This window comes from Henckelia pumila, chromosome 2 (assembly GCF_033568475.1).
Source record: "Henckelia pumila isolate YLH828 chromosome 2, ASM3356847v2, whole genome shotgun sequence".
NCBI classification, from domain to species: Eukaryota; Viridiplantae; Streptophyta; class Magnoliopsida; order Lamiales; family Gesneriaceae; genus Henckelia; species Henckelia pumila.
Window position 1 is genome coordinate 164,888,641 of NC_133121.1, and position 71,515 is coordinate 164,960,155.

At 36.6% G+C, this 71,515-nt stretch overlaps 6 protein-coding genes across 10 annotated transcripts; 1 reads left to right on the forward strand and 5 right to left on the reverse strand.

Annotated features, from left to right (window-relative positions):
- Positions 1-19,840: 19,840 nt before the first annotated feature.
- Positions 19,841-24,397, reverse strand: LOC140879921 (proteasome subunit beta type-3-A). Its single transcript, XM_073283895.1, has 7 exons — positions 24,288-24,397; positions 24,015-24,196; positions 23,216-23,323; positions 22,700-22,789; positions 22,069-22,153; positions 20,385-20,479; positions 19,841-20,291 (listed from the first exon to the last, which is right to left on the reverse strand). The coding sequence occupies exons 1-7, from the start codon at positions 24,291-24,293 to the stop codon at positions 20,243-20,245; spliced, it is 615 nt and encodes a 204-aa protein (XP_073139996.1). The 5' UTR covers positions 24,294-24,397; the 3' UTR covers positions 19,841-20,242.
- Positions 24,398-25,266: 869 nt separating this feature from the next.
- Positions 25,267-28,549, reverse strand: LOC140879920 (N-glycosylase/DNA lyase OGG1). Of its 2 annotated transcripts, XR_012149553.1 has the most exons (4): positions 27,801-28,549; positions 26,496-26,706; positions 25,708-26,036; positions 25,267-25,588 (listed from the first exon to the last, which is right to left on the reverse strand). XR_012149553.1 is itself a non-coding variant. In XM_073283894.1 (3 exons), exons 1-3 carry the CDS (start codon positions 28,493-28,495, stop codon positions 25,779-25,781), a joined length of 1,164 nt encoding a protein of 387 aa, XP_073139995.1. In that variant the 5' UTR covers positions 28,496-28,549; the 3' UTR covers positions 25,267-25,778. The 2 variants fall into 2 exon arrangements, 1 of the variants encoding a protein (XP_073139995.1); XM_073283894.1 differs by having other exon boundaries at positions 25,267-26,036.
- A 1,405-nt stretch (positions 28,550-29,954) lies between these two features.
- Positions 29,955-36,052, forward strand: LOC140880370 (SWI/SNF complex subunit SWI3C). Its single transcript, XM_073284739.1, has 8 exons — positions 29,955-30,149; positions 30,645-31,223; positions 31,822-32,357; positions 32,644-32,995; positions 33,085-33,158; positions 33,825-33,945; positions 34,017-34,180; positions 35,223-36,052. Exons 1-8 carry the CDS (start codon positions 30,131-30,133, stop codon positions 35,673-35,675), a joined length of 2,298 nt encoding a protein of 765 aa, XP_073140840.1. The 5' UTR covers positions 29,955-30,130; the 3' UTR covers positions 35,676-36,052.
- An 833-nt stretch (positions 36,053-36,885) lies between these two features.
- On the reverse strand, positions 36,886-43,245 carry LOC140881362 (3-deoxy-manno-octulosonate cytidylyltransferase, mitochondrial-like). 3 transcript variants are annotated; one of them, XM_073286603.1, is made up of 10 exons: positions 43,110-43,245; positions 39,884-40,053; positions 39,106-39,332; positions 38,982-39,027; positions 38,778-38,864; positions 38,570-38,694; positions 37,921-38,060; positions 37,775-37,826; positions 37,577-37,687; positions 36,886-37,488 (listed from the first exon to the last, which is right to left on the reverse strand). In XM_073286603.1, exons 3-10 carry the CDS (start codon positions 39,328-39,330, stop codon positions 37,396-37,398), a joined length of 879 nt encoding a protein of 292 aa, XP_073142704.1. In that variant the 5' UTR covers positions 39,331-39,332; positions 39,884-40,053; positions 43,110-43,245; the 3' UTR covers positions 36,886-37,395. The 3 variants fall into 3 exon arrangements, with proteins under 3 accessions (XP_073142704.1, XP_073142705.1, XP_073142706.1); XM_073286604.1 differs by lacking the exon at positions 39,884-40,053 and having other exon boundaries at positions 43,110-43,240; XM_073286605.1 differs by lacking the exons at positions 39,884-40,053; positions 43,110-43,245 and having other exon boundaries at positions 39,147-39,304.
- On the reverse strand, positions 40,052-42,452 carry LOC140881363 (pentatricopeptide repeat-containing protein At2g21090-like). Of its 2 annotated transcripts, none has more exons than XR_012149927.1 (4): positions 42,373-42,452; positions 41,302-42,271; positions 40,351-40,498; positions 40,052-40,265 (listed from the first exon to the last, which is right to left on the reverse strand). XR_012149927.1 is itself a non-coding variant. In XM_073286607.1 (4 exons), the coding sequence occupies exons 2-4, from the start codon at positions 41,934-41,936 to the stop codon at positions 40,236-40,238; spliced, it is 747 nt and encodes a 248-aa protein (XP_073142708.1). In that variant the 5' UTR covers positions 41,937-42,271; positions 42,373-42,452; the 3' UTR covers positions 40,052-40,235. The 2 variants fall into 2 exon arrangements, 1 of the variants encoding a protein (XP_073142708.1); XM_073286607.1 differs by having other exon boundaries at positions 40,351-40,432.
- LOC140878870 (thioredoxin M-type, chloroplastic-like) lies at positions 42,278-43,310 on the reverse strand. The gene is made up of 3 exons (XM_073282494.1): positions 43,150-43,310; positions 42,930-42,999; positions 42,278-42,491 (listed from the first exon to the last, which is right to left on the reverse strand). Exons 1-3 carry the CDS (start codon positions 43,308-43,310, stop codon positions 42,336-42,338), a joined length of 387 nt encoding a protein of 128 aa, XP_073138595.1. The 3' UTR covers positions 42,278-42,335.
- Positions 43,311-71,515: the final 28,205 nt, after the last annotated feature.

The window sequence follows — 71,515 nt, forward strand, 5'->3', positions numbered from 1 at the left end:
ATGTTGAGCAAAATATTTTACATGACAAAGCAGACATTGCTTACTATGAAGCTCTTCTGTCTCAATATAGAATTTTTTCTGGTGTAGGCACCTATTTTGGACAAAAAAGGGGGAGAAGATGTTGAATCTAGTAGCTTTGGATTTGATGGAGAAGAAGCTAGTTCTGGCGAAGCAAATGATGAATCATCACAGAGCAATTAACTTTAGTTTTTCTTTGTGGTTTAAGTTTATTTTGTGGTTTATTTTGCTCTGTTCTGATTTGTCTTATGTTTTTGCTCTGATCTGGTTCTAATCAATGTTAGCTTGTTTGATTATGACTCTCTGATTTGTTCTAAGTTTTTTTTCTGCTCTGACTTAAGTGTTGTGAGGAGATGTTGGAAACATCCTTGACAACATCCAAGCTTTGACTAAGGGGGAGAATGTATTTTCGAATTCAGGGAGAGAGTTGATATTCATGGGAGTTGTGATGTGTGCTGAATTAATTAAATGTGTTTTGCGATTCACTTCTGAACATGTATTAAATATTTTCTGATCTCGCAAAGTGTTGGTGCAGATATTGCCAACATTCTTGACAACACTTAGAATTGAAAGATCTAATTCAGGGGGAGAACTGAATTGATAAGTTTGAACTCATGAGGAATTCTGAGAATTAAAATCCAGGGGGAGTTGCTGAGTTGCTTTTAGATGTTTTGTCCAGAAAGGTAAAAAAAAAGGAGATTGAAAGGAATTAATTATTTCTTGATATTTTTCCATGTTTTGAAAGATTATAATAATGTGTTTTGCCTTTCTAGGATTGATAGTTAATATTGTGTTTCACATCTATATGTTTTATATATTTTAAATAAGGAATTGTTTTGATTTGAGATAATATATTATTACTAAATTTAAAATATTGTTGATTGTGTTAATTATATTTGGAGATATTATCACTTATTCAACTTTTATATCTCTCTCCTAATTTAAATTACTTACCTTATCTATGCAGATTTCTCACGTTTAAAAGTAAGCAAATCGAGAAGCAGATTGGCATGCACAATGTAGTGTGCAGAATACTGAGCGAGAAAATAGAGAGTGCTCAAGAGAGAACTTTCACGTAGAAAATTCAGAGACGCATTCACGAGAAATCAAAAGCTCTAAATTACATAAGAAGATTGGAGATTTCACAGCCGTGGTTGCTGTGTTTCTGTATTGCCGTGAAGCTTTTCGAGAACACTTGAAGAATACACTTGCAAAAGTGTTGATCGAAAGACTTTTTGTGGTTCTCGAATTTCGGAAATCAGGAACAAATCCTTTTGGTTTTATTGTTCAGCTTTTCGTGATTTCCATTGATGCCTTGAAGGTTTGAGAGCATTGAAGATTGGTGATTGAAGATGTGTTGCTCTCGTATTTTGGCATCAAGGATAAACTCTTTTCTTGTTCTACTTTCAGTAGACTTTTAAGGGAGTTGTTTTTATTTATTTATTTTTCTCACATGTTTTGAGAAAATTTACTTTTACAATAATTCACTAGTTTTAGGGTTTTGTAAACTCTTTGATTATTTTTCTAGTGAAAGTTTTGCCTTGAGGTATTGTAAGAGTATTCAATACTCTTGCTTAAATATTTGAGTCTGATTATTTGGTTATTTATTTATTTTATTCATGCTTTCATAAATTCTACTGCATGTTATTGAAGATGTTGTCAACATCTAGTGTCAACATCTGAATCTGTTTGTATGTGCAACCTTTTATAAATTTAGTACTTGTGCATATTTACTCTTGAGTATTTTTATTGTTGGTTTGCTGTTAATATTCACGTTTTAATATTTTCACTGCATGTTTTGTATTCTAGTGACAACATCCGATTTTGATAATTTTTATGTACCCTGATATTACTTACAAAACCCCTGTGCAATCTTACTTTCAATTGTGCATTCTTACTTACTTACTTACCGCTCCGATCAATCATTAATTAGTTCAATATGTTAGTCGACCTCATTCCACACTTATTTAAGTTAGTTAACTAACATCGACACGTGAGAATAAAACAGTTAAGTTGACCAACCTCAATTAAATCAAACTAAGTGTTACGAGGGTCAACTACTATAGTAATATCGAGAAATCAATTTATCAACCAGTTCCTCATCCCATAACTGATCCTATCAAGTGGTATCAGAGCGAGGTTCCTTCTCGTTTCTGAACTCATATCAAATGGACGCACTCAGAGAAATCGCTAAGATCTTTTGGTACACAACTATTGACAAATGCACTTCCAATACTGTTGAGGCATGTTCTACAGCTAAGAATATTTGGCAACAGTTGATCGATCTAGGCGATGAGGTGATAGAAAATGAAGAAAGTAGGAGTCCATCAACTGAGCCCATTGAAGAACCCTGCTTCTCGGACAAAGACACGAATATAAATGAAGAAAACTGCTTCATGGCTCATGATGATATTCCATACAACAGTGAGAAAGAATCAGAACAACCTTCCACGAATGACAAGTATTTGACTTCAACTCCAATAAATTTACACAAGAGAAGTTAGTTGAAGCACTGAGTGACATGACTCATGAGTATCAGAGACTGTGCTTAGCATTTGATAAAATCAAAGTAAATCAAAGCAAAATGACTTGCCAGACTGCTCAACTGAACCAATTGAGAGATGTCGGTCGAGAAGATCAGTCTAGAGGCAGAGATTGCTAAGCTCAAGGCTGAAAATGATAAGATACAAGTAAAGAGTCAGCAGTTAAAATCAAAGAATCTGAGGATGACTGAACTGATCCAAACTTGGAATAGTCCCCAGTTTTGTTGACTGAATTTCAAGAGTCACAAAAACCAATAGGATAAAAAACCGATCTCGGGTTTAATGACAAGGGTTGCAGATCAACTGAGACAAGTATTCTACCAAAAATGAATATGTGAAAAAGAAAGTATATTCACTTTGTCAAACCTAGTTTGATACGTGAACATTATAGTCTTTCTTCACAGAATGATGAAACTGTTGAGACTTGGAACAATGTCCGGAAGTTTGGAATTGGATATATGTCGGAGAGCTCTTGTGCAAAGTAAGACTGGAAATCCAGTCAAGCTAAACACGTCTCAACGACGGAGCAACACTACCATAAACCCTACAGAAGGCTTGATCTAAAAGGTAACAGAGAGATTCATGACGAGGGAAATATGAAATCACATACTGCTTCACGAGCATATCCTAGAACATTACCCACAACACAATGATCATCACACACACCACTCTAAGTTCAATTTATATTATTTACCTCACAAGCACACAAGACAAAAAGAGCGAACCTTATGGGATACATTTAATAATCTACCAGTTAGGTTGATTCAAGTATGGATTCCTAAAGAAATAATCAATCGAGGACCCACGTAGACTTGGGTACCATAGTCCAGTTTAATTTTGTGCTTGCAGGTGACAGAAATAGAAAATCTCAAGAACTCAGTTTCATCAAACTAAATTTGACCAACTAAAAGAAAATCAGTTTAGAAAGGAAACTAAAGTGAGGGAGAACATCAGTTTTGCAATATTTTCAAGAAGATCATTTACATCTTGAAGACAACAACTGAATCAATCATTTTAATTCAATACTAAGCCCCCTCACACTTATTTCTCTTTAAATTTCATAGCATCAGCTGTCTTTGCTTGTTAAGTTTACTTCGCATCTGTTAAACTTTGTTATATCAGTTTCAACCATTTATGGGTTAGATATTGCATGAACCGAAATAAAGGGAACAACACAGTAATATGAGAGTTTTTATTTATAATTGATCTTTAACAATACAAATTTTTCACTCAACTGCCATAATCCAGAAACTCATCCAAAGGCCCAGCTCACCAGCTGAAGCCTCCTGGAATTCCAGTGTGGTGGTGATTATGTTCAGAGTCTGAAGCTCTTTGATGAGCATTAGTAGGAAGATGCCTTCAGGACTGAAGACATCTTCAGACTTGGTAGTACCAAGTCGTCTTTTGTATTTCTTCATCCTTCTGTCTTCATTATGTGGAAGAAGAGCTGGAACTAACTGTAGCATCTTCACTTTAGTCTTCATTGACTCTATATTCGTTGCAACTTCTTCTTCACACATCTTCTTTAACACCTCCATGGTATGCTATGTTGTTCTTTGTTGATAATGTAGTTGAACCAAATAATATGAGTGTTTCTTTTATAGACACAATTGAGAATACGAAGAATCACATACATGCTCACATTTTCCCAAGTACATTTCAGGTACTCATGAGAATATGAATAGACAACACGATTTCCAACGCATCTATTGCAGCGATTTCATTAATTAAAGGGGGACGAAAACGTGTTGCAGTAGTCAATTGTTAAAGCATCTAAGAAATTCAAACTCCTACAAGTAATGTCAGTCGATGAGCTCAACTGATCTCTTCAAGACCAGCTGTATCGAATGAAGGATATCATTAATTGAGGGAGAATTTCATACTTAAAAATGAGAGCAACTAAAGAACATACAAAAGAACGGTTAAGACATCTCAAAATTCAAGAATCAAGAATTTCCAGAAGATAAAGCTTCATGCAACAGATCCAGCAAACTTCAAAAAGTAAAATCATCATTGCTGACCTGGAAAGTGGAATCAAACATAGAAGAAAAATACCTCTTTAGGAGGAAGAGTAGAGGATCAGTCGAGCAATGGAAAATCTTGATATAAAAAGGAAGAACCTATTCGAAAGTTCTGTCAATATCAAGAAGAGAGAGATTGTTGAAGAGTTTTCGATAATATCAAAAATGAAAAAATTGTTGGAACTTTGCGTAGTTTTGATATTTGCGAAACTGATCAATCAAAGTCAGTAGTAAACTGCACTCCCTCAATAAGCAAAACCAAAGAAGAAGAATAGTCAAGTCTCGGAGCTAAACTAAAGACATCAACTGAGTTGACCTTTAACCAAAGCTCAACCGAAGCAAAATAGATGAAATGCATTCCGTTTAGGGTGCTAAACTGAATCAATCTCACATAAGCTAAATTGTGACATTTGAACAGAGCCAAACAGCTTCAAAATCTAAACCGAAGACTAACTAAACTGCTTCAACAATGCTAGATTGAATCATCCAAGAGTACACATGACCTAGACTGAATCAATTTTACTCTTGTGGATAGACTTTCTCGTACATACCAGATGCAACAAAAAATAAAGCAGAACATTGTACCACCTCATCAGAGAATGTTGTAGAAAAGACAAGCTAACGACTTTAATTTGAATTTGAAAGAGCCGTTGTACGCCAAGTATAAATAGACCTAAAAGGGCATTGAAAATCGATCCGAATCCATTGAAAAGAATTCACGCATATATTCAAGTTATTTGAAATAATTGAACACTCTCAGTTTACTTACACAAACGTTTAGTCGAGCTCACTTGGAAGAATACTTCAAAGAGTCGAATAACACAAGCACTTATATCAGTATATAAGATCAGTGAGGATCATATTGTGCTAAGTGTTGAGTTGTAACACAAGTATTGTATCTATGATTTATCAGTTGAGGTGCTACTCGTTGTACCAAGAATTAGTCGAGCGCTGAATTCTTGAGTCTAGGAGTTCTGGGATAGGCAATCGTGTGTAAGTCCTGGCCTTAGAATGGGCTGCTGCAATTTCATTGTAATAGTCAAAGTTTTCTAGAGTGAATCCTTTCTAGGAGGAAGAAGGGGTGACGTAAGAGTATTTGAAATCTTCGAACATCCAAAAACAAACCCTTTTGTCATCTTATTTTCAGTTGTGCATTCTTACTTACTTATCGCTCTGATCAATCATTAATTAGTTCAATCTGTTGGTTGACCTCATTCCACACTTATTTAAGTTGGTTAACTAACATCGACACGCGAGAAAGAAACAGTTAAGTTGATCAGCCTCAACTGAACCAAACTAAGTGCTACGAGTGTCAACTGCTACAGTAATATCGAGCAATCAGTTTATCGAGCAGTTCCTCATTCCGAAACCGATCCTATGAGTTTTTATTTCAAATAATGTCAAAGGAAAGTTTCTAAACTAAATTAATTTGTTATTTCTATAAATTTTTTTTCTTGAAGAAACATCTTTAGATTTTTTGTTTTTCCTTTTTAACAAAATTGATGATAAATGATTTAAAAATTTCAAAAAATTAGGTTTAATTGTTACAATTTAAATTATTTTTCACAAAAATTAAAATATTTAAAAAATATTACAAAATTAAAAATTTAGTAATTTATCTATAAGCTACAACAAAAATACATATAATAAATAAATAATATTACTAAATTAGATATATTTTTGGAAATGTATTATACTAAAAAGAAATATTTTTTAATATTTTCACAGATATAATGTAGTAGCCCGTACCCGAAATTGGTGATTAAGTGTTAATCACTCTAATTTATCATGTTAGTTTAAGTTAAACGTGATTAAAAAAACTCTTAATGGATTAACGGAGTCTGGAAATAGACCCAAAATGATCAGAAATGGTCCGGAGGATCAAGAGGAACGGAAGCAACGTCCGGGGATCGGACGCAAAGTTCATGCCATTAGAATGCGTAATTGCTTACGCACTTTATGGGACATCGGAAGCAATGAAAGGGAACGGACGCAACGTTCGTCGGACGAACAAACGCAACGATGAGGAACAGACGTTCCGTTCGTTGTCTATAAATAGAGGTGTCGAGCCTCAGTTTCAGATGCACATTTCATCTCTTTTCTCTCGATTCCTTAGACTTCTAGCTTAGATTTAGGGAATTTTAGGCGTCCCATGGGGAATCCGAAAGTGGCGTAGCGATCCAGGTGTCGTAGCGGAGCTGTGGCCTAGTTTTGAGGCAAGCGACAACAACGAGCTGACGACGGATGCAGGTATATCTTTTTCTTTCTAAAATTATTTAGGAGTATGCAATAGCTTAGTTAAGACTTTTAGAGCACTATAATGATATTAGTATAATTTGAAAGTGTAGTGCGAACTATAGGCATGGACCTAGAGCTGATAGAGCTTGCCTAGTATTTGAGATACGAAAGTAATGTTCGAGATATCCTAACTGAGTATGCATGTATTATGTGACTGCATGATTTATATGACATGATTATATGATGCATACATTTTTATATTGAGCTATCTCTTTTGATATGTCTGTTAGTAGGGTTTTACCCTATCCTGTTAGTGGATGGACTTCCATCGATTTGGGTCCAAAGTATCCACTGGTTTTCGGTATGTGAGCCACCTCCTGAAGTGACGGCACAACGTGCTACATACCAGGGCCCGGTTTGTCTTTGTTATCTGATTCTTGACCTCTAGTCAGTAGGCGGTACACTTGCATGCATGTATACTCATACCCTCGTGCTGAGTATTTTATGCTCACGTATCGTACTTTGTGTATCTGGACACCCTATTCCATGGGGCAGGTTTGCGATTGGATGAGACGGGTGGATCCAAGAGGGGCTAGACAGTGGATGGTCAGTTGGAGCTTCGCCTAGGGTTTTATTTTATTGTATTTGGTTGATACAGTATTCGATTTGGTTGTATAACTATTTGGGTATTTGCAGATTCCTTTTCTTGGGATTGTATAATATTTATGGTTTCCGCAGCTTAGTTTTGATTATTGTTTAATTAAGTTAATTGCATGCCTAAGTTCTATATTAGTAGGTGATCTCGGTAAGGGTCACTACATTTATGGTATCAGAGCATGCATAGTATTATTGGGATTTAGATTCTGCATAAGGTAACCGTGAGGTTAATTTTGTAGATGGCGGATCGTGATGATTAGAGTAGCCATGGCAGTGGAGGTGGACGTTGGGGCGATGGTGATCGGGAGCGTCATCGAGAACACCATCATCGTTGTCATGATGAGAACCGTTGCCGGTTTTTACAGATGGGTCCTAAGACCTTGGTTGGAGGCCAGACTCAGGAGGATGCGGAGAACTGGTTAGATCGCATGGAGACTTGTTTCCAGACATTTCACTGTACTGAGGAGCAGAAGATGGAGACTCTTGGTTATCTTCTGGATGGGCGAGCCCGTAAGTGGTGGAGGTTCACTTCTGCACCGCTCATTGCGGCGAGAGGTGTTTCTACTTGGGCCGAGTTCCACACAGCTTTTCAGAAGCTGTACTTTCCTCCTGCACTCCGTCAGGCGAAGGCGAGTGAGTTAGTGAGTTTACGTCAGGGATCTATGATGATTGACGAGTATCAGCAGAAGTTCTTCGATCTGTTATCCTATTGCCCCGAGATTGCTGACAGCTCTGAGATGAAGTACAATATGTTCCTTCAGGGTCTTAACCCGGAGATTCATGACCGTGTGGCGGTCGGTGATGATATCACCTACGAGGGTTTGGTGAGCCGTTGTCACCAGGCAGAGGATAGCATTCTGCGTAACAGGTCTTTCTCTCAGTCTAGGCCTGCGAGTTCTTTGGGTCCCCGTGCTCAGTCTTTCAAGAAGTCCGGATCTACTTCTTCTTCCTCTGGTTCCGATGGTGTTGTTCGTTTTGGGAAGAAGGAGAAGTGCGACCATTGTGGGAAGAACCATCCGTCAGACAAGTGCCATAGAGCTTCTGGGGCATGTTTCTGTTGTGGAGAGGTTGGTCATCTCTGGATGGATTGTCCATTAGCTGGGGGAGGCGGTTCAGGTTCTGGTTCAGGATCGGGTTCTCAGGCTACCTTTCAGCAGAGGTCGCAGGGACAGCCTGCTGGGAGTTCTCATTTGAAGCCGCGGACTTCTGGCCAGGTGTTTGCATTGAGGCATGATCAGGCAGTGGAGGAGAATGAGAAGGTCATCGCAGGTACATTTCTGTTATATGGTATACCTGCTCTTGTACTTATTGACACTGGTGCATCTCATTCTTCATTTCTGCACGTTTTGTTAAGAAGCATAAGTTACCATGCATTGCACTAGACGTAGTCGTTTCTGTTTCTACTCCGACGGGTCAATCTGCTTTGGCAAAGCGTCTAGTGATGGGTTGCCCTTTAGAATTTGAAGGGAACATTCTGATAGCGAATCTCATGGTTTTTGCGATGGATGGCTTCGATTGTATTCTGGGGATTGACATGTTGACTACCTATCGAGCTTCAGTGGACTGCTATCAGAGATTAGTACGCTTTCATCCGGATGGGAGTGATAGCTGGTTTTTCTATGGTAAGGGAGCGCGAACCCCGATGCGTTGGTATCAGCTTTGAGAGCCTGTCGAACTCTAGAGTCTGGCGGGAAAGGTTACCTCATCTATGCAATTGATCTGTCCACTGAGAGCGTTGGGATAGAGAGTATTCCGGTTGTGAATGAATTCCCAGATGTATTTCCTGATGAGATTCCGGGTTTTCCTCCTGCTTGGGAAGTCGAGTTTGGCATAGAGTTGATGCCGGGTACTTCGCCTATTTCTCGAGCACCGTATCATCTGGCTCCGTCAGAGATGCGAGAGTTGAAAAATCAGTTACAGGATCTTTTGGACAAGGGGTACATTCGTCCTAGTGTATCTCCTTGGGGAGCTCCTGTTCTCTTTGTGAAGAAGAAGGATGGGTCTATGTGGTTGTGCATCGACTATCGGCAGCTGAACCGAGTTATTGTGAAGAACAAGTATCCTTTGCCTCGTACTGATGACTTGTTTGATCAGCTGCAGGGTACTTCGGTTTACTCCAAGATTGACTTGAGATCTGGGTATCATCAGATGAGAGTCCGAGATCAGGACATAGCCAAGACTGCATTTCGTACTCGCTATGGGCATTACGAGTTTTTAGTGATGCCTTTCGATTTGACTAATGCACCAGCTATATTTATGAATCTGATGAAATGCGTTTTCAGGGAGTTTTTGGATAAGTTTGTCGTGGTTTACATTGACGACATTCTAGTTTATTCGCGTGATGCAGACGAGCATGTTTCTCACTTGCGGTTGGTACTGCAGACTCTTCGGGATGAGCAGTTGTACATCAAACTGAGTAAGTGCAAATTCTGGATGGATCGAGTGGTATTTATTGGCCACATCATATCCAGAGATGGGATTTCTGTTGATCCGAGCAAGATCGAGGTTGTGCTTAATTGGTCGCGCCCGACGACGGTTGCTGAGATCCGTAGTTTTCTGGGACTAACAGGATATTATCGTCGTTTCATTCTAAACTTCTCACAGCTAGCTCGACCTTTGACGCAGCTTACCCGCAAGGGTGTTGATTTCGAGTGGTCCTTAGAATGCGAGGAGAATTTTTGTGAGCTTCGACGGCGATTGACTTCTGCACCAGTATTGGCATTACCGTCAGGATCTGGAGGGTATGTGGTGTACACAGATGCTTCTCCTCAGGGGTTAGGTTATGTTCTGACTCAGAATGAGCATGTGATCGCATATGCTTCTAGACAGTTGAAGTAACATGAAGACAATTATCCAGTTCATGATTTGGAGTTGGCAGCTATTGTGCTCACTTTGAAGATCTGGCGTCATTATCTGTATGGTGAGAAATTTGAGATATTCACCAACCACAAGAGTCTCAAGTATTTGTTCACTCAGGCAGAATTGAACATGAGGCATAGACGTTGGATGGACTTGCTTAAGGACTATGATTGCGATATTAAGTACCATCCGGGAGCTGCTAATCTCACCGTTGATGCATTGAGTCGCAAGGTGCGACTATCCGCACTTCAGACTTGTTCGATGTCTAGTGCGATCGGAGAGTGTTGTTCTTCAGGGTTTACCTTCAAGCACAAGAAAGGTATGCAAAGTATCCAAATGTTTGCGATATTATCTGAGCCAACTTTGTATTCGCGGATTCGGGATGCTCAAATGTCTGATTCGAAGACCCAGCATTTGGCTCGTCTAGCCAACGAGGGTAGCACGTCTGGATTTCACTATCAGTCAGATGGATTTCTGTGTTTGTCTGGTAGGCTTGTGATTCCGGAGGATGACGAGTTGCGAAAGGAGATCTTGTCTCAGGCACATCGAACTAAGTTGAGTATTCATCCGGGGAGCAACAAGATGCACAAGGATCTACGTACTCGGTTTTGGTGGAAGGGGATGAAACGTAGCGTGTATCAGTATGTTTCAAGATGCTTGGTTTGTCAGCCGGTCAAGGTAGAACACCGACGACCTGGAGGTTTGCTTCACAGTCTGCCTATTCCTGAGTGGAAATGGGAGCTTATCACAATGGATTTTGTGACCCATTTGTCGGTATCCTTGAGGAATTGTGATGCTATCTGGGTTGTGGTGGACCGACTCACCAAGTCAGCGCATTTCATTGCCTATAGCCAAGAGTACTCCGTGGATCATATGGCTTGGTTGTACATTCAGGAGATCGTTGACTTCATGGAGTGTCTGTGAGCATTGTCAGCGATCGAGACCCCAGGTTTACCTCTAGGTTCTGGGGGAGTGTTCAGCGTGCGATGGGCACTACTCTCAGTTTGAGTACTGCCTATCACCCGGAGACTGATGAACAGTCAGAGCGTACTATCCGTACTTTGGAGGATATGCTTCGAACGTGCACTATGGATGGTTCATCCTGGCAGGATCATTTTCCATTTATTGAGTTTGCGTACAACAACAACTATCATAGTAGCATTGAGATGACACCTTTTGAGGCATTGTACGGTCGACGTTGTCGTATTCCACTCTTCTGGGAAGAAGTGGGGGAGAGACAGGCTGAGGGACCGGAGTTAGTCCAGCAGACAGCAGATGTTGTTGATCAGATCAAGAAACGGATTAAGACTGCATAGGATCGTCAGGCCAGCTATGCTAATAATAAGCATAGACCTTTGCAGTTTGATGTTGGGGAGAAAGTGTTTCTGAGAGTTTCACCTTTCCGAAGGATTCTCAGGTTTGGCCTCAAGGGCAAGTTGTCTCCCAGATTTATAGGTCCGTTTGAGATCTTGGAGAGCATTGGCGATTTGGCTTATCGTCTAGCCTTGCCACCGTATCTGTCCAGTATTCACGACGTGTTCTACGTATCTCTGTTGCGACGGTATGTGGTGGATCAGTCTCATATTCTGCAGCCGTCTGAAGTTCAGGTGTATACAAATTTGACTTATGTAGAGAGACATATTCGTATCTGGATCATAAGGATAAGGTCATGCGGAATAAAGTCATTCCTCTGGTTTTAGTTCAGTGGCAGCACCGAGGCATTGAAGAAGCCACTTGGGAGCTTGAAAGCAGGATGCGTTCAGAACATCCTGAGTTATTTTGATTTTATTATCGTGTTGTATTCTGTTGTGAACTCTATAAACTTTTGACTTAAATAAATAATGTTTCTGCATGTTGTTTTATATTCAGTACTTAAGATCTGATTTCGAGGACGAAATATCTTAATTGGGGGAGAATGTAGTAGCCCGTACCCGAAATTGGTGATTAAGTGTTAATCAATCTAATTTATCATGTTAGTTTAAGTTAAACGTGATTAAAGAAACTCTTAATGAATTAACGGAGTCTGGGAATAGATCCAAAATGATCAGAAATGGTCCGGAGGGTCAAGAGGAACGGAAGCAACGTCCGGGGATCGGACGCAACGTTCATGCCATCAGAATGCGTCATTGCTTACGCACTTGATGGGACATCGGAAGCAACGAAAGGGAACGAACGCAACGTTCGTCGGACGAACGGACGCAACGATGAGAAACAGATGTTCCGTTCGTTGTCTATAAATAGAGGTGCCGAGCCTCAGTTTCAGATGCACCTTTCACCTCTCTTCTCTCGATTCCTTAGTCTTCTAGCTTAGATCTAAGGAATTTTAGGCGTCCCATGGAGAACCCGGAAGTGGCGTAGCAATCCAGGCGTCGTAGCGGAGCTGTGGCATAGTTTTGAGGCAAGCGACAACAACGGGTGACGACGGACGCAGGTATAGCTTTTGCTTCCTAAAAATATTTAGGAGTATGCAATAGCTTAGTTAAGACTTTTAGAGCAATATAATGATATTAATATCATTTGTCAGTGTAGTGAGGACTATAGGCGTGGACCTAGAGCTGGTAGAGCTTGCCTAGTATTTGAGGTACGAAAGTAATGTTCGAGATATCCTGACTGAGTATGCATGTATTATGTGACTGCATGATTTATATGATATGATTATATGCTGCATATATTTGCATATTGAGCTATCTTTTTTGAGATGTCTGTTAGTATGGTTTTATCATATCCTGTTAGTGGATGGACTTCCATCGATTTGGGTCCGGAGTATCCACTGGTTTTCGATATGTGAGCCATCTCCTGAAGCGACGGCACAACGTGCTACATACCAGGGCCCGGTCTGTCTTTGTTATCTGATTCTTGACCTCTAGTCAGTAGGCGGTACACTTGCATGTAGAGCCGTCAATTTGGGTTAGGCCCGCCGGGTCGGCCCGGTCCGCCACACAATTTAAGTGGGTTGGGTTGACATTTTTTCAACCCAACAAAAGGTAAGTCTAGATGGGCAAACCCGCCAAGGCCCGCGACCCGCGCGGGTTGACCCGCCGCGGGCCTGGGTTGGCTCGCGGGTCTGGAGGATTAATAATTTATTTTTATTTTTATTATGATATATGTATTTTTTAATAAAATTTATGAATTTTTTTTGTATTAATTACTTTATATAAAATTTACACACATGAAATCAATAACTTAAATTTTTATTAATATATTTCTATTAATATTTATTTATGAAATGATATTTATAATTAATTATAATTTTTTTATTTATTTTTATTTGTCATGAGCCAACCCGCGGGTCGGCCCGCCTAACCCGCAACCCACCTTAGGTTCGGTTGGGTTGGGTTGAGAATTTCCGGCCCGCCATCGACCCGCCAAAAGATGGGTTTTTGGTGGGCCGCCCCACCCCGCCATGGGTTGGCCCGTTTGACAGCTCTACTGAGTTGCATGCATGTATACTCATACTCTCGTGCTGAGCCTTTTATGCTCACGTCTCGTACTTTATGTATCTGGACACCCTATTCCATGTGACAGGTTTGCGATTGGATGAGGCGGGTGGATCCAAGAGGGGCTAGGCAGTGGATGGCCAGCTGGAGCTTCGCCTAGGGTTTTATTTTATTGTATTTGATTGATACAGTATTCGATTTGGTTGTATAACTATTTGAGTATTTGCAGATTCCTTTTCTTGGGATTGTATAATATTTATGGTTTCCACAGCTTAGTTCTGATTACTGTTTAATTAAGTTAATTGCATGCCTAAATTCTGTATTAGTAAATGATCTCGATAAGGGTCACTAAATATAAATTAATAACAACGTCTCGCAGAATACCTACGCACTATAATTATTAATATATAAGTGGCAAAATTGACACACGCATTTGATGTAATAGGAGCAATAAGCATGAGTCATGACATAATAGCCAGATGGGTTGACTGGTAGAAGCCAATCGTCTATTTCGTTATTTTCAAATTCATCGTATGCCCGGAAATCATTAAAATTTAGTCATAATATTAAGCAATATATAGTTATAAAAAAAAATGTCATCAGATATAGACAACGATACGTTACGTTACAGTTATTATTGAATAAATACGGATTAATGAAATAAGATCGAGCATGAGTCACAACAAACTTGTCTAACAAAGTATAATAATTGGAATCAAACTCCTGATTATTAACCACTTGTTTATCAACTATATTAACTCGAACAATACATTAAAAACATAACAGCTATAATTATTTGTATAACTGCAAATGCTCAGAACTCCTAATAAAAAATTATGATCGATTTTACATAGTCGATTTTCTGCGTCCGCTGAACGTTAATTTGGATGGACATGTGGGTTTTTTTCAATTAATATTAATAATCTTATTTTTAAGGTAAATTATGGGCTATAATAAATAAATAAATAAAACTAAAGTCTACTATCAATAATTTTGTATGACATGTCACAGTCACGTCGACATATTCATGAAATGGGTCCAAATTTAAGGATTTCAAATGAGATTTATCGTACTCGCGTGATTATCCTATTTGGTCTGACTTTGGACTCATCCCCACTTCAAATATCAAGGTAATTAATATGCTCAAACTAATTTAAAATTCCACTTGAAGATAACACTGAAATTTAATATATTATATGAAATGTAAACATGTAACAATATTGTCGTGTGAAAGTTATCTTTTGTTATATTATTATGCAAATCGGAATTTAAATTTTTTTTGTTAAGATATATTTTTGCCCATGCAAACGAACTTCATCTTATTTCATACCGTACTACTACATTGTTTGAGTGTTTGTTCTTGAATAAATCCTACATGAATTCAACGAAGTACAAAAATCAATCTTATCCAAGTTTAATCGTTCTAGGCATTCACGTTTTATGAGGGTTCCATTATTTATACACATAGTATGTGACATATATGATCTCTAAGTATAAGATTATTTTTTGGCTACCTAAAAAAAAAAGAAATTATTATATGGGGGGAGGGTTATGTCATTAAATATTGACATCAAAATCCACATTTCTCTTTATCTTATCCCAATAAAACCAGAAAGAGATAGAGATGCCAACAAGTGACTTCACATGGGTTTTTTTTTTTGCACATTACCTGCAGGACCCAATCATCTTTTTCATATCCTTTGATGCATCATATGAATATCTATCAACTAACCATTTAATATTTTACATCTAACCATATTATAAAACACGCGTACAATGATTTTCGACATATGTTGTTGTGTTATTCATGTCATAGATATTGTAAGATGTTCACATGAACATCATGTGAAATGTTCTCATACATCTTTTCGAGTTTCGAAAAATGTGATGTATTTTATGCTTTCATCATGTTCACATGAACATCTTGTGACGTCTATGAAGTGTCCAACAAGAGACATCTAAAACATCAAAATTATTTATACATATATGAACATCTTGTGACGTCTATGAAGTGTCCAACAAGAGACATCTAAAACATCAAAATTATTTATACATATATATATATATTATAATGTTTGGAATACATATAAAAAACATGTGAATTTAAATTCTTAAAATACTATTGATGATATCTATCTTATCCTCTTATGTCGGCATAAATTGATGAGATTGCTACATATATAACATAATAATATCATATCATATACTCAGATTCTGCCCATCACTTCAACAAAGCTGTCAATGAGTGGTTTATGTACAACATAAAGATATTATTACTCCAATAGAAAAATGTGACATGTCAAAGTTCTTCTTGTATGCTACTTTAGAGCCTTCTGATAATCTGATTTATATATAGTTGTGGGATCATGATTTTATTGATATAATTTATATGTAGTAATTCAATATTTTTGAGTATCTATACCTAAGTATCATAGGTATATTATTGCCCCTCAAAAATGTCAGTTGTTGAAATAGATGAGCGTTAGACTAATGTTCAAGAGTTTGTCAGACACAGTTTGCTCCGTACGTGAGGTTTTCATGGCTAACTTGATATTCCTGCTAATGCGGGGTTGGTTTATGCAGTGCGTAATGAAAAATAGCGACTGTGTAGTGATTTGGATTTGAAAGACAGCTGTGATATATATATGAGTTTCAAATGATTTCAATTTGTGAGAATTTGAAATACTTTACCTTAAAGCATAAATAACTCCAAAACAAACGAGGAAAGATTTGTAGAATTCAAAAACATCCAAACACATGTCGAACCATGTATGTGCTCGCTTACCCTATTATAAGGTGAATTTAGTATTAATGTGAATCAATATCTTATGATAGTTCTCAAATAAGCATTCACAGAGAAAGAATCTCACTTATTCATTGAGGTCTGATAATACCTTCACTTAATTCAAGTGCAAATTTTTATTAACAAAGAAAAAAGTGCGAATATTTTATTTTTATTTTTATTTTAATTAAAGTGTGAATCTAAACAACATGAACTTACCATGGTATTTTTTATTTGATTCCATCCTTTGATTTGAATTCGGTCCAAATCCGATTATTGGTCTTCATATTATTGAGCCTAATATCCGCTTGATCCATTGATCCTACTTTTAGAAATCATTATAATATTACCCAATGAACTATTTGTATTGGACTACAAAACTCGAATAAATTAAAACTTTATATTTTTTTTAAAAAAAACTCGAAACTGATAAATTATATTTTAGATTGAAATTTATTATAAGCGTGGTGTTGGTTGGAAAAGAAATTTCAAACACATATGTTCAGTTTTACTCGAATAGTCGAATTTAGTAATATCGGATATAAATCAAATATTTTTTGAACTGACGCAAAACCATGTGAAACCACTAGATCCGTTTACAAGTTACAACTCTAGCGCTCACGTGGGTAGTACTTTGTTAATGCTACAGTATGAAAAATGACTAAAATAACCAAAAAAAATGAAAAATATAAGAGTAAAATCTAATTTTCACAGTATCAAAATTGCAAAAATCCAAAATATGACGACAATTACAATTTTCTCCACGTAGTAAACTCAAACAAATCTATTTCAAATTCAAAATAGTTTATTTCTTGAATTTTCAGCGGTCGGATTGCTATGCTTTGTATGTATCCCAAATTCCGGAGGGGCACCAAATCACATGTTTCATGACCTCTGAAAACGGCTCCAACAATTTCCTATTTAACCAAATTTACTCCATTATTATTGAAATCCAAATGCAATTAACGCAATAATTCAGTCATTAATCATCATAATGGTCATCTTTTTTTAAAAAAAAATGGGGGAGATATTATTACAATTGGGTCTCGAACTCGAGACCTAGCTCGTTCCATAGGATTTTGGTGTCAGATGAGTGACACTTCATCAGCTAAATAAAGTGCTGATTAGTGAGCGTTAAATTTTTTTTGCGTATTTTTATACAATATGATAATCGATCGGGTGGATCCATACATTCTTATTTTATGTATTATCATACAAAATGAGTATACGATCGAGCACATATATTTTTGTATTGAATAAAGATAATGATACGCTCATTTTGTATAAAAATACACAAGGATTAACATTTCATGATGCAAAAAAACATCACATCATACCACTGAATTCTAGGTAATTAGCACTTAAAAATTGGGTAGGCTTGACTTAATCGCTAATTATTACTTTTAAGAGGTTGTCTTATGTCTAGTCTAGGTGGGTTGAATCTCGAATTTAAATTTGTAATAATATTTTAAAGATGTTAAGGAAGTGGTCCTCTTTCTAAAGCTAAATTCATTAATTTCTTCAATTCCATCTTTGTACTCACGATGGATACTTTTTTAAATAAATAAACATTTTCTTTTAGTTTTTCAATAAGTAAATGGCTAAAATTCGAAATGGTCCCCAATTTTTATATAAATAAATAAACTTTACGTTCACATCCACGACCAATTTCTAAGGTAAAAAGCTAATTAAGTTCATTGTTTTAATAATACGTCCAGTTGGATAAAAGACTTTTTGTGATTGAAATCATTTATAATGAATTAAATGCGACATTAAGTATATAATATTATATTATATATAAAATATATTAATTTTTATGTTAATCTGCACTGGTATCATTTGTGTACTAATCGAATAATGTATAATACCATAAAAATTTATAATATCGAAAAAAATTAATGAATGCATGAGAGTAATTTAAAATGGGAACAATTTTCATTTATTTATATAAAATATATATATTCTTTCGTAGATTAATTTAATTGCAAGAGTTTACCTAAATGGCATATATACACTCATATTTGCACTCGAAATTTTCTTTTGCCATTTGCTAATTTCCTAATATTTCAAAAGGAGGAAAAAAAACTATATATATGTGTGGAAGCAGAGAATGTTAATTGTTTTTTCAATGAAAACATAGGTCTTCAAAATAATTAATACGTGAGACGCGTCACGCATCAATCCGAATCATATCTATAGTAAAAATAATATTTTGACATGAAAAATAACATTTTTTCATGGATTATATCGAATAAGAAACCCGTCTTACAAAATTGATCCGTGATAATAGAGTTTTCGTGTTACTTAAAAGGGAGAAACATTGTTTTTAAAAATAACTTTTTTAAAAAAACTTTTATTCAAATGTTAAAATGAAAAACAACACAGGATTCAATCTTCCTCTCATTGGTCTCCATCTCCAGTTGGATACATTAAATTGAACGTGGATGAAGTGAAAGAAACCCAATCAAGTAGGGCATTCGCTGGCAACGATTATATGATCTTGTACATGCTGCTTTTTTTAGCAATTTTTATTTTATTTTATTTTATTTTATGTTATTTTATTTTATCAAGGTATCTCTATTAACTATGTAGCAAAAGAAGTACAACCGTATTTTGAATAAATTAAATAGATTTATTATATATAATATTTTTTCAATGATTTTTCCTAAAACTTGTGTGGGAAAACAAATCTTATATAATCAAGGATGTCGTAAGTATACATAATTTTTGGTTGCGAGTTGGTCTTGTGAGATGATTTCACGCATTATATTTATAATTAATAGTTATACTTTTGACATAAAAATAATATAATATCATGTGAGACCCAATTAGGAGATTCGTCTCACAAAATTTTTTCATAAGACCGTCTCACAAAAATTTGTATGATAAAAATGGAATAAACCACAATTTTTTACTCATCTCATGTTTGTCTCATTTTTTGATTAATTTAATTTCATATCATGACCTACGACGCTACCGCATACGAGTTGGATAAAACATCACTCCTAGCCCATGTGATGAAGATATGTTTGACTTGATATGACTTGATATGGATGAAATTTTGCGAATATAACCATTTTTCCAATTGTTTTTGGATTGACTAATATTTAAGACATAATAGTAAACATAATAATCCTACAAAATTTAAAAACATATAAAACAACCTATTATTCATCCCTATATATCACTCTATATCTTATCATATTTTTATTATATTTGTACACATCTTTTATTCAACTGGTGTATAGGTCGAATGTGAGACACAATGCTAAGAAAAGTCAACGATAAATTTTAAATTTCCCGATTTTTTTTTTCGATCATAAAACATTTCCAGGAAAAGAGAGAAAGGGAAGACATTGTCAATTGATATATTGGGGAACAGCAAAGTTAACATCATCTTGACCTTGTTTCAAAAAAAAAAAAAAAAAAATCATCTTGACCTAAACAAGAGCCAACTGATCTACTGGTGGGCTTCAAATATTTTTCAAACAGTAACCAAGTTCAATATTACAAGTCCATCCGTTTTTAAGAATATCGAGAGACAACAGAGACGATAAATGCAGCATTCGATTCTTGATGTTCGAAGAATACATCTCCTTGTTCCTTCTATATTCAAACGAAACAAAGTTTCCACCAATTGAGGACACATTAAAGATCGAGAACAAAGCGTACCGATAATTGTGAAACCTAATCCATTCTTCCCTTGAGGATTCTCTCTGTAACTTCAGTTGGTGTGCTGTAACAATGTAAAATTTGTGAGAGAAAAATTTGTGATTGCTTAACAAATGAGATTGTAGTCGAGAGAATGATGGGGTGTGGAAACACTTACACAAGATAAACATGGCCTCCCCAGCCACTCAAACAGTCTCGGTCTACGGACGATAGGAGAGCTTGTGAGATGGTCTCAAACAATTCCTCCGCCTCCTGGATATATGTGACGAAGTAAATTACAACGAAGTAAGTTACTGTCAGAAACCACGGAATTGGAACTAACTTTAAACAAAATGACCAATGTGAAAACTTTGGCCTGTGCAAGAACTGTGCTTATCTGTTGACCTTCACTAACTACGTAGATTCAGTGGCACTTCAACATGGTTTAATTCAAAGGACTATAATTTTCTCCATGAAATCGAAATTGGGAATTCTGATCCAACCATTACACAAAATTCGGCAAATAAATCAGTATCACCTTTCTAATAAACAAATCCTAGATTGACATTCGAAGCCGGGAACTGGTTACTACACAACCAAAGGTGGACAATGGTAGTATTGCCAAATACAGGGATAAATTTCAATTTGGAACTTTCGTATTGTTATTTTATTGTTTATATTACACCGCTATCGCTTGTATACCCCAATTTTCAGGGAATTTAGTATCATTGAAGAAAATTAAACAGGGGCACTCTAATTAATAACCCACAGTTTTTTAAACCAGTTAAATCATATAACTGTAATTATTGACAATGAATGTAGGGATTGTATGATCAAGATCATGCACATGAAATGGATATTGTGGTGCTGTAGTTGGTTCTGTACAAAATTCTAGTTCACGGTGTTATAATTTTTGGCTATGCTCCTAAGGTATAACAAATGACTACGAAGAGCAGCGGTCATGCCTATTAAGAGTAAGTTTGGTTGCAGAAAATCACTTATTTTAAAAAAAAAAAAAAATTCGTTAAAACTATAGTGTTTGGTTACAAAAGCAAGTTTTAAAAAACACTTATTTAAGTGCATTTTGAGAAACTAGAAATTTTTGCGTTTTGGCTTTTGCTTCTACTTCTATTTAATTTTTTTTTAAGCAAACATTTTTCAGCATTTATCCAAACGCCGAAACCGTTTCTACTTTATATATATATATATATACATAGAAACACTTTAAAAACTGGACTTATTTAAGCGTTTTTTTATGCTACAGCTTCTATATCCAAACCCATCCCAAGTAAATGGGAACCTCTAATAACTACAAAGCTTCTATCCATATTTGCTTTCGTCACATACATTTCACATGACCTTGCTGTAAAACTCAACCATAAAGTTGAAAGTGAGAAAGAACTCCATGAAGATTCAACGCCATTTGTCTCGTCTGGCGTACCATATGGATGGAGAATTATTTGTAAAGTATAAAAACAAAATTTATAATTTTTGACTAAACAACATATAGGAGTTTACGACACAAGGCTTTTCGGTAAATGTCATTGACCCAACTTAACTTCTCTCTTTTACCTTCTCACAGAAGGGTGGGCTAAAATGATTGAACAAGGAGCTACAGAGTAAGCTAGTTACTATTTCCACTTTAAAAATGGCCTCATGGAAGGACTAGACCTCAAGACCTCAAATGTACTATTTCTAATTATTGTATTATTTTCCTCCCAAAAAAATAAATACTAAAACAGATAGTGAGTGAATGAAGCATCAAGCTTACTAAATACACTAGAGAGAATAAAAATAGGTAACGTTTGAAAAGTAAAATTATTTTCTTAAAACAAAAAACACTGGCAAAAAAAGGGACAAACCATATCTGGCTTGAACATTGATTCACAGGCACCATATAATGATTCTGAGGCAGTGCCAGCAACAACGAAGTCTTTGGCAAGTTCCCTGAATTTAATGAAAGAAAACTATAAACACCAGAGATTTCGGAAACATTATTTTAAGCACAAAGCGGGTGATATTTAACCAGATTAATCAGAAATCAGCAGTGCATTGAAATGTCACATAAGCTGTTTTAACATAATAACAGCACGTGAATGAGTAACAATTTAGTTGCACCGGGCATCATCAAGTATTCAAGTTAAAAATGAGGAACAACAGTACAACTCATAAGGAATTCTTCCAGAAAATATTCTAATTTGTGATAGTTATAGCCTGATTATCGGTCTCCTTCCAACCGTATACCTAAACAAAAAAACATTTAAAACACAAAGGTACATAAATACCTAATTTCTAAGGTTACGGGGAAATTTGCCAAGGAAAACTCATGTTTTCTACAAAAGTTGCTTAAGAGCACAAAATATATTAACATTATGTCACAATTTTGAATTAATAATAAATATCTAAACTTGCACATATCATGCTGTTCCTTTTGCTGAGAAGGCATTAAAACACTGATCCTTTTCATAAACGAATAAACGAGTCTTGACATACTTGGCTCCAATAGAATCCATAGTGCAAATGAAGGGCTTGTCTCCATCTCCTAATCCAGCGATAACAGGCTGGCAGAAGTATGGACCAAACCTAAACGGAAAAAAAAATTAGTCAGGAAACAAAGGAATGATATAATCTTCTCAGATTTACTTGCTTGCAGTTTAAATTAATGTACGAAACTTATTCGCCATTCTAGTGAAAGAAAGTAATCCACAACAAAGAACGACGGCGAAATGACACAAAGCCAGGGAAAAACTAGAGTAGCAGCTTGAAATTACATATATTATATACATTAGTATCTTCTGAGTCGTACTCTACAACCGTGAATTATGATAGTTTCAATCACCATTTAAGTAGTGTTTGAGAGAGCTTTAAGGAAGCACTTATCAGCTTAAAATTTTGTTAAGGAAAAGCTGATAAGTGCTTTTTAAAAACTCTTTCAAACACTGCTTAGTCCATAATTGACACTTGAAAAGTGAAAGCTGAAGATATGCACCGTCAAACAATCTTACCAACCTTTTCTCATAGAGAACAGCAGACACGAGGCTTGCAAATGTTTCAGGCTTCATGTCCCTTTCTTCTCGTAGCTGATATAACTTATGTCGAAAAACAAGTTTTTGATACCTTCAGTTGAAATCAAACCATATCCACTATTACAAGTCATATTCAATCAACCCAAAGCAGACCATGTATATGCTCATCACCAGAGAGGAGAGGCTTAGTAGGGCTCAATATGTATTTAGGTTACAGTCTATAATCTAGAACGCTCGACAAATCTAACCATTATTAGTACACACTCCAGTAACGATAACTGAACATCACCAAAACAAAATAGAATCCAAGTTAGTAACTATCAGTCATTTTTAAAAACTTTAAAAAACTGTGATCCAAGCAACCAATTTTAGCCTCACAAAATGATGTGAACATTCCACGGTTGTTAATACATAACCCCCAAACATCAAAGCAATGCAAAATTCTCCAAATTACAAAAGAAAGTACAGCCATATTTTATAAATACATGAAACAGGTCATAAACACACTTCCACAAATTTGACCATCTTGCCCTAGTACCAGAGGCTATATCTTGTATTTCCAACTCCACATCAACACAAAGTTCTTAGAATCCCGAGCCTAATGTGTACATCAAGATTCGATGTTGTACCTAGCTCTAAGCAGACATATACGGTACAACAGGTATTTTACATCAAGCTTTGGATTTTAAACCTTCCTTTCTGTGCACTAGATAAAACATTTACCCCTACAGAACAAATTAATAATACACGAAAACTTTAGATTAATCACGAGACAGACTTACAGTGTTTGAGCATCGGTGGCAAGGCCCGCCAAACCTATGAAAAGCTTATCGTGGATTTGGTAGATCTTTTGAAAATCCGTGGCGATAGTTTGCAGCTGGACCCCCAGCCGCCGGTCACTGGCGATCGCGAAGCAATTCTTCCCCACCATAGCCACCAAAGCACTTCCATTATACTCAAAGATCTGAAATTTGAGCCCCGCGACTGATCAATCCAACGACAAATCCGATAATTGACAAAACATGCAGAAATGATGATCATTACATGATACTTACCGACATTTTAGCTCGATAAAGTGGATTTAAACGCAGAAATGGCGAATTGAGTTTCAGGGGAGAGTGATTTCTGAGGGTTTTGGAAGGGAAAAACAATGGTGAACCAGTGTATTTGTCATGAATGACTTGGGAAAGGGGACTATGTTACCGGGTCGGGTCGGGTCGGGTCATTCCGAAATTGGGCTGTTATTAGGAGGTCCCTGGGCTGGCCCATTGCGAAATCAGACCCAAACATTTGGCTTTTGTTTGGTTGCATATTTGGAATTGGAAATATATGTCTGGAGTTTATTGATACCAAAAATAAGATTCAATATTCTTGTATTATCTTAATATTTTAGCTCAAGTTTTACAATAATTTGAGTACAATTTTAGCTCAAGTTTTATAACTTGAGTAAAAAAGTACATATGCTATCTTTTAATTTATCGTCTCGCCGTTCATCATCCTATCACATGAGTTAACCAACCGGCGTTTATGTTACTTATGAATATGGTGAATATATATGCAGTTACACGCTATTTTTTTTTTTTTTTCATAGAATCATATATATATATATATATATATATTTTTTCATATTTTATGAAATATTATAAAATTTAAAAAATAATGCATTTGGGTTAATTATAAAATAATTTTGGTAGAAGATTAAGATTCATTTAAAAACTAGTGATCAATACACGATATACGTGTGTTAAGTAAATTTTTTTTAGGAAAAATGATTTTCGTGAAAGAAGAAGTTTTTTTTCCATACTTTAGCTGAAGTTTAATTAATAACTAGTGTCGCATTGCCTATTTGTACAATCTTTTCTTTAAAAAAATTATTATGAGTTTAGTCAAAATTTTAAATTAATTTGATTTATATTATATAACAGGAATAATATTGTAGTTATGAAATACTAATTTTGGCATAATTATATATAGCTTAGATAATAATAATAATAATAATAATAATAATAATAATAATAATAATAATAATAATAATAATAATAATAATAATAATAATAATAATAATAATAATAATAATAATGTCAGAATATATGAGAGTGATATTTTGAATTTGAAGTTCATATTCGTGAAAAATAAAACCAAACAGAGTGTAAAGTTGTAAACATACAAAATTTTCCCTGAAAAATCAAATCCGTGAGAACATAGTGATATATTCCCAGCTTCTCTCATCTGTAAGACAGTAACGCAAGAATGACAGAAATAACAGTGGTAAGAAGCTGCTGCCAATCTTCACTCTTGCAATATTGAAAATCATAGCTTTCTCAAGATGGAATTCTCCGTCTTCAGACGCCAAGTTCTGCGAATATCATCAATGATTCAGTCAAGAATCAGCAGATGTAATCTACGAATGGTATAGATTCCTCTCCTTCGTGTTTCAGTTCTCTCTCGGTGAAAAATAAGTTCACACTCACGCACCAAGGTGGGGCTCATATCGGCGATTTATGTGATAGAAAGCCAACAGCTCAACCACTGGACCACTGGACTGTTTAATCGGCCATTTCTTCGTGTTTTTTACTAATAGCACGGCCTTTTCCTGAAACGTAGCTGAGCTTTGTTCCCCCTATTTCCCAGAAGCTTGATGGTAACATTGCTTTCTGAGAAGGAAGTTCAGCGATGAAGAGTAGAGTTTGAGCCCAACCTGCATATTTCCCATATTTGCTCACGAAAGCATCAGAGACGCGACTGCAGATTTTTGGTGTCAAACGGGTGCCAGCCAGTTCAGGAATGAGATACCTGGTAGCGATCTTATCATCAAGAAGACATTTTTTAGATTAGGTTATTAGCACAATCTGGTTTGATAAACAGGTATTTATACCAGTCAAAGTGAAGATTGAAATATCATTTAAACTTAAAATGAGCATCCAACGATGCTTTATGGCGGTGTTCTGAAATCATATATGATTGATAATGTAAAAAGTTTCATAAAAGATCATGGTTGTGGGAATCACGATTTTAACCAAATTTACAGTCTTCTACCTATAGCGCGATGACGCGATAAAGTTTATGCTAAATCTACAATGTCAATATGTCATATATTTTCTAATATGGAATAGAGGCCCCAAAAAAATGCGACTGAGCTTGGTCAGCACAACAAAATATCCAGACATACATGCCGGAGAAAAATTTCATAAAAACATTATTTTTTTGAACGGGCTCACACTCGCCTTTTGAATTATAAAGAATAGGCTTATTGAACTGCTCACCTGCCAAACATGAGTATCGACAGGAATGGCATGATGTTGATCTAAGGAAAAGAGAGCAATGCATGCTGCGACCTTCGGACCAACCCCAGGTAAGCTAGAGAGACCATCAATCGTGCCTTGAAGATCCAATTTGCGAAGCGAATCAAGCCATTCCACTCCTCCACCAGGTTTTGATTGCAAAGCTGCCACAGTGCCAACAATATATTTCGCCCTGCTCATTTTCAAGACAGAATACAGAAAATTCATTAAATAAGATATATCCCATGATTTATCGATACAATGTGTGTTGTACAAGTTAGAGCAATATCAAAAGTCAAAACTCATTCTGTATCAATGAGAAAATTTCGGAACCAACAGAAAGAAGGATGTCCATGTTCCAAATGCATCCATTTGCTATTTACTCTTCTCACTCGGCAGCAGGATAGGTTCAAAATGCATCACTCAAAAACAAATGCTGCAAATTAGTTTGAAGCTCAGTCACAAGCTCAAGGTATTGGTATGGGAAAACGATTAAAGTGTCTAGACTGTCTAGTACGTAAGACAATTTACGATCCTGGAGGATATCAAAGTTCCTCATAAAATGTCTCCATACAATGGTGCATAACTAAAATAAAATCACTAACGGAGTCTTCTGTCACATCCTCGCAATCAAACTTCTGTACTTCAACAGCAGGGGTCAACTAGATTATTCCAATAAAGTCAGAAATTTGATACGTTTTAGAATGAAAAATTAATTTTTGCACAAAGACATCAGCTTAATTAAGTTACATCCATTATCGATCACTGACAAAATTTCACAAAGCATACAGAAGCAGATGTATTCTGAACATACTTCAAAAGCATTCACTCAAATAGAAAGATACATAAGAAATCTCTAGAGTCGCAACACAGGAAATTTTTTCAAGGACCAAGTCATAGGATTTTGTCTCCTCAGGATTCTTTTTTCCGCCTTACTAAATTCAAGAAGGCGACTAATGATAAATTCCTCCATGATACCATAAAAAATCATGACCAAGCACAGTTAAAACAATATCGAGTCCCAAGTGCAATCGTTCAAGCATGTTCCTTCCGGTTTTGAGTGACAAACACATGAGAAGTTAACAACTCAGTTAAGTACCAGAAACCAGAAAATATCAAGCAGACCTTCTAGGCAGGCAAAGGAGATTTCAAGCAGCAATAAACCGGAACCGGAACGCGGTAAGTTTCACATCCAACTGGACATCAATGCTTGTGTACGTATCATACATAAAAATCAAACACATCAAAACCAATCAGCCAAATGCTAATGCATAGAGTTAACTCAACCTGTATCCAAAACCAGCCTCTCTGAGCTCACTTTCGGACACCAACACCAAGCTGTCAAGTTTCGGAAACTCGAAAAAATCGAACCCTTCAACACATCCCAGAAACTTGCCCTTCCTTGAGATAAAATCAACCATTTTCGTAATCCTCTGAATATTATTATTCGAAGAGCAAATAAATTGGATCAAACACTCCAAAGGGTCCTGCCTCAGAACCCTAGCACCCTCCAAAAACCCCGCCAGCTGCGCAAACCTCTCATCACAACCCTTAAATCCTTCCCACAACTCATTCAACGAAATACCCATGTTCAGAAAATCGAAAAGACCCATTCTTGCTGCGTTTTCATCCTCCGTGAAATGGAAAAAGTACCCCACATCATCATCCTCGAGTTGTTTAAGGGAGATGAGGTGTGGCCCGATGGCCCCAGTGTACTGTAGCGGGCCTGTTTGTTTCCACCGGAATGTTTGCCCCGTGGGGAATGTAAGGGGCAAGTAGAGCTCCGACTTGTGTATGTTGAGAGGCGTCCACGCAATAGGCTCGGTGGATGTGGGGAGTGGTTGGGGACTTTGGAGGATGTTTCGGGCTTTCTTGGAAATGGGTCTGAGCTGTTTGGTAAGGGATCGAGAATTTCGCCGCGGCGGAGGCGTCGACGGCGGCGGAGAGGAGGGCGGAGGAGACGGGGCTTTTGGCCTTTTCATGGCGGAATATGTCCTTCTCAACGGCGATATACGGTGAAGCCCCCCAAGCCCGGAGAGGCTAATGGCCATGTAATATTTATTGCAAAATATTTATTATTACTATTTTTTCTTTCTTATATTATATATATATATATAATTAAATGTTATTTTATAAAATTCTAATGCTATTTTATATTATATCACGATACCAGTCTCAAATTTTTTTTGATGCAATTACCATTTTCTATTAAAATAAATTCCCACTACAATACCAAATATATTTTGAATTGCTATTAAATTTGTAATTTTAGTATTTATTTAAAATACAGAAATTTAATATATTCCTTTTATTTATTCATTGAAAGTTATTTTATTAAAAAAACATTATCCATTCTCAACTATCAAGAATATCGATATCATGCTACATTACAAAATAACTCAGTCCTAATCTAAAAAGCTATTACATTTTTTTTTTGTTGAAAGAAAAAAAAAAAAAAGCTATTACATTTAAACAATTATTTTAATCACAGATAACTTATAAAACATCTAAATTTCGATGTATTTCTAAATTTATCATCTAAAAATCATTTCATACAAGGAAAATATTTTACACAAAATTAATTCATAAATGCAAAAAATTTTGCAGAAAAAATATTATTTTACTACAAAAACTCCTATAATATTCTCTCACATATCAATTTCATGACATAAAATATCTTATCAAACCAATTCGATTTATGAAAAAATATTATATTTTTTAAAAGTTTTTTTTTAGTAAATCTAGTAATGATTTTATGTTAAAAGTAAAAAATAATTACTTTACACTACAAACATGGATCAGTCTCATCATCTCATCTTATAAATATAAATTTATGACATCGTCTCACGATAAACTTGCAACATCACTTTTTTATGAAGTTGTGTACAATTATATCGAGCAAATAAGTGTTGGTACCTAACTTTAATTTCAAATCCCATGATAAATGGTTAGAATTGCTCAATAATATATAGATATTTGCTGTCAATTCAAAATACCCCTCTCAAGTAAAAATGGAAAGAGTGATAAGGCGGGCAATATATTTATGCGATTCATTTGATTTGCATTGATAATCATATTTCCTACTTATATGGCATAAATACAAACAATTAATTCCCAAAATGCAATATTTATTTCTAAATACACACAAGCATAAAAATATATAATTATATATATATATATATATATATATATATAACGAATTCTTAAAAATGTTTGAATTTTTTTCACCTGAAAGAAGGTATAAGTTTACTGTATAACTTTTGATTTTAATATCAAATTCAAAATTCAAAGAAACTATATTATAAATGACAAGGGCATAAACATAAATTGACAAGAATTGAAGGGCTGAGAAAATTGCAGTTTAGTCCAATAAAAAGAAGTAATTGCAAAGCAGGCGTGAAATTTCCCTAAGAAGCTGCAGTCCCCCAAAGTACACAGAATCCCCCCTCGTCCTCCTCTCTCTTTCACGCACCCACACACACACTTCACTCGCCAAAATCTCAATTCTCAACTCTCCACCTCACCAATCACACAGACCCCACCAAGAATTTTCCCCATCCCTTAAACCCTCGCGCCTTCCAAATTCCTAAAAATCCCTTTTTGATTCTCCCTCAGCAATGCCAGCTTCCACCTCAGGTGACTTCATTTTTTTTTTCCTTTTATACTTGTGCGTTTGTGTCCTTTTTTGTCGAATTAAACTCGGGATTAACGGATCTTTGTTGTTTGTGCTGTAATTTGTATGTGGGTTTTGTGGAACTGAGCTAGACCTGTGCGTACGGGGGTTTGGTTTGATGTGTGAAGAGTTTTTAAGTGTTTGTTTGCCCCTTTGTGTGTGTGTGTGGAATTTTCCGGGATTTCTTTGGCTTTTGTTTGTGCAGAAAGTCTGAGGGTGAGAGACCCTTTGTGAAATTTGAAGCTAGGGTGTTTGATTGTGTTATTCGAGTGTGCTTATTTGCCAAATTTGAGATTCACCTTTTTTTTTATGTGTGAAAGTTCTGTTAGCTTCGATGACGAAATGTGAATTTGAAGTGAAAGGCTTTAATTTATGCGAATAAGCTTGTTTCCAGAGTTGTGTGTGTGACATTTAATTGCAAAAGACTGAATTTGGTTCGATTCTTTGTGGTTGTTAAGAGGGGAGATCGAGGTGGAGGAAGAGGAAAAGAGAGCACCCAGCCACACGGAAATCTAAGCTAAAAGAGCCTGAGAAAGATGATGCATTTGAGGACAATGAGGATGATGAAGACCCCGATCTGGATCCACCCCAAAACCACCTTGAAACTGAAGATGATCCTCACAATCAGAACTCGGATAGGATTGCCCAGACATCACGAGAAAGAGAGAGTGAACATTTGATGGATGGTGGATTGAAAATTTGTGATTTCCCAGTTGCGATCAAGAGAGTGGTAAGTAGACCACATTCATCCGTTTTCGGAATTGTGGAAGCAGAGAGGGCTGCAAGGAATGGCGAGAGCAGAGATCAGGGGCATGGTGGTGTGGCTATGTTGGAGAATGTGTCATATGGGCAGCTGCTGGCGCTCTCTGCCGTGCCCCGGGATAGTGCAGTTTTATCAGGGGCTTCATTGGAGGATACCACAAGCGGGAGTGGGGCTGGGTCTTATGTGGTCAGGCCTCCTAAGGTAATTCCTGGCCGTGGGGTTACTAAAAGGCTTGGGAGTGCATGTCGTGTACATGTTGTGCCTGCGCATGCAGGTAACTTATTTCTCTTCTCTAATGCTCTTGTATCTCGGTTTTCTGGAAGAATGGAGCGAAGTGAATGTACTCTAGTTCATGGGTTTGGATGATTGAATAAGATACTTGCTCAAACAACTCTATTAAAACATGAAATTAGGGTTATTTTAGTCAATTCTGAAGTACGTGGTGGATATATTTCGAGAAAATAACTGAATTATCGGTGGTCTTATATTTGAGATATTATAATTTTACCCTATTAATATCCAATGTTAAGAGTGATTGTTTGGTTCTTCATCCTTTAAGCTACTTTACTTTTCAATATCTGAATTGTTTAATTGCAAACTGCAATCTTTATGATATCTCCAAAAGTTGATGATTAAGAACTTGTTTTTTAATGATAGAAGTGGATAAAACTATACCAACACGGTTACCTGTCTTTTGCTTTCACTCTTATTGTTTTGATGGATTTTCACTTTGGACCATCTGCTTGCCTTTCATTTCTTCATGTGGACTACTGAGGTGCTTTTTTTTTGGTGACAATATGCCACCACTGACATTCCTGAAATGGGACTTCTTATTTAATAAGACCCTTTGTTTTGATTCCTCATACAAGCAGATTGGTTTTCCCCAAATTCAGTACATCGATTGGAGCGACAAGTGGTGCCACTTTTTTTCTCTGGTAGGTCAGCAGATCATACTCCAGAGAGGTACATGGAGGGTCGCAACATTATAGTGGCCAAGTATATGGAAAACCCAGAAAAGCACCTATCTATTGCTCATTGTCAGGGACTAGCAACTGGATTTGATACTGATGATACAAATCGAGTTTTTCGGTTTCTTGTTCATTGGGGGATAATCAACTATTGTGCAACACCACTTAAGCATGAGGCTCCAAAGGATGGGACTTACTTATGTGAGGAATCAAATGGTGAACTTCGTGTGCCTTCGGATGCTTTGAAATCTATCGATAGTTTGATCCAATTTGACAAGCCCACGTGTAGGCTCAAAGCATATGATGTCTATCCAGAACTTGCACATCAGTGTGATGAGGACACAGACTTTGAAAGTTCCATCCGAGAGCAATTATCTGAGCATCAATGCAATTACTGTTCTCGCTCCATATCTACTGCTTACTATCAGTCACAGAAAGTGGTAAACGACATATATTTGCAGATTTAACCTCTTTCCTCTCGCAGTCTCGCTTGTCTTTTATTGTTTTTGCTGATACGTTGCATAAGTACATTGTCGCGGTGAGCAAGTTTTGGCAGTTTGAAACTTTCTTTTGTTACTTTATGTTGTAACGTCTTGCCAATCCATGAATTATAATGCTTGCTGCCTTCTATTGCATTGATTAAACATTCTATAGGCATGTCTGAAAAATTGATGATGGTTTATATAAATGCTATTTGGTCTTTGTAGTTAACCATTATCTCGACAGGCTGATGTGCTGTTGTGTGTGGATTGCTATCACGAGGGAAGATTTGTTGCTGGTCACTCCAGCCTGGATTTCATGAAGGTCAGTTTCATGAAATATTTCAGGGATGTGGATGGAGATAGCTGGACTGACCAGGAAACATTACTGCTGCTCGAGGGAATGCAGCTGTACGAAGAAAACTGGAGTAAAATTGCGGATCATGTTGGTACGAAATCAAAAGATCAGTGTCTCCTTCATTTCGTGCGACTTCCTCTAGATTCCGCTCCCCTTGACAATATCGATGTCCCAACTACTTCTGGTTCATCAAATATGTGCAATGGTGGTGATTTTGGAAAATCAGTTCCAAATTCAAATGGTGTGTATTGCAATTCAAATTGTTTTCTTTTATGAATATTGAGGACGTTTGATAAACCACAGTTGTCATTCATTTCATTTATTGTATAGGATTCAACTCGCGAATGTATGATTCTGAAGGCAAATTCCCATTTACAAATTCTGGGAATCCAGTGATGAACTTGGTAGGTTGTTTTCCAGAACTTATGCTTGTGTAATTTCTGTGTAGCTATCCCCATTATATCTGCCCCTCCTCATTTCTTCTATTTTATCTTTATATATGATTTTTTTTTTTCAATCCTTCCAGGTAAATGTACTTCTCGTTTTCTAGTCTTTTGGCCAACATTATTTATTTTATTGTCCTGCTACAATATGGACATGGAATTATTGGTTAGGAAGAAATTTAAATAAATCAAATAATTATGGAAGAAACTAAAATAAATTAAATGAATCTAAAAGAAAATGATGTATTATATAGATAAATTGAAAAGTTTTGCCGTACATCTCTTATCTAAAATGTAGTCAAAGTCAAAAAAGAATGGAGATTATTTTGAGAAAGCCAAAAATGATGAGCCAAAGAGACCACATCACCAAGAGTCCTGTTTTATAAATAGATGTGGTGTGTGTCGTCCTACTTATTTCATTTTGTTTCTAAGTTGTAATGTATATTTTTTGCCCAAAATATTTAGACATATTCTTCGAAATGCCTCGGACGTGTCAATTCTTTCTGCCCTTTCTGCTCATTCTGAGTTCCATATTTTTTGGAGCATCAACCCTCTCTTACTCATGTTCTTGTGGTGTTTTCACTTCCCACATGTTCCAATAACGAATGTATCAATTGATGGTCTTAGGTTGCCTTCCTGGCCTCTGCACTGGGGCCTAGGGTAGCTGCTGCATGTGCTCATGCATCCTTGCTTGAATTATCCAAGGATGGGAACCCTCGTGAAGAAATCGCAAATAGTAGTAAGAAAGGTATGATTTTGCTTTTGTTTGTCTTTGTTATGGTTTCCTTGTATGATATTTCTGAGCGACATTCTCTGAAGGTCCATGGAGCGAACATGATGCCGAAGCTGTTCCATTATCTGCCGAAAGAGTGAGAACTGCTGCAAAATACGGTCTTGCTGCTGCCGCTTTAAAGGCAAAACTTTTCGCTGATCATGAAGAGCGTGAAATCCAAAGGTTATCTGCTAATATTATAAACCATCAGGTACTAGCTGGTTCACTTTTGAATGTACCGAACTGTACATTGTGTTTTATCCCTTGAACTTGTAGTAATGATTCATGGATGCTACTACTTCTGAAACCTGAACATTTTATGTTATCTGGGATGCTTTTTTTTCTCTGACAATGTTATTCTATAGATAGAAGCTGCACTTATTGTATTCAAAATCTTACAGAATTTTTTATTGATTTTTTCTAGCTGAAATATTTTGTACTTTTCTTCTCTCCTGTCTTTCAGTACTAGTAAACAACACCAGTGTTGACAAATCTACTGAAACTAGCGTGTACTCTATTGCAGAAATTTCAAACCTAAAAACAAACTCTTATTATCTAATATCGTCAAATCGTATGCCGTGCACCTATCTACTTCCCAAACAAAAGCCACTCCCGCCATTCTCTCTTTATTATTATCTTTTACACCAATCATTAGCAACGCTCCTTGACCCTACATTAGTAAATATTCGATTCGAGCGAAAACTCCTCTTTTTTGCTCTTTTGGGGTTGTAAAGGCAGCCGTAGAGGCATAGCGCTTAAATGGCTTTATTGATTTAGTTCGTTCATTGTAAAATCAAGGAAAATAAAAAGGTTAGGTTCCCAAAAATTTGTGTACTTATTTTCATTCCTCAGTCCATAGTTGGCCTGAAGTTGGGAAGTTCCCTATTGAATTCTATTTGTATGGTGTTGCATTCTTCAGGTTCTCTCTCTTTTCACTTTGTTTGGTTTTTGTTAAAAATAAACATGGATTTGGGTTGTTTGAAATGACGTCACTATCATACTGGCTTTATGTCCCAATTTTCTTTGTGGCATTGAAATATATGTATGAGTGGATGAATGGGTGGATAGAGAAGTACGACACACTGAAAGTCAGGGTTTCATATACTTGTGTTTTCCTGTCCATAGTTTCATGTATTTGAGAGGGTAGGTAAGCTGTCAAGGCTTCATGATTCGTGTTCACTTGTATTAAAGTGTATTTTTAAACATTAGCACTTGATATTGCAATTGAAAATATAACAAATTTGTGCTCTCAGTTGAAGAGATTAGAGCTGAAGCTGAAGCAGTTTGCAGAGGTGGAGACCATGCTTATGAGGGAATGTGAACAGATGGAACGGGCAAGGCAGAGGATATCAGCAGAACGAGCCCTCATGATGTCTGCTCAGTTTGGATCTGGTTTACCATCTCGACCAACTGCTTTACCTGGTACTGTAGGTGCTACCAATTTGAACGACAACGCCACAGGAAACAACAGGCAACCAGGATCTCAGCAACCTTTCATTTCTGGGTACAGCAATAACCAAACTATCCACCCTCATATGCCGCTCGGGCAACAGGGGGCATATGGGCTAGGACCAAGGCTGCCTCTCTCAGCTTTACATCCATCTTCATCAAACTCTAATGCTTTCAACCCTTCATCGGGTTCTCCATCTTCTCTTGGCCACCCAATGCTCAGACCTGTCTCTGGGACTAAATCTGGTTTAGGTTAATATGGGAGTGATTCTGGCAGTTGCAGTTCCTCAGATCAGGCATGAAAAGAGACCGACATGAAAGAAATCGTATGGTTTATGTTCTAATCTTTCGTTTCGCTCACACGAATCTTGGAGGTGGCATGGTTGATCAGACATGGCGGCCTGGTGCTTGGGCTGGATGCGAAAGCATGGTTTCGTCTCAAGACATTGGATCGATAGCTCTGTCTGACTGAGGCAAGCTTTATTTGATATTGTTGAGCTAATTTTATCCCATTTCTAAATCAGACACAGGAAAACAGGATGGTTTTTGAGATGTTGTACTAGTTTAACTGTCTGTATAGTGATGAAAGAGCAGAAAAACCAGCATCGGTGAAATGGCATTTGATGGATTTTTAGCAAGATTTTTTAGGGTTCATTTATCCCTATTTTACTTAATTATTATAAATCTCAATCCCAAAGACAATATTTCTTCTAGATGAAACGAGTCCTTTGAATTTATTTCTATGGTAAAATGCACCTTTGTTGTTCATTAACAACCAGCATTAATATGATAAACTTGAAAACATTAGTTATAGATATTTAAAGAACAATTAAATATGACACAAACTCGAAAATTTGGAGTTTTGTTTTACTTTCGTTCAAGTCCCTTTTCTTGTGAAGGTAACGATTGGACTTAATATCTTTGTATTATAACAAGTTTGGCTCTATTGTCTTTATATTTCATTTTATTATCTTATCCTTCTTCATCATACCCGATGGGACATTTATTATCTGATCTCTTTCATTAAAAATTATTAAACTATTGTACTTCTTATTATTTATTATTGATCAATAATGATCATTTTGCTAATTTTTAAATTTGTTGACATGATTTTTTTTACTCACGAATTTATAAATATATGAGATTTTTGAACATATAACGGGACGTTTTAGCCTAACAATATTTTAAGCTTGTAGCCTTTTGTTTTTCAATAAAAATCTAAGAAAGTGCCTTTTTTTTTTTTTGTGACTCTGACTGCTATACTTCTACACTCGTTTTCCATTTTGCGCCTGCCTAAGCTATCATGTGGAATTGAAACGATCTCAATGTTTTTTTTTTCAACTGTAAAAATAAATACATAGATTAAGTGTTCTAATACAAATACTTCATACATCCTTGAACAAATCAACATAAACATAAATAAAGTAACAACCGAAAAAAATAAGACATCGTGCATACTCGGATCAATATAAAGCACACAACATTAAATTAAGTGTTATAATACAAAATACTTCATACATCCTTGAACAAATCAACATAAACATACATAAAGTAACCGAAAAAACTAAGACATCGTGCATACTCGGATCAATATAAAACACAACATTTATTCGTTCTCAAAAAGAATAAAAGAAACCTAGTCGTGTTGTTGGAAAGTAGAGACAGAGAGACATCTGAACACAAAGATCTTGATCTTCTGGAATGAAGCCTCGACCGAGGAGACTTCGGCATCAAAAATCATCGTCTCAGACCTTTCAAATTTCAATGTTTTACTTGGATTTGATGTATGTATAAAGTTTCTATAAGTTTCAATTGATATCGTTGAGTGTCACTAGATAAACTCATTTCAGTTTTTCTTTGTGGTACTAAGCCAAGCCATTCACTTGAAAAGCACACAAAAATGAAGCCATGAAAGCTACAAGAAGGTGGCTGCATTGTAACCGCAAGGAGTCCTTTGACTTGTACATGATTATGCAGCTAAGGCAGGTTTCTTTCGCGCATGTAATGCTCAATCTTCTCCACATCTTCTGGGACATCAACACCGTGAGATTCGTGGTCGACTTTTATCACCTGCACATCAAGAAAAAGTGACAATCATGCAACGTCGGATATTAAGAATCTAGAAGGGTAACAAGTGTGGTTCAAACTCGTGTGGCACCTTCATTTTGTATCCATTTTCAAGGACCTTCAACTGCTCAAGATCTTCTTCCAGTTGAAGTGGAGTCGGTGGCAGCTCGGGATATATCTTGAGAAATTTAGCATCAAAGCTCTGAACAAATATCAACACCATGGCATATTATGATCTGTTTTGTATCAAATACAGGAAGAAATCCAAATATATGCAACATAATGATACCTGAATCCCCAGATGAAGCAAATATGGAAACCGGGGGTTAACTTTTCCAGACCTGCATACAAGGTTAATCACAATCCATTTTCCCCATTTACGTTCACTGTGAGATTTAATAATGCATAGAGGATGAGAGTCCTAGAAGAACCAACTTGTTAAATGGCAAAAGTCCTCGTGAGAAATAAATTGCATAGCCACGATTATCTACCACACATTTGACACGATTCGGATCAAATGCATCTTCAGGTTTCAAAGAAGTAACTGCCGTGCTGAAGACCGCATCTGGAGCAGCCTAAATGGACCACAAACTAAGTCGCATTCAGTGATCGGCAACTCCCACGAAAAGGGGTTGAATAATAGTTTTTCATAGTTCCCAAACCTTTCTTACTTGAAAATGTAATCTTTAAAAGAGGATGAGAGTGAAAATATTCACAGCGTGGGAACAATCATTGGCCACATGCCCCAAAAATTTAGCTTGGTACTATGGTACACCGAACATAAACGTCTAAGTTTGGAAGACAGATTAAAAAGTTTCTTAACCCAAAGATAAATTCTAAAAAATTTGAAAGTCAATAATTTCATTTGAAAATTTTAAATTAATCCACCCATTTGTGGTTTTTCTACATAACACCAAGCTCCATAATGCTTCGGCAACTCCATCAAAATTCAATCTCTGCTTACAAGAAAATACTTTTGTATAAATAGATTTAACTCCGAAAATGACAAGGGAATGCAAGGTGCCTTGCACATCTCATTCTAATAGAGAGACCGTTAGTGAAGTTTGCGTTAATGCGTTATTACCTGCAGGGCCATGACAATGCCATCTATTATTTCAGGTTCTATGAGAGGTTCGTCTCCTTGAATATTGACCACAACATCGTACTTCTTTCCAATCTTTCGGAGCGCTTCATTACAACGTTCGGTGCCTATGAATTCCAAATAGAACTCAATAAATCAAATGTATAAACAAATCTATTGTTCTTGGGAGAGCAGAAAATGCTAATTGTACCATTTTGACATGATTCAGATGTCATTACCACATCAGCACCAAATCCTCTACAACATTCAGCAATCTTATCATCATCTGTCGCCACGACTGCTCAATTGATGAACAACCGAGTCACCCATGAACACAAACCGAATACGTGAGTAAATTAGAAATTTTTATCTTTGAGCACGTCAAATAGAGCTAAATCAATCAATCAATCCTTACCCACACGATCCAATGTTGTTGCCAATTTTGCTCTTTCCCATGTTCTCTGCAAAAGGACAATAATAACAGATCCAATTGATCTAGAATCAGCAATCAAAATTCAATTACACAGTCCAAAAAGAACCTGGATCATGGGCTTGCCGAGGATTTGAACAAGGGGCTTGCCTTGGAAGCGAGTGGAAGCATATCGAGCAGGTATAATCCCAATCACCCGGCTCCGGAACCTTATTACTTGGCGATGATATGCAAGGGCTCCAAGGCCCACTGCGACCACTGCCCCCGCAGCCAGGCAATGAATTACCCAAGACTTAGTGGAGCTAGAGCTTGGCGATGAGTCGCAGATTGGCATTCCTAAACATTGTTAGAAAATATTAGATGAGGGAGGTACGGATAGCTCCGAATTATGTCCACGTGATCGAATCTAGCATAGTTTTGCCCATAGGAAATACAAAAGAAACTTTCAGTGCTAAAAAATTGAGGGTCGTCATTATTTGTAGGAGAATACAAAAGAGAAATCTTTGATAGTGGTAGAACTGTATCCATCATCATTTCTGGTGAGGGTAATATACAAAATCAGAATCGATGAGGGAGATTCAACGAAGCAACATTGAGGGTACAATTACTTTAATAATTAAACATAGAATTGTAAAAAACAAGGCATATAGTGGATCAACTATGCATGAAGTTCAGAAGTTTATTAGAGCAACTGTTGCAGGTTGTTAAGGCACCGTTGAAATCCTTGCAGCATCACACGTTTGATTCAAGTTTACAAAATTATAGTAAAATAACTATGTTATCCTTATGTTTCAATTTATTATTTCCATCTCAGGAGCCAAGCAATGCCTAAATGAAAATAAACAAATATGAAAGAGGTTTCAGCAAAAGGACAATCATAATATTACAGTTTTACACAAATTTTTATATGCAGGCAGTCAATGTTGACTCTGGAACTGCACCAACGGCAGCATCTATTTTCTTCATGCCATTCTTGAAGGTTAAGACAGCCGAATGCTATCCTTGGCCAGTTTCTTGGTGACAGGATATAGGATCCGCAGGGTCCACACCATGAAGCCTAACATTCAACCAACACAGGGAGATCAGCCTCAGCACGAGGACGGAACAAATGGAGAGCCAAAAAATAAGTGGTAGAGGTGAGGAGGCACTGAGTGGAGATAGAGATTGATGATAAGATACATCAAAATCAAGCGTATGCCACTTATCCAATCCAATCATTATTCTCACTAAGCACAACGGCTAGGACTGAGAACGCATCAATTGCAGCTTCTGCAAAGGAAAAGCTATGGAAATTACTGAATGATGCGTGTTAATGTCAATATCATATGGGATTCATTGTATAGTGGATCCGCACCATGTAAATAAACGAACCAATTTCTCGTTGTCGATATTTCATTTCCATGCTCCTAGCTGTAGGATCTACCAAGCTCTTACAGCTACAAGTATCATAATTTAAAACCTTCAAACTGAATCAGTCTTGAATTCTAATTCCGTACTATTATCTGAGAAAAATGACATCCAAAAAATTACACTACCAAAAAGCAATTGAATGTTATCAATTTGGCTAACATAATTGGAATAAACACATTCTCCCTGTTACACCATCTAAAACAACAAGCAATTGAATGTTATCACACACGACAACATAAGTTTCAGCAGTATTCAATCAACAGATGCACACCAAAAAGCAGAACCTCATCCAAAATAATAGCAAAATGTGGCACTTGACAAGAAATACACGAGGAACCAGAATCCTTTGACTAAATGACGTTTTGTTTTTACCATTAAGAAAATAGCACCATTTTTTGAAATTTATATTTAGGAATTTTTAAAAATTTAATTGAAGTGCAATGTTTGTTGGGGTGTATGTGTCCGGAAAAAAAGTTTTTTGCTGCAAATTTTTTAGTATCAAAATATAGTGAGTCATTAATGCTTTTTAACAAGTATTTTAAAAATACAGTCGATGCATTGAATCAGGATACAACATAAGAAATTCGTATGTAATAGTATATAGCAAAGTTTCTCATGCCATAGAAAAACTGTATTAATTTCCAAAATTTCATCAAAATAAAACGATTATTCCTGACTTCTATGTTTCCCCATTTCTAAAACATGTTAATGAGAGCTCACAACCACAGCATTAAGCCTCAGGCGTGAGGTTATCATATGTGAATGAATTTGCCTACCACTCTCTCTGGTGAAATTATGCTAGCACAAGCAACTGTTAAAAGTGAATTGATCATCTTAGACATGACGCTTAATCATATTCACGAACACCTTAAGGGTTTCATTTCCTTGGGCATACCCTGAGATCAATGCGGTCCAAGAAACAGAATTCTTTTCTGGCATTGTGGCAAAAATTTCCTGAGCAGAATCCATACCACCCCATTGAGCATAAGCAGATACCAAAGTGGTCCTAACAAGAACATCCCTCTTCAGCATCTCATCAAACAACCTCCTAGAATCCCCAAGCTTACAACATTTTGCATAAGCATCGACAATAGAACTCGAAAGAACCAAATTTGACAAGAACCCAACAACAAGAACTTGACGGTGCAATTGCTTAGCAAGACACAACTCCCTTAATTTAAAACACATTGTTGCAACACCAGCAAAACTATACTCATTAAAGCCAATATCCAATCTCCTTAACTGCAAATAAAGCTTAATAGCCTCATCGAACCGCCCACTCTGCACATATGCCATCACCACTGTATTCCAACTGACAAAATCCTTTACAGGCATTTTGTCAAACAATCTTCCCGCCGGCTTCAACATCCCCAACTTTGCATACCCGGAAAGCATATTGTTCCAAGAATACAAATTTTTTGTTCTCGTTTTATCAAACACCTCACGAGCCATCTCATGATCACCGCCTTTCAAGTACATGTTAATGAAATGGTTGGACAAAAGAGTGCCGGGATGCTTTGAACCCGTCATCTTCAAATGAAGGTGAACCCATCTGCCTTCTTTACACAATTTCGCATTGGCGCATTGTTGAATGAGATTGGAAATAATCTTGGAGCTCAAACGGAGTCTTTGCGAGCTAAGATAGGCAATAAATCAACTGCTTCTCGAATTTGACCCTGTGAGGTGAGATTGAGAAAGTTCTGGAGAATACTAGGATGCTTGCAAGTTTTTCTGTGGGCTTTTCCGAAGAAAGCTGTTAATGTGCTAGGTTAAATGGGGGAGGAGAGAGGGCATTCCAGTAAGGGCAACATGTGAGCTCCGGCGAGCAGCGCTACTTGAGATTGGTCGCAGCTGAACTGTGTCGACTGTCGAAAGAAACAAATATGAAAGAGGTCGCTTCACCAAAAGGATACTCATAACGTCACAGTTTTACAAAAATCTTTCTATGCAGGTAGATAGTGTTGACCATGAAACTGCACCAATGACAGTATCTATCTTCTTCATGCCATTCTTGAAGATTGAGACAGTCGGAATGCTATCCTTGGTGACAGGGTATAGGATAAGGCAGGATCCGCACCATGGAGCCTAAAATTCAACCGGTGCAGGGAGATCAGACTGAGCACAAGAAGGACGAAAGAAACGAAACAGATGAACGGCTGAAGGGACGAGGCACTGAGTGGTGATAGAGAATTAGAGATGGACGATAAGATAAAATTAAGCGTATGCTACTTATCATACTTATCCAAGCACTATTCACACTAAGCACAATGGCTAGGACGGAGCTTCTGCTGAGGAAAAGCCACGGAAAACACCGAATGATCCGTGTTCATAGCAATAACCAAATGGAACTCATTGTATAGTGGATCCGCACCATGCAAACAAACCAACCAATTTCTCATTGTCGATATTTCATTTCCATGCTCCTACCAAGCTCCTAGACTCCTAGTACGGCTACAAGTATCATAATTTGAGACCTTCAAACTAAATCAGTCTGGCATTCTAATTCCGCAACTCTCGTCTGACAAAAATGACATCAAGAAAATTCAATTTTGCTAATATAATTGAAATAAGCATAGTCTCCCTGTTACACCATCTAAAACAACAATCAATTGAACTTTACCACACACAACAACCAAGTTTCAGCAGTATTCAATCAACAAATGCACACTCGACAAGAAATACACGAAGAGACAGAATCCTAACCTAAAAAATCCGCGTCTTGCGCCTCAGAGGACTCAATCACCGCGAAGAGCGAGCAGAGTGAATCTCAAGACCTCTGAATCCAGAGAGTAGGATCACGGACCGATTAAATGCGGCGGTTCCGGCAACCGGAGCCAAGGAAGGTGAAGGGGGTGCGAAGGCGCGTGGGACAGCTGGACTTCCAGCAAAGCAGCCACGGAGCATAAATAAATGGATCACGTTCGGCACGTGTCATTTCAGATTTTGGGCTGGGCCTACTCCATTCTTTTTGGGGCCTTTTATATTATTATACTTCATCTGTCTCATATTATTGAAAAAGTAAATTTTATATATACTTCTTATTTTATCTTTATTTAATGTATTAAAAAATGATTGCATAATTTTCAAAATATAGTTAATAGGAGTATATTAGTAAAGAAGTGTAAAAATATATTACTAAATATGATATATGACTATATATTTAGGACAAACAAAAAAGAAAACGTGGACAATATAATTGGGACGGAGGGAGTATTATATTTATATTCAAATATAATTAAAATACTCTCGTGGAAAGAAGGATATGAAATGATTAAATTCAATTATCTGAGTCGAGAGGATCGGTGGATAAAACCTCAAATGGAAATTTCAGGTTTGATGTTGACGCGGCCTTTCATGACCAGTTGGCAAAATTCAGTGTGGGTGTGGTGATCAGAGATCATCATGGTTATATTCGTGTCGCGTCCGCTCGGGCTATTCGATATCTAGGTTTGATGGTCATCGTAAAATGTAGTGATATTCATTTTGGTATGATGCTTGCTTTGCAAGGGAACTTTACTGATGTGTGGATATTTTCGAACACCTCTCAAACGGTCCGAGATTTATCGTCTTCATTGGAGCATTTCAATCATGATGACTTGCTTATTTCGAATATTGTGTAGCTTCTTAATTCTATTTTTTTAAGAAGGTATCTTTTGCCAGTAGAAATGCGAACAAAGTGGTGCATGTTCTTGCGCATTTTGCTTTGAATCATCCTTCACCTTTGTCTTGGGTTGAAAATTCTTACCCTTCTTGGTTGATGAACGTAGTTTTGTCTGACTTATCCAATGAATAGATTGGTTTTATCTAAAAAAAAACAATAATAACTAGTCATTGTGACATACGTTAAGGTAGTGTATTGATATCATGTGTTGTATGTGTACGAATTATAGTAATACATTGATATCATGTCTTGTATATGTATGGATTTTTAATTTTAAGCATTTGATTTTTTACGAAAGTATACAAAATGAATAAAATTTTTGGAATTTTGAGGCTTAATGAATTGAAATTAAGTAAACAGAACTCGAAACGAAAGTAATTGAATTACACTCACGCTTGAAGTACTGCCTGGAAAATCAAAGTAGCAAGATGAGCACAAAGGCACCCAAAAAGTTGCGCTCCAAATGCTACCTAGAAATTCCAGGCAGCAAACCACGACGGCGCCTAGAAAATGGTGCCTTGCACCTGTAGTGTTGTTTCGTTTACGACATGTGTTCTATTTTTTAGTTTTATGGTCTATTTTTATCTAATTGATGTAATTTGATGTTGTTGATCAACTTTTGGACAAAGAGGCACACCGTGTGAATGAAGCAACATTTCTTTGCAGTCAACAAACATTTAAAACTGATGATCAAAGTTAGTTTTTGTAGTAGCCCGGTTTTATTTTATAAGATTATGTGATTTTAAACAAGTTAAAAATGACATATAATTTTAAAATTGTCAAAACATGTTTAAGGAGTTATTATTTGGTGAAAATAAGTGTAAAATAAGATCCGAAACGTCCAAAAATGGTTGGAATGACTTCAGGGGTCTCAGACATTCCAAAAACAGTCAAACGAGTTCGGAAGGCCCGAAGCAGTTCGGAGCATGCGGACCAGTTCGGACCGTCCGAACTCAACAGGGCCCAAGTGTCTAAGAGGATCGGACAGGTGGCAGTTCAGACCGTCCGATCACAGTTCAGACCGTCCGAACTCCCCGCCAGATTGAGGTGTCAAAATGCACTCTACTCGTGAAATTCATGCCAGAATCGGAGCCTCCAAACCCAGTTCGGACCGTCCGATCCCAGGCCTATAAAAAAGGGTCTGAGGCTCTCATTTTGAATATCCACTTTCCTTTCATCTCCCGATAATGGCTCTATTTTAAGGGCTTCGGGACTCTTTATATAAGAGTTGGAGTAGAAAATAGTATTTTTATAGCGGACAGTGTCCGCAGTAGCAGCCAGGCGGCGGAGCTCTGGCGAGGCATCCAAAGGTCGTAGCTAGGTGGTATTTCTTAGTCGTGTCGCGTCCAAATTACCCGACTCAACTCAGATAAGTAAAATATGCAGTAGTGAGAGTAGGGATCGTTTCCACGAGGAAATTGAAATTTATCGTGTTCTAAAAATTACTAAAATAAAATAAAGGGGATTTGAGTTTTGAAATTAACTATTAAAAATTTAAAGCAATTTAAAATTATATTTTATCACTAGCATGCAAGATTTAAAATGATGAGAAATCAATAAATTAACAAGCCTTGATATCGATCGACTACACCCTTGAAATCATTCAGTCGATCATTGATTATCTAAAAATAATTAATTCAAATTGAATATTCATCATTGAAAATTTAATTCCTGTTTCACCTTAATCTTAGTTAACTAGACACAAGCGTTTTAAATTAACCCTTACCAATGAACTAATCCAATACAAGCGATTAGATTTAAATTCAAGACAACATGCAAACTAGTAAAACTGATGAATCTAGACAACACATGCACAAGCGGCTGTATTTAATCTAGTCAATTGTTGTTCCTACAATTTAATAAACTCACAAGCGAACGATTATTAATTGCAGTTGCTTCACAAATTAGATGATTCAAACAATTACGGATTTGAATTCTAATTTAGCAGTAGATTGTATAACGAAATCCTAGGGTGATCAATCCGAAAATCTCACATACAAGCATATCAACCGATTCCAAACAACTCTTGATACTCAATTGGAATTAAACAATGAAAAACTGAATCTCACAAATAACTAAATCAAGGGCTTGTCTTCCTCAACCAAGTATTAAAAACTAGCCACAACTATTCATGAAATTCAAAAGAAAAATCAAAAGAGGAGAAGTCTAAGAAAATTCAGGAGAAAACCTAGCCACCAAACCTTCTTCACGTTTAAGTCTGAAAATATCATGGGTAAAAATCGGAATAAAATTCTTAAATATAGACTAGAGTCCTCAAAAGAAAAGTTTCCTTTTTTTCTGAAATTATTTCCCGAACTGCGAATCTGGCTCGATCTGCTGAGTTCAGCAGATCAAGCCAGAATTTCTCTGTTTAACTTTTCCGGATTTTTTCTTCTGGCTGCTCGATCTGCTGAGTTTAGCAGATCGATCCAAAAAAAACTCTGTCTCACAATTGCCATGATGCCCGCTCGATCAGTTGAGTTCAGCAGATTGATCGGCCAAACTTCTGACTTCATTTTCCAGTCAAATTGTTACCTCCTACACAATAAAACCAAGAGCTTGTTATGAAGACGCGATTCATGAAATATGAACAAAATACTAAATTAAAACATATAGATGCATGCAAAACAACAACATAATAATATTAAAATATGCAACACAAACACGACTGTCAAATTCTCTCACACTTAATCCTTGCTCGCCCTCGAGCAAGTCATGCAAAAACAAAATGAAACATAAAAAAAACATAAGCAAGGACGAATCATGAATATCATAGCCTCAACGAAGTTTCTCACACAAAAAAAAGCTTACAAATACTCTTCCATAATACACCTTCAGTCGAATGTGAATGTTTGTGTGTGTCATGTTATCACAGCTACATGCAACTTCAAAAGACAAAGATTCAAGACTGTTCGTCGAACTATAACAATTCAGTGTAAGTTTCACCGTCAAGAACCCTCATCTCAATAATCCTTCAACACAACACAACTCTCTTGAGATATAATTACGTACCGTCGGATTTTGCACCCAAAATTTTTAAAGTCCCAATAATTACCTTCATAATTAGCAATAACTTTGATAGGGTTAGGCGGATGGAACTACAATCCCATTGGATCCGCAAACATAGCTATGGAACAATATAATTAGGATTTCAATCTTTTTTCTCATAACCCGGATGGAATTGTTATTGATTTCAAAAAAAATTTTATAAAATAAGATATTTTAACAGGTGCGCCCAAGATTATATATGTCATATCAACAAGATCATCAAAATTTAAGAAACTATCAAGTTGCACAAACATCTATTGCCGTGCAATGGTCCAACAGACATCCACATCATCTAATGCATCGCTACAATTCACCAGTTAAACATGTGTGCTTAAAAATATTCACTACTCAACCTACGGTTTCTTATATCCAATCAAGAGTAAAAATTTTTAAAAAATTTCATTTTTTTCTACTTCATCATCATAGGCTAGAAATAATCCTCTACTTATGCAGACGAAACAAACAAGAAACACAAACAAATAATGCATGAACGATACACACATACGCAACAAAAACAAATGCTATGTGATTAGTGCATTTTGTGTGCATTATTTCGTGATAGGTTTTTGTATACTTTGTGTGAATTCATATTGTTTTTATGTGTTTTTATATGTTTTAGTGCATGTGTGTGTATTTCACTCCTCGGGTTAATTTTGTAGGAAAATGAATTGTTGAAGAGTGAATTACGGAGCAGCTTTGTTCAAAAAATCAAATTTAATTTTAGAGAGATTCAAATCCGATCTCCACCGTTCAAAATGAAGTTCAGGATGTTTTAAAACTGCTATCCACATTTCGGCTCAATCCGACTCCTAGATCTTTAGATATGAATTTTTCAAAATCGTCGCTCGCAGCAGAAATTTTGCTCTGCGAGCGCGCGAGAATTGAGCTCGCGCGCGCGCGAGTTGCTGATCCAGACTCTGTTTTTTTGTTCTGCGCGCGCGTGTTCCGGCGTCAGATTTGTTCCGAAAAGTCCTTGTTTTGGAAAGAAATTAATTGGTATGGGTTTCGGACCATATAAATTGAAGATATATCATATTTTTGGGGGTTCCGAAGTTTCAGACGACAGACAGAGGCGGTGGCTACGGGCGTGGAGATTGAAGACGCTCCATCAAAGTTTTTCTTCTTTTCTTCTTTTCTTTCTTAATTTTTGTTTGACTATTGTTTTCAATTATTGAGTAGTTTATTTTCAACCAAGACGGCGTGATTGGACCGAACAAATTTATGTAGAAAACTTGGATGTTTGTTTGGGATTTTTTTAGAGTTGATTTTATTTTATTGATTTTCATATTTATATTTGTCTTGTGAATAATCTGATCAACTGTTTGCTTGCATGTTAATTAATTCCAAGTCGACAGAGGAGGTTTCGATTTTAATCACTTTGATAATCAACATATTGTAAAACCGACTAGAAATAGAATTCGGTTTCAGTGTGCGATTTGGGTGTAAACTGAATTTTCACAAATATTTAATGCATTCAAATTTGATTAGAATTACGAAAGATTAATCTGTCAATATTTGAATATGTTTGATTGTTCTAGAAATAGACCTTTGAACAAGATAGGATAATTCCCGTGATATAAGATTAAATCTGAGTCCTGAATCAACTACATGTTATATGATTTGTTTGGTACCTACGTGTGTCTTGGTTGTCTCGTTTTAATTATTTTTTATCTTCAGTTATTTTAATTCTTATTTTTTTAGAAGTTTTTATTTTAAATTCTTATTTTATTTAAATCAAATTGCTTTTATGATTTTGTCTAGATTAAGCTAAATAATTAATTCTTGAGAATTGACTGCAGTTCCTGTGGGATCGATACTTGGACTCTCAGTCCACTTTACTATTACTTGACCTGGTGCACTTGACAGTAGATTTTTATCACACCGATTTAGCCGGTCAAGTTTTTGGCTCCGTTGTCGGGGACTGTTTATTAAATATTAGGATAGATTATTTGCTTGCGAATAGACATTTTTTTCCTATTTTTTTGTTCCTTTGATTATTTTTAAATTTTAATTTTTTTTTTCTCTTTTGCTTGTGAGGTGCTTGGAGATGGATCATTGACAGGTGTTCATAAGGTTTGGCCAACAGTATTCGGAGCCTTTCTATGCTGCTTGGGGAAGATTCAATGATTTGGCGAACAGATTTCAATGTCATCAATTTTCGAACTACACGCTCACTCAGATTTTTTATGGTAGTTTGGATGAGACTACAAGAAGTTGGGTTGATTATGGAGCTTTGGCCACGGGCAGTCACATGTTCAGAAGAGATGAAGACAATGTTATGCACTTGTTAAATGATATGGCGGATTTCGACTACCATTGGCATTGTGATCCTTCATTGCAAGGTTGGAGTCACAAATATCCTCCAGAATTCAACTCCACAAATTTTGCGAACCAACCACCGGAGCATCAAGAAGAGTGTGTAGGGTATTTTGAGGATCATGTGGCTCAGTTAGAGAATTTTGTGAAAAGACAGGAAGAGATAAACCTGTTTGTCAAAAGCCGCATCAAATATTTGAGTCTTTTGGATGAACAGATTGCGCTTCATAGAGAACCAATTTTTGATATCTGCCAAGAGCGTGAAGTAATTGAGCCAGAGCATGAGGAAATAATTTTTGAGGAATCTTCTTGTGAGAATGAATCAAAAGTGACAATGGAGGAGAAAGAAACATACAAGGCTACATATTTTACCTCGTCAATGGTCGTTCCATGTACACCGTTAGAAGATTTTTTCTTGCCATTGACGCCACCTCCAGCATATTCCATTCTCTATGAGCTTCAGCCTAGATTTGGAGTCTCCTTCCAAAATAAAAAATTCATGTCGAGTATTGCTGGACCAACAAGCTTGAACTGCATATATCACGCCAAGCTTGAGGGCGAAGAAAATCAAGACCCATACGTAGAGTCGTATGATTCTTAATATGGGTGGCAGCCGCTCTTTGATGGTTGCTTCTGCATAGTCGGGCTGTAGACTATAAACTTAGCGCTGAATGGGAGGCAACTCAGTGTTCTCTTTTCATTATTTTTTTATTGTTATTTTTCTTTTTATTATCTTTTGATAATCCAATGCCTTACCTGTCGCCTTTATATGTGCAGTATATTGCCCCGCCACCAGAAGTTGCTGTTGGACTTTTACAAAGGAGGAAGAGGACGAATACGAAACCAGGGGAGTGTTATTTTTGTTTTCATTGTGTGTTTGTTTCGCATTCTGTTCATTGTTCTGAAGCATTGAGGGCAATGCTTTGGATAAGTAGGGGGGTAGATTAGTTTTGTTTGTGTTGTTGTTTGCATTCATTTGGTCTAATTTATTGCATATAGTTCATATTCATGCATCTCATTATGTTTTGTGTTTGTGTTGTGTGAATAAGTAGAATGATGACTATTGGCCGATGATGATAGAGTTGTCGAGAAATTTTTTTTTTTTTTTGAAAATTTTGATTTTGATTGAACATGAGAATCTGTTGGTTGAATCGTGAATATTTTTAAGCACACATGTTAAATCGGTGTAGTGTAACAATGTAATTGATAAAGTTCGTGTTTGCTTGACCATTGCATGACAATAGATGTTTGTTGATCATGATAGTGTCTTTGGATTCTTGATAGTTGTTAGACATTGCATGTTTGATCTTGAGCGTACTTATAAAATTTTTGAAAAAACTTTTGTTGAAAATTAAATTAACTTCATCCAGGTTACGAGCAGAGATTGAAATCCTAATCTCTGTTCTTGACTAAGTATGCGGATCCCGTGGGGTTAAAAATTTTGAAAATTTAAAATAACAATTCCATCCGGGCTTGGACAATGATTGAAATCCTAATCATTGTTCCATAGCTAAGTTTGCGGGTTAAATGGGATTGATGATCCATCCGGGCTATAGACGAGGGAATTGAAATTCGAATCCTATCTTAGTTATAGCTAAGTTTGCGGATAATTATTGGGGCTTAATAAATACCGGGTGCAAAATCCGGAGGTACGTAATTAATCTCAAGAAAGTACATGTTTTTGTTTGGGATTGTTGAGATGACGGAGTGCTGGATTGTGATACTTACACTGATTTGTCATAGGTCGCTAAGCATTCTTAGGACAGATTCTTTTGAAGTTGCATGAAACTGGAATGACATGGCACACACTCAATTTTACGTTAAACTGACAGTGTACTGTGAACAATCAGAAGTTTGTGGTTTTTAGTAGTTGAAGTTGAAACTTATCGAAGGCTATGTTGTTCATGATTCATTCTTACTTATTTCGTTGTTTGCATATTGTTTTTGGTAAGTCTTGCTCGAGGGCGAGCAAGGTTAAAGTATGAGGGTGTTGATAAGTGCATTTTATGTGCATTATTTCGTGATAGGTTTTTGTCTATTTTGTGTGCATTCATATTGTTTTTATGTGTTTTAGTGCATTTGTATGTATTTCACTCCTCGGGTTAATTTTGTAGGAAAATGAATTGTTGAAGAGTGAATTACGGAGTAGCTTTGTTCAAAAAATCAAATTTAATTTTAGAGAGATCCAAATCCGATCTTTACTATTTAGAATGAAGTTCAAGATGTTTTGAAGGTGCTGTTCAAATTTCGGTTCGATCCAAGGGCTAGATCTCGAGATATGAATTTTTCAAAATCGTCGCTCGCAGCAGAAATTTTGCTCTGCGCGCACGCGAGAATTGAGCTCGCACGCGCGCGAGTTGATGATCCAGACTCTGTTTTTTTGTTCTGTGCGCGTGTTCCGGCGTCAGATTTGTTTCAAAAAGTCCTTGTTTTGGAAGGAAATTAATTGGTATGGGTTCCGGACCATATAAATTGAAGATATATCATATTTTTGGGGGTTCCGAAGTTCCAGACGATAGACAGAGGCGGCGGCTACGGGCGTGGAGATTGAAGACGCTCCATCAGAGTTTTTCTTCTTTTCTTTCTTAATTTTTGTTTGACTATTGTTTTCAATTATTGAGTAGTTTATTTTCAACCAAGATGGAATGATTGGGCCGAACAAATTTATGTAGAAAACTTGGATGTTTGTTTGGGATTTTTTAGAGTTGATTTTATTTTATTGATTTTCAGATTTATATTTGTCTTGTGAATAGTCTGATCAACTATTTGCTTGCATGTTAATTGATTCCAAGTCGACAGAGGAGGTTTCGATTTTAATCACTTTGATAATCAACATATTGTAAAACCGACTAGAAATAGAATTCGGTTTCAGTGTGCGATTTGGGTGTAAACTGAATTTTCACAAATATTTAATGCATTCAAATTTGATTAGAATTATGAAAGATTAATCCGCCAATATTTGAATATGTTTGATTGTTCTAGAAATAGACCTTTGAACAAGATAGGATAATTCCCGTGATATAAGATTAAATCTGAGTCCTGAATCAATTACATGTTACATGATTTGTTTGGTACCTACTTGTGTCTTGGTTGTCTCGTTTTAATTATTTTTTATCTTTAGTTATTTTAATTCTTATTTCTTTAGAATTTTTTATTTTAAATTCTTATTTTATTTAAATCAAATTGCTTTTATGATTTTGTCTAGATTAAGCTAAATAATTAATTTTTGAGAATTGACTGCAGTCCCTGTGGGATCGATACTTGGACTCTCAGTCCACTTTACTATTACTTGACCTGGTGCGCTTGCCAGTATATTTTTATCACACCAATTTAGCCGGTCACTATGCAATGAATGCACCCCCACACTTATCTAAAGCATTGCCCTCAATGCTTCAGAACACAAAAACACAAACACAACAACACAAAAACAAAATGGCAATGAGATGCAAAAGTAAAACAGAACTCCCCTGGTTGAAGTGTTGGAGGTGTCGTCCTCTTCCATGTCTGACGGAATAACAGAAGAATCATATCAAAACTCGGACTGCGGAGGTGGAGGCACTCGGCTCTGAAAACAATGCAATAAAACGAAAAAAAATAAATGAAAGGAAAGAACACTGGGTTGCCTCCCAGCCAGCGCCTTTGTTTACAGTCTTCGGCCCGACTGCATGCTTCAGTTCATCATGGTGGTTCATATCTAATTTACTTGTCCACCTTCACCCATTTGAGCACTTTCATAGTTAATTTTGGTCTTTTTTTGGAATTCGTAGAAATCTTAGGCTCTTCAGCTTTGGGTGCCTGCAGGTCAGAAAGAGAAATTTTAACAGGTCTTGTTATTACTTCCTTCAATTTACCCTCATTCACAACTTTCTTGTGTTCTTGTGACAAGTAATCAATGATATCAAGATTATTAACAACACTTTCACAACTAGGAAAATTCAGGTTATCAAAAATAATAAACTTGACAATCTCCCCATCGAATTCCATAGTGAGAGTACCATTATTAACATCTATAACAGACTTGAAAGTTTTAAAAAATGGTCTTCCTAGCAAAATTGGGCTCTTTAAATCATTGTTTTTTATGTCAAGCACATAAAAATCAGCAGGAAAAACCAAATTGTCCACTTGCACAAGAACATCCTCTATCACACCCCTAGGACAAATAGTAGATCTATCAGCCATCTGGATAACATTTGCAGTTTCATTCAAAGGCCTTAGTTTTAAGGAATCATAAACAGAGTACGACATGACATTAATCGATGCTCCTAAATCAAACATGACCGTATCAAGTTGAACATCTCCTATTTTACAAGGAATCGAAAAAATACCTGGATCCTTGCATTTTGCGGGTGTCTTTCTCTGAATCACGGCAGAAACCTATTCTCCTAGTTCAACTTTTTTACATCCCTTCAACTTATGTTGTCTTTTCGCAGTACATAATTCTTTCAAAAATTTAGCATAGCGAGGTACTTGCTTAATAGCATCTAACAATGGAATATTTACCTCACATCTACGAAAAGTTTCATACAACCCCTTAATACCTTCATCCTTCCTAGACTCTTTTAATGCAAGGGGAAATGGGGGCTACATGTTTATACTCAAAAAGAGGAGGAAACTTACCTCTTGGTGTATCCTCGTGATTAAGCTCATTCTCCTCTACCTTGGATTCCTTCACATCTTCATTATGTACCACTTCTTCATGAACCTTCAAATCTCTTCCACTCCTCAAAGTTATGGCACTTACATTTTCTTTTGGATTCAGCACAGTCTGAGATGGTAAACTGTTAGAATGTTGTGCTTCCAACCTGTTAACTGCGGTTGCCAACTGTCCCACCTAAGTGTTCAAGTGTTGGATACTTGCTCTCGTTTTGAAAAGACCCGCAACTGCTACTAATTTTTTTTAAATCCTTGCATGCAAGATTCGTAACATAAAAACTTAAATAATATACTCTCATAAATCCATGCATACGCAAAACTCATGCATACGCAAAACATTTCAAACCAATAAACTGTGAAAAGAGAAAATATTAAAACATGTGCGGAAATAACTGCTTTAAATCTCAAAAAACCACTGAACATAAATTGAGCATCGGTCACGGGTGTACTAGCTGCACTGGATACTCATACGCCTTCATTGCCAGTAGGGACCTCCTCATCATCATCATACTCATAAACACCTGCACCATCTAAATCTAGAGAGCCTAGAGGCTCAGCATGCTCTATCCAGTAATAACAAATATGAAACCCCATGCAAGCACATATCGTATAAAATATTGTGAATATATCATATACGTGCATGATCTTAAAATAATGCATCATAAGAAAATATGTCATCATCAGTCATACATACATCATAACTAATCATACATAACATAATTGAGCATGTCATAATCATAAAAACTGAGAATGGTCATATCCATTAATGTGACTAATAACTGTGCCGGCTGATCAGTCTAAAATAACCAACGTACGTGGCGGTGAATAATCATCTCTATGCCGGCAGTAAACTACCTCTGTGTCAGTGGTAAAACCACCTCTATGCCGGTAGTAGAACTACCTCTGTGCAGCCACATCACTTCAATTTCCATAAAAATATTTTTCATGCTCAATTCTCAATCATAAATACATCATAAAAATATTTAATGTATGCATGTAATTAAAATTTATCATTATTTTTTTATTTCATAAAAATTTGCCCGTAAATATATATTTAAGAATTTTTCATAAAATTCATACTTATATATATATATATATATATATATATATATATATATATCTAAAAAAATACATGCACGAATTAAATATATATTTACGGATCATTTATTTCCATAGACTTGTTCCAGCTGCTGACCCCCCTTAACTTAAGCCCATAAATTTCTAGAATAGCCCGTTATCAATTTAAACTGACTCATTAATTTAAAAATTGATTCATCAACTTAAGCTACCTCATTAATAACTTAATCTAGCCCATAAACTCTTAATCTGACCCGAATCATAACTTAGCCCAATTATGCATTAAAGCTTACCAAGCCCATGATCCAATAGTTAATCACTTAAACACTAATTAAATTACTCGAACCTGGAATAAAAATAACCAAGCCCATGATCCAATAGTTAATCACTTAAACACTAATTAAATTACTCGAACCTGGAATAAAAATAACCCGACCAATAAGGACCCTAACTCAAACTCAAACCCATGGATTAGCAGGCTTGAACGAGTACATGGCAGAAATACATAATAACTTAAGTCATATGCATGCTTTCATGAGTTTGTTCTAAACCACATATCATGCACTCCCACATACCTTTTAATGCATAAAACCTTGTAGATATGATTTAAATGGTGAGCAAGAATGGATAGAAACATGCCTTTGTGTTTCTAACGCACGAAAACTTAACCGGTTTCTTAGATCTTGACTCGGAAATCTCATAATTCTGGAAAGCTCAAATCCCTAACTGTTTATTTCTATCTCATAATATCCTCAACTAGCTTTCGATCTGCGAAAAATCACATAATGGTCAAAACTCAACCTTAGTCAACAATGGTCAAACTTTGATAAAAAATTCGCAAACTTTATTGCGTTCTCACCTCTTTACGGATTTGAATCTCGACTCAAAACTTGGATATTTGGATCTATTATTTCGAGACGATCAAAAATGGTTAACTCATCGGAGGTCGCCGAAAAATGAGGAAGACGGCGGCGGCGGCGGCGATCCAAACGTGCTCCAAAAATTATGAAATTTTATAGGATGTAGAGCTCGACGAGGCGATTCCAACGCACTAGGCCACGACCGAAATTGATCATGGAGGCGGCCGAGATCTGAGAAAAACGTGGCAACTCCGGCGAACTTTAACAACTCCGATTAGCTCGATTTCTTCACCAAAAATACTAAAATAAGCTCAGAAAATGTTCTACACATCACCTACTATCATTTAGCAATTCAAAAACTAACAAAAACAAGCTCGAATCGTGAAAATCTCGACGAAGAAGATGATGAATAGTACCTTCACCAAACTCGTCTGTTCTTCGTCGATTTCCTGGCGATCCAACCATTGCATTTTCGATTTATTTTTACCAATAGATTAGTCTTGATCTTTACTACAATCTGACCGTTAGGATCTTTGATCGGAGCTTCGGTGAATGGCCGGAAAAATACAAAACTTGGACTGCTATAGTGAAACCAAATTCTGTGCAGAACCCGTCTGTTCTAACTCAATTCCCGACGATCAAACCGTCCGATCGTCGATTTCTTTACACCAATAGCTTTGTCTTGATGTTGGCTACAAAGTGACCGATCGGATCTTTGATTGGTGCTCCGGTGAATGTTGGCGATGACAAACGTGAGACTGCTACAGTGAATCCAAAAATTGGGGAAAATTTGAGAAAAATCTATAATCTGTGTTTTCCTTTATGATGTTCCGTGATTTTTTTTATATTTATAGTAATCCAATATTTTCGGGTCTCGGACTAATTTATTTGATACTCAACTGGTAAAATTAGTCTCTAATCTGATGTTTTTCTGATACACACATCCAACATCAATTAATACCATTTCTGAAATTATTGACTTTGACCAGTCAATTGGACTCGTAATTTTTTTTCCAAATTAATTTATCTGACATAAATAATTATTTTTATTTCAATATCTCAATAATTATTTCAAAATGCCAATATTCCAGATATCCAAAAATAGTCAAACTCATTCACTAATTGTCAAGTGTATTTTATGAATACACTCTATAACTTATTTGACAATAATAATTATTTTATCCACTCAATAATTATTTTAATTGCCAATTAATTTGTTAATAAATTTTTGGGGCGTTACAATTCTCCCCCCCTTAAATGGAATTTCGTCATCGAAATTGAAATACAAACTGAAAGTCTCTGGATAACATGTCCGCATATCAGCATCGGCCTCCCAAGTAGCCACTTCTGAATGATTCAGCCATCGGACCTTGACCATGGGAAGAACTCGCGTCCTAAACTTCCACTCCTCACGTGCTAAGATCTGCAATGGTCGTTCCTCGAACGACAAGTCTGGTGTCAAATGCAGAGGTTCTTAGTCTAGTATGTGAGATGGATATGAGATATACTTCCGCAACATCGATACGTGGAATACAATGCACATGTAGTAGTGTTATACGGTAGAATAACGTATCAATCCTCTCCAAAATTTTGAAAGGACCAATAAACTTCGGAATGAGCTTGCCGCTCTTACAAAAATGCATCACGTCCTTCATAGGTGAATTCCTCACAGAGACGTGGTCAACAACGGAAACTCGAGGTCTCTTCGTCGTCGGTCAGCATAAATCTTCTGATTCTAATGTCGAACTTAAATCTGATCAAAACATAACTTTCCAAGTCAGCTGAAAATCCGCTTTAAAATCTAAATCGGATCAGCAAAATCCTCAATATCTTCGGACACATGATTAAAACGCCAAAATTCAAAGAAGACGGTAGCCAAACGGCTGGTTGTCTCCTCATTTCACCATATAAATATGACCATTCAACTCACTCTTCCTATCCTCAGTTATTTCCTCAAGATCTCGAAGAAGAAGATGGCATTTTCGATGTTTTGCATTATAACCATCTTGATAATCCTTCTCATGTACCTCCTATTTGCAGGTGAATATCCACCCCAACTTTTTTCTCTATTCTTGGATTTGCTTGTACTCATTGTTCTCCCCTTATATTGGATTTTCATAATGATAGAATTTTTCTAAGTTCAGTCAAATTCTCAGTTCTTGTCATGTAGTATGTTATAGATCCTGGTATGAATTCAGTGTTTCCGATAGTTTACTCTGATTCTACCCATGTAACATCCTCATATTGTTCGATTTGATGTTCGAGTATTCTGATAATACCAGCTAAGTTATGTTTATAATGTGTTCAAAATGCAAGATTAACAACGTCTTTCTCCGTGACTTGCACCAGATGGCATCCAAATAGCAAATCGACCTTGTCAATCCTTGAAACTCCTACAAATAATCACATAAACCATCGATTCTAGTCATTAAATACTTGTTATTTACTACGACTGGATTCTTCATATGGAATTAGAACTCGTACTTGGCTCTGCCACTTAGTAAAAATTATAGTCCTCATATGATAAATAATCAAAATCCTGACTCCGATAGTACAACTAGATCGACTCTCATTGTCTGCTCTTGTATCTCTAACTACATTCCACTGCGCACACAGGTGGTAGAAAGAACCTCTCCAGAAGGCACGGTAACATTATAACATGTATTAGAAACCTCAGGTATAATGCATACTCGACTAATAGCATATGTGATATGAATGAATGCTTAGTTCCAAATCATGCGTCGGATAATTCTGCCCATGTATCTTTAGCTATCTCAACGCATAAGTTATCACCATGTCACACTGCATAAGTACGGTGCCTAAGCCCATCTTAGACGCATCTGTGTACACCACTTACTCCTCGTGTGCTACTGGAAATTGCAAACACTGACGCAGAAGTGAGTGCCTCCTTAAGCTGATAAAAACTCCTCTGGCAATCAGAACTCTACACAAACTTCGCATTCATCTTGGTCAAGGATATCAAGGGTACTGAAATAGATGAAAAGCACTTAATTATCTTCATGTAGTATCATGTTAAACTCAAGAAACTTGCGAATCTCTGACAACTGCCTCAACTTTAGGCGGATCCACTGCTATTCCGTCCCTAGAAACAATGTCCAATTATTGCCACCTGCTCGAGCCAAAATTCACACTTGCTGAACTTCCCAAACAGTGGATGCTCGACCAGGACGTGCAAAGCTGTTTGAAAGTGCTATCTATGCTCCTCCATGCTCTTAAAGTAGATCAAGACATCGTATAAAGACAATAATAAAATGATCCAAGTACAACTGAAATACTCAGTTCCTAAGTGCTATGAAAAGTACTGGAGCGTTTGTCAATCCAAACGGCATCATCATAAACTCATAGTTGTCGTAACGTGTCCTAAACGCAGTCTTGGACACGTCCGCTTCTCTGACCGCAACTGATGGTATCCATGTCGCATATCAAAATTAGAGAATACCGAAGCTCCCTGCAACTGATCAAATAGATCCTCCAATTTTTGGCAGTGGACATCTGTCACACGGTTGAACTTTCGCTAATCAATGCAAAACCTCATACTGACATCCATCTCCTTCACGAAAAGCACTGGTGCACCCCATGGTGAGAAACTAGGGCGAATGAAGTCCTTCTCTATCAACTCTTGAATCTGCTGCTTTAATTCTTTCCTCTCATTATGAGCAATATGATACAATGCCCTAGAGATAAGCACAGTGCCTGGCAGAAACTCAATGCTGAACGCAACCTCTCGAACTGGGGAATTCTAGCAACATTCTCACGAGAGATGATGTGCAGGGTACTGTTGCTCTGAGCTGCATAAAAAAATAATTGGGTCTTCGTTCTTAGAATTCAGTGATACTGTCCTCTTCTAAAAGTCAACCGAAACTCTTTTGACTGTCATCCAGTCCATACCTAGAATAAGATCAAATCCTGCCATCGACCGTACAACCAGATCAGCTTCCACGAAATTCCTCTGCTGCTCTAACTCTAATCCACTGAGCACGCTGAAAGTGAATAGAATATTCCGAGAAGGTACGGTAACATCATAACCCGTATTAAATACATCGGTTATAATGTCAACCATACTAATAAACTTCTGTGAGATAAGTGAATGCGTAGTTCGAGAATCTAACATCGCAATTGTAGAAATACCTCTAACGTTAATCTTCCCTGCACGCAGAAGATTTCCCAGCAGATAAAGACAATAGTTCTAGAGCAACTACTACGAACCAATTAGCATCTAAAGTCCGAACCTAAACATACTCGATTCCCAAATTTGGTTCGCCACTTACTAAAATTATAGTACTCATAAAATACATCATAAATCCTAAAAATCATGTCTTAAATATTTATATCCATAATGAACTTTACGTACAAATCTTGAGATCAACGCAACTTAGACCAAGCTTTTACCAAAGAAATTATTCTCGAAAACTATCAAACTTATAGGCAAATAAAAATTCAATCTCAAATTTTATATTGCATATGCAATATAAATTAATAATCCCAAGTGGTTAATTCTCATTCTAAATTATAGTTTCCTCCGATCTATCGTTCTCGCAGTCATCCTGACATCCTTCAAGTAAAATACGTTTCAAAGTCACACTGCAATTTCCATAAACTCCTCACGCAACCGCTATGCATAACTAAGTATCTTAACTTAAAGTCCTTATAACATATTTTAGTGAAAACATAACTCATGTGTCTCATACGTAAAACATAACTTAAAGCATTTAAATCTTACAGACTGGCAGTGCGGCTTCTGAGCTCCACGTAGCAGGCTAGTCACCCTCCAAGGACCATGCTCTGATACCAATTGAAAAGACCCGCAACTGCTACTATTTTTTTTTTAAAATCTTTGCATGCAAGATTCGTAACATAAAAACTTAAATAATATACTCTCATAAATCCATGCATACGCAAAACATTTCAAAACCAATAAACTGTGAAAAGAGAAAATATTAAAACATGTGCGGAAATAACTGCTTTAAATCTCAAAAAAACATTGAACATAAACTGAGCATCGGTCACGGGTGTACTAGCTGCACTGGATACTCATACGCCTTCATTGCCAGTAGGGACCTCCTCATCATCATCATACTTATAAACACCTGCACCATCTAAATCTAGTGAGCCTAGAGGCTCAGCATGCTCTATCCAGTAATAACAAATATGAAACCATATGCAAGAACATATCGTATAAAATATTGTGAATATATCATATACGTGCATGATCTTAAAATAATGCATCATAAGAAAATATGTCATCATCAGTCATACATACATCATAACTAATCATACATAGCTTAATTGAGCATGTCATAATCATAAAAACTGAGTATGGTCATATCCATGAATGTGACTAATAATTGTGCCGACTGATCAGTCTAAAATAACCAACGTACGTGGCGGTGAATAATCACCTCTATGCCGGTAGTAAACTACCTCTGTGCCAGTGGTAAAACCACCTCTATCCTGGTAGTAGAACTACCTCTGTGCCAGTGGTAAACCACCTCTGTGCCGCCACATCACTTCAATTTTCATAAAAATATTTTTCATGCTCAATTCTCAGTCATAAACACATCATAAAAATATTTCATGTATGCATGTACTTAAAATTTATCATTATTTCTTTATTTCATAAAAATTTGCCCGTAAATATATATTTAATTATTTTTCATAAAATTCATACTTATATATATATATATATCTAAAAGAATACATGCACGAATTAAATATATATATATACGGATCATTTATTTCCATAGACTTGTTACAGCTGCTGACCCCCCTTAACTTAAGCCCATAAATTTCTAGAATAGCCCGTTATCAATTTAAACTGACTCATTAATTTAAAAATTGATTCATCAACTTAAGCTACCTCATTAATAACTTAATCTAGCCCATAAACTCTTAATCTGACCCGAATCATAACTTAGCCCAATTATGCATTAAAGCTAACCAAGCCCATGATCCAATAGTTAATCACTTAAACACTAATTAAATTACTCGAACCCGGAATAAAAATAACCCGACCAATAAGGACCCTAACTCAAACTCAAACCCAAACCCATGGATCAGCAGGCTTGAACGAGTACATGGCAGAAATACATAATAACTTAAGTCATATGCATGCTTTCATGAGTTTGTTCTAAACCACATACCATGCACTCTCACATACCTTTAATGCATAAAACCTTGTACATATGATTTAAATGGTGAGCAAGAATGGATAGAAACATGCCTTTGCGTTTCTAACGCACGAAAACTTAACCAGTTTCTTAGATCTTGACTCGGGAACTCATAATTCTGGAAAGCTCAAATCCCTAACTGTTGATTTATGTCTCTTAATATCCTCAACTAGCTTTCGATCTGCGAAAAATCACATAATGGTCAAAAGTCAGCCTTAGTCAACTATGGTCAAAATTTGACCAAAAATTCGCAAACTTTATTGCGTTCTCACCGCTTCACGGCTTTGAATCTCGACTCAAAACTTGGATATTTGGATCTATTACGTTGAGACGATAAAAAATGGTTAACACGTCGGAGGTCGCCGAAAAATGAGGAAGACGGCGTCGGCGATCCAAACGTGCTCCAAAAATTATGAAATTTTATAGGATTGTAGAGCTCGACGAGGCGATTCCAACGCACTAGGCCACGACCGGATTTGATCATCGAGGCGGCCGGGATCTTAGAAAAACGTGGCAACTCCGGCGAACTTTAACAGCTTTGATTAGCTCGATTTCTTCACCAAAAATACTACAATAAGCTCAGAAAATGTTCTACACATCACCTACTATCATTTAGCAATTCAAAAACTAACAAAAACAAGCTCGAATCGTGAAAATCTCGACGAAGAAGATTTTGAATAGTACCTTCGCCAAATTCGTCTGTTCTTTGTCGATTTCATGGCGATCCAACAGTTGGATTTTTGATTTCTTTATACCAATAGATTTGTCTTGATCTTGCCTAAAATCTGACCGTTAGGATCTTCGATCGGAGCTCCGGTGAATGGCCGGAAAAATACAAAAGTGGACTGCTACAGTGAAACCGAAATCTGTGCAGAACCCGTCTGTTCTAACTCGATTTCCTGACGATCCAACCGTCCGATTGTCAATTTCTTTACACCAATAGCTTCTTCTTGATGTTGGCTACAAAATGACCGATCGGATCTTCAATCGGTGCTCCGGTGAATGTTGGCGATAGCAAACGTGAGACTGCTACAGTGAATCCAAAAATCGGGGAAAATTTGGGAAAAATCTATAATCTGTGTTTTTCTTTATGATGTTACGTGCTTGTTTTTTTATTTATAGTAATCCAATATTTTCGGGTCTCGGACTAATTTATTTGATACTCAACTGGTAAAATTAGTTTCTAATATGATGTTTTTCTGATACACACATCCAACATCAATTAATACCATTTCTAAAATTATTGACTTTGACCAGTCAATTGGACTCGTAATTTTTTTTCCAAATTAATTTATCTGACATAAATAATTATTTTTATTTCAATATCTCAATAATTATTTCAAAATGCCAATATTCCAGATATCCAAAAAATAGTCAAACTCATTGAATAATTGTCAAGTGTATTTTATGAATACACTATATAACTCATTTGGCAATAATAATTATTTTATCCACTCAATAATTATTTTAATTGTCAATTAATTCGTTAATAAATTTTCGGGGCGTTACAATTCTCCCCTCCCCCCCCCTCCCTTAAATGGAATTTCGTCCTCGAAATTGAAATACGAACTGAAAGTCTCTGGATAACGTGTCCGCATATCAGCATCGGCCTCCCAAGTAGTCACTTCTGAATGATTCAGCCATCGGACCTTGACCATGGGAAGAACTCGCGTCCTAAACTTCCACTCCTCACGTGCTAAGATCTGCACTGGTCGTTCCTCGAACGACAAGTCTGGTGTCAAATGCAGAGGTTCTTAATCTAGTATGTGAGATGGATCTGAGATATACTTCCGCAACATCGATACGTGGAATACAGTGCACATGTAGTAGTGTTATACGGTAGAATAACGTATCAATCCTCTTCAGAATTTTCAAAGGACCAATAAACTTCGGAATGAGCTTGCCGCTCTTACAAAAATGCATCACGTCCTTCATAGGTGAATTCCTCACAGAGACGTGGTCAACAACGGCAACTCGAGGTCTCTTCGTCGCCGGTCAGCATAAATCTTCTGATTCTAATGTCGAACTTAAATCTGATCAAAACATAACTTTCCAAGTCGGTTGAAAATCCGCTTTAAAATATAAATCGGATCAGCAAAATCCTCAATATCTTTGGACACATGATTCAAATGCCAAAAGTCAAAGAAGACGGTAGCCAAACGGCTGGTTGTCTCCTCATTTTGCCATATAAATATAACCATTCAACTCACTTTTCCTATCCTCAGTTTTTTCCTCAAGATCTCGAAGAAGAAGATGGCATTTTCGATGTTTTGCATTATAACCATCTTGATAATCCTTCTCATGTACCTCCTATTTGCCGATGAATATCCACCCCAACTTTTTCTCTATTTTTGGATTTGCTTGTACTCATTGTTCTTCCCTTATATTGGGTTGTCATAATGATAGAATTTTTCTAAGTTCAGTCAAATTCTCAGTTCTTGTCATGTAGTATGTTATAGATCCTGGTATGAATTCAGTGTTTCCGATAGTTTACTCTGATTCTACCCATGTAACATCCTCATATTGTTCGATTTGATGTTGGAGTATTCTGATAATATCAGCTAAGTTATGTTTATAATGTGTTCAAAATGCAAGATTAACAACGTCTTTCTCCGTGACTTGCACCAGATGGCATCCAAATAGCAAATCGACCTTGTCAATCCTTGAAACTCCTACAAATAATCACATAAACCATCGATTCTAGTCATTAAATACTTGTTATTTACTACGACTGGATTCTTCATATGGAATTAGAACTCGTACTTGGCTTTGCCACTTAGTAAAAATTATAGTCCTCATATGATAAATAATCAAAATCCTGACTTCAACAGTACAACTAGATCGACTCTCACTGTCTGCTCTTGTATCTCTAACTACATTCCACTGCGCACACAGGTGGTAGAAAGAACCTCTCCAGAAGGCACGGTAACATTATAACATGTATTAGAAACCTCAGGTATAATGCATACTCGCCTAATAGCATATGTGATATGAACGAATGCTTAGTTCCAGATCATGCATCGGATAATTCTGCTCATGTATCTTTAGCTATCTCGACGCATAAGCTATCACTATGTCACACTGCATAAGTACGGTGCCTAAGCCCATCTTAGACGCATCTGTGTACATCACTAACTCCTCGTGTGCTGCTGGAAATTGCCAACACTGACGCAGAAGTGAGTGCCTCCTTAAGCTGATAAAAAATCCTCTGGCAATCAGAACTCTACACAAACTTCGCATTCATCTTGGTCAAGGATATCAAGGGTACTGAAATAGATGAAAAGCCCTTAATTATCTACATGTAGTATCATGTTAGACTCAAGAAACTTGCGAATCTATGACAACTGCATCAACTTTAGGCGGATCCACTGCTATTCCATCCCTAGAAACAATGTCCAAGTATTGCCACCTGCTCGAGCCAAATTCACACTTGCTGAACTTCCCATACAGTGGATGCTCGATCATGACGTGCAAAGCTGTCTGCAAGTGTTGTCTATGCTCCTCCATGCTCTTAAAGTAGATCAAGACATCGTCAATAAAGACAATAATAAACTGATCCAAGTACGACTGAAATACTCAGTTCCTAAGTGCTATGAAAACTACTGGAGCGTTTGTCAATCCAAACGGCATCATCATAAACTTATAGTGGTCGTAACGTGTCCTATACGCAGTCTTGGACACTTCTTCTTCTCTGACCTGCAACTGATGGTATCCATGTCGCATATCAAACTTAGAGAATACAGAAGCTCCCTGCAACTGATCAAATAGATCCTCCAATCCTTGGCAGTGGACATTTGTTCTTCACTGTCACATGGTTGAACTTTCGCTACTCAATGCAAAACCTCATACTGACATCCATCTCCTTCACGAAAAGCACTGATGCACCCCATGGTGAGAAACTAGGGCGAATGAAGTCCTTCTCTATCAACTCTTGAATCTGCTGCTTTAATTCTTTCCTCTCATTATGAGCAATAGGATACAATGCCCTAGAGAGAAGCACAGTGCCTGGCAGAAAGAATTAAAGCAGCAGAGCACAGTGCCTGGCAGAAACTCAATGCTGAACGCAACATCTCGAACTGGGGAATTCTGGCAACATTCTCACGAGAGATGATGTGCAGGGTACTGTTGCTCTGAGCTGCATAAAAAAATAATTGGGTCTCCGTTATCAGAATTCAGTGATACTGTCCTCTTCTAAAAGTCAACCGAAACTCTTTTGACTGTCATCCAGTACATACCTAGAATAAGATCAAATCCTGTCATCGACCGTGCAACCACATCAGCTTCCACAACATTCCTCTGCTGCTCTAACTCTAATCCACTGAGCACGCTAAAAGTGAATAGAATATCCCGAGAAGGTACGGTAACATCATAACCCGTATTAAATACCTCGGTTATAATGTCAACCATACTAATAAACTTCTGTGAGATAAGTGAATGCGTAGTTCCAGAATCTAGCATCACAATTGTAGAAATACCTCTAACGTTAATCTTCCCTGCACGCAAAAGATTTCCCAGCAGATAAAGACAATAGTTCTAGAGCAACTACTATGAACCAATTAGCATCTAAAGTCTGAACCTAAACATACTCGATTCCCAAATTTGGTTCGCCACTTACTAAAATTATAGTACTCATAAAATACATCATAAATCCTAAAAATCATGTCTTAAATATTTATATCCATAATGAACTTTACGTACAAATCTTGAGATCAATGCAACTTAGACCAAGCTTTCACCAAAGAAATTATTCTCGAAAACTATCAAACTTATAGGCAAATAAAAATTCAATCTCAAATTTTATATTGCATATGCAATATAAAATAATAATCCCAAGTGGTTAATTCTCATTCTAAATTATAGTTTCCTCCGATATATCGTTCTCGCAGTCATCCTGACATCATTCAAGTAAAACACGTTTCAAAGGCACACTGCAATTTCCATAAACTCCACACGCAACCGCTATGCATAACTTAGTATCTTAACTTATAGTCCTTATAACATATTTCTGTGAAAACATAACTCATGTGTCTCATACGTAAAACATAACTTAAAGCATTTAAATCTTACAGACTGGCAGTGTGGCTTCTGAGCTCCACGTAGCAGGCTAGTCACCCTCCAAGGACCATGCTCTGATACCAATTGAAAAGACCCGCAACTGCTACTATTTTTTTTTTTAAATCTTTGCATGCAAGATTCGTAACATAAAAACTTAAATAATATTCTCTCATAAATCCATGCATACGCAAAACATTTCAAAACCAATAAACTGTGAAAAGAGAAAATATTAAAACATGTGCGGAAATAACTGCTTTAAATCTCAAAAAAACATTGAACATAAACTGAGCATCGGTCACGGGTGTACTAGCTGCACTGGATACTCATACGCTTTCATTGCCAGTAGGGACCTCATCATCATCATCATACTCATAAACACCTGCACCATCTAAATCTAGTGAGCCTAGAGGCTCAGCATGCTCTATCCAGTAATAACAAATATGAAACCACATGCAAGCACATATCGTATAAAATATCGTGAATATATCATATACGTGCATGATCTTAAAATAATGCATCATAAGAAAATATGTCATCATCAGTCATACATACATCATAACTAATCATACATAGCATAATTGAGCATATCATAATCATAAAAACTGAGTATGGTCATATCCATGAATGTGACTAATAACTGTGCCGACTGATCAGTCTAAAATAACCAACGTACGTGGCGGTGAATAATCACCTCTATGCCAGTAGTAAACTACCTCTGTGCCAGTGGTAAGACCACCTCTATGCCGGTAGTAAAACTACCTCTGTGCCGATGGTAAACCACCTCTGTGCCACCACATCACTTCAATTTACATAAAAATATTTTTCATGCTCAATTCTCAATCATAAACACATCATAAAAGTATTTCATATATGCATGTACTTAAAATTTATCATTATTTCTTTATTTCATAAAAATTTGCCCGTAAATATATATTTAATTATTTTTCATAAAATTCATACTTATATATATATATATATATATATCTAAAAAAATACATGCACGAATTAAATATATATTTACGGATCATTTATTTTCATAGATTTGTTCGAGCTGCTGACCCCCCTTAACTTAAGCCCATAAATTGCTAGAATAGTCCGTTATCAATTTAAACTGACTCATTAATTTAAAAATTTATTCATCAACTTAAGCTAGCTCATTAATAACTTAATCTAGCCCATAAACTCTTAATCTGACCCGAATCATAACTTAGCCCAATTATGCATTAAAGCTAACCAAGCCCATGATCCAATAGTTAATCACTTAAACACTAATTAAATTACTCAAACCCGGAATAAAAATAACCCGACCAATAAGGACCCTAACTCAAACTCAAACCCATGGATCAGCAGGCTTGAACGAGTACATGGCAAAAATACATAATAACTTAAGTCATATGCATGCTTTCATGAGTTTGTTCTAAACCACATACCATGCACTCCCACATACCTTTAATGCATAAAACCTTGTACATATGATTTAAATGGTGAGCAAGAATGGATAGAAACATGCCTTTGCGTTTCTAACGCACGAAAACTTAACCGGTTTCTTAGATCTTGACTCGGGAATCTCATAATTCTGGAAAGCTCAAATCCCTAATTGTTGATTTCTGTCTCTTAATATCCTCAACTAGCTTTCGATCTGCGAAAAATCACATAATGGTCAAAAGTAAACCTTAGTCAACTATGGTCAAACTTTGACCAAAAATTCGCAAACTTTATTGCGTTCTCACCGCTTCACAGCTTTGAATCTCGACTCAAAACTTGGATATTTGGATCTATTATGTTGAGACAATCAAAAATGGTTAACTCGTCGGAGGTCGCCGGAAAATGTGGAAGACGGCGGCGGCGATCCAAACGTGCTCCAAAAATTATGAAATTTTATAGGATTGTAGAGCTCGACGAGGCGATTCCAACGCACTAGGACACGACCAGAATTGATCATCGAGGCGGCCGGGGATCTGAGAAAAACGTGGCAACTCCGGCGAACCTTAACAGCTCCGATTAGCTCGATTTCTTCACCAAAAATACTACAATAAGCTCGGAAAATGTTCTACACATCACCTGCTATCATTTAGAAATTCAAAAACTAACAAAAACAAGCTCGAATCGTGAAAATCTCGGCGAAGAAGATGATGAATAGTACCTTCGCCGAACTTGTCTGTTTTTCGTCGATTTCCAGGCGATCCAACCGTTGGATTTTTGATTTCTTTATACCAATAGATTTGTATTGATCTTTCCTACAATCTGACCGTTAGGATCTTTTATCGTAGTCTCGGTGAATGGCCGGAAAAATAAAAAACCTGGACTGCTACAATGAAACCAAATTCTATGCAGAACTCGTCTGTTCTAACTCGATTTCCCAACGATCCAACCGTCCGATCGTCAATTTCTTTACACCAATAGCTTCTTATTGATGTTGGCTACAAAATGACTGATCGGATCTTCAATCGGTGCTCCGATGAATGTCGGCGATGGCAAACGTGAGACTGCTATAGTGAATCCGAAAATTGGGGAAAATTTGGGAAAAATCTATAATCTGTGTTTTTCTTTATGATGTTCCGTGCTTGTTTTTCTATTTATAGTAATCCAATATTTTTGGGTCTCGAACTAATTTATTTGATACTCAACTGGTAAAATTAGTCTCTAATCTGATGTTTTTCTGATACACACATCCAACATCAATTAATACCATTTATGAAATTATTGACTTTGTCCAGTCAATTGGACTCGTAATTTTTTTTTTCCAAATTAATTTATCTGGCATAAATAATTATTTTTATTTCAATATCTCAATAATTATTTTAAAATTTAAATATTCGAGATATCCAAAAATAGTCAAACTCATTTACTAATTGTCAAGTGTATTTTATGAATACACTCTATAACTCATTTGGAAATAATAATTATTTTATCCACTCAATAATTATTTTAATTGCCAATTAATTCGTTAATAAATTTTCTGGGCGTTACATGTTTCATGTTGAAAATTTAAAGTATTAGTTGCAAGATCCTTAACAATGTTTTCTAGAAACTCACCAGGCGCTGGAATTTGAGGACGTTGTGGTGGAGGATGATACGGTTGCCTATATGCTTGATTATTTGGTTGCACGTGAGGTGCAGGCTGATTCACCGGAGGGTTTTCGTATCTAAGATTGGGATGATCCTTCCAACCTGGATTGTATTTGTTGGAATAAGGATCATACTTCTGTTATGGTGGCCCGGGAAATCCTCCAATGTCATTCACTTGTTTGATCGTTTTCTCTTTAAGTGTGGGACACATGTTAGTTGAATGCCCCATCGCCGCACAAATTCCACACTTTTTCACATTATGTCCATTCTCTATAGCCATTTGACGCACAAGAGACATCAGATCAATCAGTTGTTGTTCAAGGGAAGACACATTTACCTCATTACTCTTTCTGGGTGCAGAATCACTTTTGTTGGTGCCAAATTGCTGAGAATTGACAGTCATATTCTCTATTAGGTTCCTTGTAGCTTGCGGTGTTTTATCAACAAACACTCCTCCACTGGCCGCATCTAGAATACTCCTGTCATGAGGCAACAAACCTTCATAACAATATTGAATTAACAGGTTTTCACTTATCTGATGTTGCGGACAGCTAGCACACATCTTTTTGAACTGCTCCCAATATTCGTGAAGTGACTCTCCTGTATATTGTTTGATGTCATAGATCTCTTTACTGATGTTTGCTGCTACAGAAGCTGGGAAGTACTTCTCTAGAAAAATTCTCTTCATATCTGTCCAAGTAGTGATGGATCTAGGAGGTAAGTAGTATAGCCAATCCTTCGCAGCATTCTTTAAAGAAAAAGGAACGACTCTCAGCTGGATTTTCTCCTCCGTTACTCCATGGGGTTTCATGCTCGTGCATACCACATGGAATTCCATCAAGTGTTTGTGGGGATATTTACCTGCAAGACCATGAAACGAAGGCAGTAAGTGAATTAATCCGGATTTCAACTCAAATGTAGCATTATTTTCTAGAGTAGGAAAAGTAAAGCATAAAGGCTGCTGGGTTAAATCAGGAGTGCCCAGTTGTCTCAAGCTCAGATTCGCGTTGTCAGTCATTGCTCTTGTAATATTTCCAGCCTGTAGCTCATCCTCTTCTTGTCTCCTACGAGCTTCTCTCCTTCACCTATGCAAAGTTCTTTCTATCTCCGAATCGTAGGGGAATTCTTCTTCAGAAGATTCTCCTGTAAGCATTAAAAAACCCGAGAAGCACTGGGGGAAAG

Excerpts from the sequence above, each read along its gene's own strand:
- LOC140879921 (XM_073283895.1), bottom strand. Across the intron at positions 23,324-24,014 it reads GCCACCGATGCTCAAACACT|GTATCAAAAACTTGTTTTTC; the intron begins GTAAGTCTGTCT and ends TTTCAACTGAAG. Across the intron at positions 20,480-22,068 it reads CAATGTTCAAGCCAGATATG|GAGGCGGAGGAATTGTTTGA; the intron begins GTTTGTCCCTTT and ends ACATATATCCAG.
- LOC140879920 (XM_073283894.1), bottom strand. The coding sequence starts at position 28,495 with ATGAAAAGGCCAAAAGCCCCGTCTCCTCCGCCCTCCTCTCCGCCGCCG. Across the intron at positions 26,707-27,800 it reads GAGGCTGGTTTTGGATACAG|GGCGAAATATATTGTTGGCA; the intron begins GTTGAGTTAACT and ends GAAAATGAGCAG. Across the intron at positions 26,037-26,495 it reads TCGATACTCATGTTTGGCAG|ATCGCTACCAGGTATCTCAT; the intron begins GTGAGCAGTTCA and ends CTTGATGATAAG.
- LOC140880370 (XM_073284739.1), top strand. Across the intron at positions 32,358-32,643 it reads ACTATCAGTCACAGAAAGTG|GCTGATGTGCTGTTGTGTGT; the intron begins GTAAACGACATA and ends TTATCTCGACAG. Across the intron at positions 33,946-34,016 it reads CGCAAATAGTAGTAAGAAAG|GTCCATGGAGCGAACATGAT; the intron begins GTATGATTTTGC and ends CATTCTCTGAAG.
- LOC140881362 (XM_073286603.1), bottom strand. The coding sequence starts at position 39,330 with ATGCCAATCTGCGACTCATCGCCAAGCTCTAGCTCCACTAAGTCTTGG. Across the intron at positions 38,695-38,777 it reads ATCTGAATCATGTCAAAATG|GCACCGAACGTTGTAATGAA; the intron begins GTACAATTAGCA and ends TGGAATTCATAG. Across the intron at positions 37,827-37,920 it reads GGACTTTTGCCATTTAACAA|GTCTGGAAAAGTTAACCCCC; the intron begins GTTGGTTCTTCT and ends CCTTGTATGCAG.
- LOC140881363 (XM_073286607.1), bottom strand. The coding sequence starts at position 41,936 with ATGACGGGTTCAAAGCATCCCGGCACTCTTTTGTCCAACCATTTCATT. Across the intron at positions 40,433-41,301 it reads TGGACCGCATTGATCTCAGG|CTGTAAGAGCTTGGTAGATC; the intron begins GTATGCCCAAGG and ends TGATACTTGTAG. Across the intron at positions 40,266-40,350 it reads TTGGTTCGTTTATTTACATG|AAGCTGCAATTGATGCGTTC; the intron begins GTGCGGATCCAC and ends TTTCCTTTGCAG.
- LOC140878870 (XM_073282494.1), bottom strand. The coding sequence starts at position 43,310 with ATGCTCCGTGGCTGCTTTGCTGGAAGTCCAGCTGTCCCACGCGCCTTC. Across the intron at positions 43,000-43,149 it reads CACTCTGCTCGCTCTTCGCG|ATGGTGTAACAGGGAGACTA; the intron begins GTGATTGAGTCC and ends TTGTTGTTTTAG. Across the intron at positions 42,492-42,929 it reads ATTTTCTTGATGTCATTTTT|GCTCCATGGTGCGGATCCTG; the intron begins GTCAGACGAGAG and ends GTTGAATTTTAG.